We start from the raw sequence: 72089 nt of genomic DNA on the forward strand, positions 1-72089 counted from the left end.
GCAGAAGTCTACTTGATGGAAAGCCGAGGACGCCACCTCAAAACTACGCTGAGACGGGCGCTGTACATTCCTTCTTACCCGCAGGATATATTCTCGGTGCAAGCAGCAGCTAACAGCGGAGCGACTGTGACTTTCAAGAAAGGCAAGAACATTCTGATGCACAAAGACGGTACAAAATTTCCTATTCATGTACATGATAGACTATATTATTTGCATACAGTACCAAATGAATGTGATGACCATGTTAAGGGATGCTATGATTTAAAGACATGGCATGAGATATTGGGACACTGTAATTTTGATGATGTTCAGAGGTTAGAAGGTATTGTTGATGGTATGAAAATTAAGGGTCCAATAAATAAACCCCCATTTTGTGAAGTGTGCACCCAAGGCAAGTTTACGCAAAGTAGAAACAGAAAGCCTGATGTGAGGGCTAAAAGACCTCTAGAGTTAGTGCACAAAGATCTGGCAGGTCCAATCAGCCAGATTCCAGAGAGGGGTATAAATATGTCCTGTCATTCACTGATGATTTTTCCAGTGCAGTGTTTATATATGCCCTTAAGAATAAAAGTGACACACTACAAGCCACAGAGAGGTTTCTAGCAGATATGGCCCCATATGGTAAAATTCAACGCCTTAGATCTGATAATGGCACTGAGTTTACTGCAAAGCATTACAAAACACTGTTGATTAAGAATGGTATTAGACATGAGACTTCTGCACCTTATTCTCCCCATCAAAATGGTACAGCAGAGCGAAATTGGTGCACACTTTTTGACATGGCACGATGCATGTTGATAGAGAGTGGATTACCTAAAGGTTTATGGCCTTACGCAGTGCAGACAGCAGCCATAACTAGAAACAGATGTTTTAACAAATGCACCAAACAAACACCAGTTCAGATGTTAACAGAGAGAAGGCCCAATTTATCCAGGATGCAAAAGTTTGGTTCCGAGTGTTTTGTTTATAAACAAGATAAAAGAAAGCTAGATCCAAGATGTGAAAAAGGTGTTTTTATTGGTTATGATAAAAGCAGTCCAGCATACATTATCTATTTCCCTGACAGCAGGAAAGTACAAAAGCACAGGCTAGTCAGGTTTATTTCTAAGACCTGTGTTGAACAGCAGACTCAGACCAGCATTGTAGAGTATGATGATGTTGATGATGATCTGGAGCAGAGGGCCAATAGGATTAGGCAGAATGTGAATGAAAATGCAGTAAGTGACCAGATTCCAGTCGAAGAGGAGGAACTGAGTAGCAGTCCTCAGACCGAGACAGTTGAAGCTATGCCTGAGCCCACAAGGTATCCTTCTAGAGAGAGGAGGAGGCCAGCCTATCTCCATGACTATGTTTCTCAACAGGCATCTGATGAGGAAACTGATCAGGTACAGATTAACATAGATTACTGTTATAGAGTGACATGTAACATACCTGTAACTTTCACAGAAGCTGTAACCTCAGATAGATCAAAAGAGTGGGTTGCTGCGATGGATGAGGAGATGCAGTCACTTATAGAGAATAACACATTTACCCTAAGTAGCTTGCCAGAGGGTAAGACGGTAGTGGGGGGTAGATGGGTTTATGCAATCAAGAACAACATAGATGGATCTTAAAAGTGCAAAGCACGTTATGTGGCAAAAGGATACAGTCAGAAGAGAGGTGTAGATTATGAGGAGACATTTTCCCCTACAGCTAATTTGACGAGTATCAGAGTGATAATGCAAAAAGCAGCACAAGAAAACCTGATTTTGCACCAAATGGATGTTAAAACTGCCTATTTGAATGCACCAATAGACCATGAAATTTACATGGAACAGCCAGAGGGCTATGAGGTGAAATCTGACACAAATGAAAAATTGTTTTGTAAATTGGAAAGATCACTGTATGGATTAAAACAATCTGGCAGAAATTGGAACAAATTGCTGCATGAGTACCTAACCAAAAACCACTTTGAGCAGAATCAAGCTGATCACTGTGTTTACACATGGGAAACGGAAAATGAAAAGGTGATAATTGTAATATGGGTTGATGATTTGTTGATTGCTGCAAGTGATGTAAATGTCCTCAGAAATGTGAAGGACATGATTAAAGAAAGATTCAAAATGAAGGACTTGGGCAAATTAAGGCATTTTTTGGGTATTGATTTTAATCAAAGTGATAACTGTGTGAGAATGTCACAAACAAAATATGTGGGAAAAATATTGAAAAGGTTTAACATGCAGGATTGCAAACCTAGATCGACTCCTTGTGAACAAAAATTAGACTATACTAATGGTGCTGAAAAGATGACTGATGTGAGAAAATATAGAGAGGCAGTTGGAAGCCTTCTTTATCTGACCATTTGTACTAGACCTGATTTAAGTTTTGTGGTATGCAAACTGGCACAGTATTTCACAGAGCCAACTGTTGAGCAATGGGCCACAGTTAAACATGTACTGAGGTATCTTAAAGGTACAATTGACAAAGAGCTGTGTTACAGAAAATGTAATGAGACACTGGGAATAAGAGCATACTGTGATGCAGATTGGGCGGCTAGTAGTGATAGACGTAGTACAACAGGCTATTGTGTAAGTCTAACCAAATGTGGTGCTTTGATTTCATGGAGGACCAAGAAACAGCCCACTGTCGCACTGTCCACTTGTGAGGCAGAATATATATCACTAGCCACAACCTTACAAGAGTGTCTCTATCTTAAACAGCTGTTAAACAATCTTGACAAATGTCAGTACTCCCCACCTAAGGTAAATGAAGATAACCAAGGTACAATAGCTTTAGCAAAAAATCCTGTAAGCAGGCAAAGATGCAAACATGTAGACATCAAGTATCATTTTATTAGGTCTACTGTAAATAATGGTGTAATTATGTTAGAATATTGTCCAACTAATGAGATGGTAGCAGATGTATTGACAAAGCCTGCAACCAAGTGTAAGTTGATGAAGTTTGCTGCATTTATTTTTGGAAAATGATGTTACATATATTAACAATGTGAGAGCAAGTGGGGGTGTTAACTATGTGCTCTCAAATTGTAGTTTTGTTTTTGTTTTGTTTATTTGATTGAATGATGGAACAACTGTGATTGATTGTTAATGTGGGTGTGTACCTGTAATGTTTCAATAAAAATCACCTTGAGTGAGCGCAGCTGTTGCTGTGCGTTCGAAGTCAGTCAAGTCGTTGCGTCGACTCTGTTAACAGTGTTTAATGTGTGTTTATAGTTATGGTTGTATTTGTATTATATTATAAATGCATCTAGTTGGACGCGAGCGGAGCGATGCAATGCAATAAGATAATCACTGATATCGCCTACACACACTAGAAGCAGGCGAATTGACAAATCCCCGTCAGAAAAAAATATTCCTCTTTATATTTCTGGCATAGCTCTTTGCAACAATGGTCGCGTCTGTGTGACATGGTAGTGCTTTAAAAACTCTAGTTTTCCTCATTTATCTGCTTGCTCTGATCGGCGCTGCGTGGCAGCACGTAATTTCATATGTTGAAGATTCATCGTATAGACGTCGTATAGAGGTAAAGAAGACTGCTCATTAACAGCTAAAAACATTCGATCGAATGCGATGTTCACCAGATGCTACGATCTTTCATAGACGTCTCCGCGACGTACCTGTGCTATGGTATGCTATTGATAATGTTGTTAATTTATTTGTGTTGCATTGTAAATGTTTTATTCACAAACACAAATTTCTCAAGACTTTGCCTAGATTTGATGTCTTTATTGCTGAGATTTCCCTTCTTGTAAAATCTCTTAAACTCATTGATAACAGTAAGAACAACAAGTTTCTCAAGATTTATGTACAGTTTTTTCCTACTTGTTATTTGTTAGTTTTTATTTTTTTATTGTTGTTGTTATTATTATTATTATATATTTTGTTTGTTTGTTAATGTATTCAATGCAGTGCTGTTTTTTTGTAAAAGATTTAATAATAATAAAAAAAAAAATCAAACAAATCAATCTAGGCTGAACTGTAGTAAACCGTTTAGAAACGAACAAAGTTTACCAACGTGATTTCATCATTAACGGTAACGAAACGTCAACTGATGTCACGTAAAGTATCTTACCTTTGATAGACGCTTGAGAATGCGTTGAATTTAACAACGGAGTTGATCGCTGTTGTGTGTTTTCTTCTCCTTCTGCGAATAGAGGTCGGGATCGTTGCGTCACGTCGCAATGCATTGTGGGAATCGCGGTACAGAAGTAGATGTACTGTATAGTAGGCATTAGGTAACGTTGGTCATTAATTTAGATTTTTGGAAAATGGTTCAGTATTGCTGTATTGTGAACTGCTGTAATCGGTTTCATGATCGACAGGGCAAACGCCTCGTGAATCATATTAGTTTTCAACATTTTCCTACTTGGAAAAAAAACACAAGGTGTCTGAAATCACCAAGAGGCGTCAGATGGCTTGGGTCGCCACTGTACGGAGGGAAACCATCACCTTCGATAATATTATAATACATAGTTATGGTGAGACATGTTGTGTATGGTCTCTCTCTCTCTCTCTCTCTCTCTCACATACACACAAACTCAGACACAAACACATTACGTTTTCTCTAGTTTTTGGCCAGTAAGGGAGTCAGTTTAGTGTCTGTATTATTTGTTTAAACATTTTCTTTTGACCCAATCCTGAACTTAATTTGCTTTTTGATATTTTTGTGCTGACTGTATTTAACAAATTTGAACAACTTGTTTAAAAAAAAAAAAAAAAAAAAAAAAACTGGAACGAACTTCAAAATAGGAAGTTAAGCGTCTTGTTTTGGTGAATGGTGGGTTGTGTCTGAGGTGAATGTTCGTCAATATTATACCGGATTACAGAACTACCGGATGAAAACAGTGGATTTTTGCAAGTATGATAGGTGAGTAATTACTCCTGAAGTGTAACAAACCCGCATAGACAAGCTTCATAGCTCGCAGAATCTGATAAGTGTGTGTGTGTGTGTGTGTGTGTGTGTGTCACCACTGATGCTTGGTTAATGTTAACATTTCCTTAGTGAAAAAGATTTTCTCCACGTTTAATTTGCAGATCCATTTATGATCTGTAGGTGAGCCTCCAGTGACTTTTTAAAAAGTGAAAGTGACATTTTTAAATTGATCGGAGGTGTAAGCGCTCACTCCACAGACCAGGATAAATTAACAGGGAAACTGAGGCTTGGTAAACTTTCATGTGTTCATAGGGATCGATTCCGCCTAGCGTTGTTTGGCTTCATTAATAAGTTTGTCCGTATAGGTATAGGCAACTTTTTTTGTCACGTTCTATAACTTTTTCTGGAGACTGGCTATTATCTTATTACAAACCTGCTTTGCGATGCCTCTAAAATGGCCGCCGTTACCCACAATGCACCATTCCATGACGTCTACGCCCGAGCTCTATTCAAACTTCCCGCGGTGCGAAACACGGAAGAGCGCCACGAGAGCGCTAGCGGCCGAAACTATATTACATCCGTAGTGGTTTAGCACTACCATTGAGAATGAATGGGAAACGGTTTAGGGCCGTTTAGCTCAATTCGGCCCGGGTTCAATTCCTGGCCAATGCAAACACACATTTTAACTTTTTTTTTCTCATACAAATGCATTGCTTAAAGACTGTAGGGTGTATTCAGTATTTGGTATTCAGACAAGATATTGCACTGAGAGGGGAATTTTTCCCGACTTCTAAAATGCAAGTCAGCAGATGATCCAGCCCTTCACAAGTGGCTAGCACAAAAACATTATTACACAAATCCTCAAATTCAGAAATAACTAATCAGCATAATGAGCCATGACATCATCAGAGGGATAGCTGATAACATTCAATCCATTCCTGAGACTCAGTTTGTCTTCGTTACGTTAACCGTGACAAGGTTCCTCATGAGGAATTCTTTGGTTTTTATGCAGTGACAGAAACCACCACCAACACATTTAATAATCTCTCTGACTTTCCAGGTTACCTTATGAAAATTAGTCATGGTTTTAACCAGATTAACAAAAAAAGAATCGTTCTTGTAGTCATGGTAACTGCAAATTAGCCATGGTTTTGTTAGTTCAAATAATAATATACAAAGATTATTAAGGTAATATTTTTATTTTGGTTATAGAAATAGACCGCAATAATGATTGGTTAATAACTGTTTATTTTGTATTAGCCTACATTATGTATTTTAACAATTTATGTACACAACATGTTATTAAAAATACATGCAAAGGGAGCCAAAAGGTAATTTGCTGGCATCAAATCCTTGTTTAGGCTGTTTGCCAAACATTGAATTCAAATATTCACTTATTCTTTCATTTTGGGCTCCTTTTTGCTATAGAGGAAACGGCCCCTATAATTTTTTTCAACAAAATACATGTGAAGATCACAACCCTTACAAAAATATACCATGGTTTTATCATAGTACAACTGTTTAATTTTCTTTTGCATGATTTCTGAATGCTTGAGACTACAAAATAAACTAGACAAGTATTAATAAAGTCATAGCCATAGGTAACTGTTGAGAGTTACAATTGTAATTTGTAAATAATATAACTTATTTATCCACTTCTTTTCTTCCACTACAGAAGATTTTTTGACCCATTAAGGATTTTAACCCTATTGCTACTTTTTGCTGTTCTTCATTTTTGCAAAACAGTAGCATTCTATTTTCTCTCAACATGCTTTTTAAAATTTTCCTAACTTTCCTTAAGTGCTTTAGTTAATTTTAATGGATTTATTGCACTCATCTATTCAGATGTAAATTTCATCATTACTTTATATTCCTCCTTTTTCTTCCTAGTTAAGGCACTGAATCCTCTTGCTTGCTTCCACTGTTATGAATGCCATGATTTGACAAAGTCTTCTCAACATCCTCCATGTTATCACACAGCAAAAGTTGTCCAATAACTAGAAGGCTTGAAGTGGTCAGACAGTTCTTTAGAAGAACATTGATTTCTTTAATGAGACACAAATTGACTTCATTTATTACTTTGAAGGTCCTTTCATCATTGTGTTTCAAGTAGAAATTGCATCCATCTTGCTGTTTTTTCACATAAACGTCTTTTTCAGCCTTACTACCCTCAAGTGGCTCACGGTCTAGCAGAAGCTCAGTTTGAAAAGTTTTGCAACAGATTATATGAATCTTAGCAAAGATTTCTTCACACTGTCTTGCAGCTTCAGAATGTGAAACCCTGCCTTTGCTCTCTTCTCTGATGAGACAGATTAGTCCATGATGAAATGCATCAGAAGACAAGTGCTTTTCAAACCATCCTCTAAATTCACATTCATAATCACATATCTGGACACTTGTTCCCACCAAGTTTTCAGAAATTACATTCGAGAGAAATTGGGGGCGAACCTGCTCGAGAAGGAGTTGGAGCAATGTTTGATGTTCATAGTGATCATTTCCAAGATAACAGCTGTCTAAATTTTCCAGCAATTTCAGCTTGGTTTCCAAAGAACTTTTCAGTCTTGCAGATTGAAAGACTGTATCATTGAAAAACAAAGTGCTGGATTCATAGATTTTCCCATCTGTTGAAGGAAGATAAAGTATTGTGTTTTGAAAAAGAGGTTTATTCTGTTCCACTTTCAGCAGGTAAAATAGCTGTTGCACAACACGTTTCACAATTTGCTGCTGATTTGCTTGAAGTTTGTCTTTGTCAGAACTTTCAGAATAGATTTCTTTAAGAACAGTTCTATAATGATCAATTGTAGGCCTTTCCTCTACACCAATCCTCTTGAAGAAAACTTTAAATATAGCAAAATCTGGGGGAATGCTGTACAAATAAGGCCTAAAATCAGGAGCATCAGACAACGAAAATACTGTCCGACAAGCTTTAACAAGTGTTCTGCCATTGTCCACAAGGATGATGGGGAGGTCTGAGAATTGAGAGGCATCAAACTCTTTTGGCTCTATTGACTGCAGGAATGCATATGATTTGCTAAATACTTGGTTTCTTGTTTCCAGCAATTCTGTGTCGCACTGAGATTTACAGATGTTTTTCATATTAGCAACTATTTGTGCAAGGGGTGGAGCGTCCAAGGCTCCGGCATCCATCAATATCTTAATGTGTTGTGGAAGGAGGAATTCTGAGGGCAGGATTGGCATAGATGTCCATATCAGATAATGGTGATCAATGACTCTGTCAATAAGTGATCCATTGATTGCTACAAGCTCTTTATTCTGGGCAAATGCCTTGTGATAATCACAAAGTGTTTGCTGAATTTGCACTGGGAAGATGAATTTAATGTTAGCAACTCTTTTCAGTAAACCAGACTCTTTGTTATTAATCTTTTCCAAAATTTTCTTGAACAAAGTTTCTGATTTTTCCTTAAGAACATTTAGAGGAGTGATGTCTTTAGTTTCGGACTCAATTTGTTCGGCAAACTGGATGATTTCATCATTAGACACTTCATGTTTCAATCCAAGTTTCTTTAAGAGACTACGTGCTTTATCATTTTCCTTTTTGAAATTGTCCCAAAATGTTTCTGGTAAAAATCTCTCTTTTGGAAGCATTATCCTGTAAAGGTTTTCTCTGTCATCATAGAAGTATGAAGCCACCTGAAGAGAGCCACGGATGTCTCGAATAAATCTGACCTCCCTCAATGCAGAGACAATCCTGTGGTCCACTGGTCCAAGTTTCATTAACAACCGCAAGAAATCAAAAACCTTTGCCTCTTCCATCATGTGCACGGAAGGAAGAATAAACTGTTCACAGAACTCCAAATCATTTAGAACCTGAATATTTATACAGTCTGCCAATTCTGTGTTCACCCGGGTGGGCTTGAGGAAAATAATGTTACATTCATCAACCTGGTACAAGTTTGGAAATGTAATGTGATGTTCAGAATTCAGAACAAATATTCTTCTGTCTTCATCAATTCTTTCCCGTTTTCCAGATATTGACTCAGACAGAGGCAAGGACTTAAGCATCAACACACGATCACGATCTGTATTGGAATCTGTGATCGCGTGCTGTAAGAAGTCCTGAAGATCTACACATTCATCTTCAGATAGATCCTCAAACAGTTCATGAGGTACATGAAAAACCTGCTCCAAAACAGCACTGCTGTCTCCTGTTTGCATGAGCTCTGGATACAAATTCTTTTCACAGAACCCAAGACTTAAATTACTGAAGAAGCTGGTGTCTAATTTCATGAATCCCAGTTTTATGAGAATGAACGCTATCTTTCTGTTTTCATTAAACTGTATCACTTTGGATATATTCTTCATTGTTTGTAAGAAACATGTGTCATTTTGACAGGGGGAATTTACTGGCAAGATATAACTGTCGTCAAAGTGCTCTTTTATCTTACTTAAGACATTTTCATTTTGGTAGCTTTTCTCTTGATCATAAAAGAAGCTCCATAATTCTTTCAGCCATTTGATAGTCTCTGTCTCTGCTTTGTAGAGCTGCCATCTTTCATCCGGTGATGACTGTCTGAGCAGATCTTCAAGTTCTGGTTTCAGATATGATGCTGCTATGTCAATTGTTAAGTCCTTAATAAACTTTCCTTTGTGCAGAATTTGAACATGATTTTTGTCCAAATCCATATCTGCAAACATTTCCTGATGTCCTTGGAAAAGACTGTTAAATCTTGTTATAAACTTTGGGGATTCAGAGTCAAACACTCTTAACATTTGATCTTGTGTGAGGAGAAGAGGAAGCCCATTGAGGTCATGGACATTTTTCTCATTGGTATCCGTCAAGCAGAAGCTCAAAAGTTTTAAACATCTTGTTTTATCTTTGATCCATGTCTGATTAATGGGCAAAGGCAAACCACTAGTTGTCTGAGAAGTATCATTCAGTTGTCTTTGCTTCAAGAAATTAATTACTGTCGAAGCAGTGATTTCTGCTACATCCACACCAGCCGATTTGAAGCTGTCTTTTATTTTCTGCATTCCATCAAATTTTGGTACTAATTTCATCCCAGTGTCATCTAAAATGTTAAAAATGCCATCATGGTCCTCAGTTGTAAAATATGGACATTTTTCTGAATGTGGTTCAGATGCACAGCACCAAGTAACTGTGTATGTTTGTTCTGAAAGATGTGATGATTCAACAGAAACAGCATGTACAGTAGGTATGACTGGAAGTTGGCATTGGTTGATTGATCTATAGACTTCATTAATCATCTCATCCCAGACCTTGTCTACTTCTGGGGAAATGCATGGGAAGTATTTAAGGCAAGAAGACTCAAGCTGTGTCTTGAGGAATGAAAGAGTAGTAGGTGTCTCTTTCTTCATGTGTGAACACAGATGTAACAAGAGTTCAGCATAGAGTGGTGAAATTACGTTTACTTTCAGTGATTGGTTCCAATCAGTCTTCAGACTATCACCATCCTCTTTCCATAGGTCCCTTCTAGAAGAATCTACTTCAAAATTTGCATTCACATGGACTGGTAAACCAGTTTGTCCAGGTAAAGGCAAAGAACAAAAAGCCCTACCAGTAAATGTGTGGGAAAATGAGCTGCTCTGACAAGCAGCCAGAGCAGCATGAGGAACTTTATCTTGGTTGTTTTTTTGCTCATAGTATGTTTTCAAAAAACCATAGCATTCTGCAATAACCCACTGACTTTGTTTATTCGCAGATGAGATTTGCACGCCATAGATGGTTTTGCAGGGTTCTGCTGTTCTTGACATGAGGGATTCTCGAACATGTCTGTTAAATGTTTCCTTGCTTACCGTACTCATCTCTGTGTATTTCTTTTCAATAACCAAACAACATTTTGGTTCTTTTCCATCTTCACTGATCTCTGAGAACTGTATTTTTGTGATATGTTTCAAGAAGAGCATAAGTCCTTCAGGATCTTCAGTCAAGGCACAGTAAAGTTCCTCCATATCACGATCTGTGACCGTATGTCTAGATATTTCAGATATTTCTGCCATTTTCTCTGTCCTGAGAGGGAGCCTGAACATGGTTCCAGAACTGAGTTCAAACATTTCTGGAAGAAAGGTATGATAAACATCCTCTAAAAGCTTTTTAGAATTATCGTTAATTGACAACTTGCAGCCTGGTGACCGTTGTGTTAAACTGTTCACATATTTTAGATTTGGATCAGAAATGCAGAGCCATTCGTCACCGGTCAGGATAGAGGGACAATCTGTGAGATGATACACAGCGTTGAAACCAAGGCCATATTTACCAGTTTTCCCTGGAGTGCCATGTTTTCCTCCTCCTCCCAGTTGTTGAATACCCTTCAGGTCAGCATCAGAAAATGTACTGTTGTTGTAGACACAAAGTGCTGGCCCTTGAAGCAGTTTCCATTCCTCTCCAAATATTTTTTCTGTTTTGTGGTGTCTTTCGTCCCAAACAAAGTGAATTTCGTTTGCCTCGGCATCATCAGCATTTTGAATGAGTTCTTTCAGAATATCCTTTTTTGATGGATATGCATCTATTATATTTTTTATTCTGACAGTTAGGTTCTCAGCTTTTCCAAACTCTTGGGCATGAAGGGAGTCTAAATGCTTATTTAGATGATCATTTCTTGTTGACACTACACCAAAATGACAGGCCACGCATCGAGGTATCAAATCATGGGGAAATTTTACACCATCAGAGACAGGCACCCATGGGGTGTCATTAAATCTCAGCTCTTTAGAATATGTCAACACACCCTTCTCATCCGGTATGAGACAGTCTGTGATCATTTCATCTTTGATTTTGTACAGCCCATTTATGAGTATTGCAACACACTTTTGGAGATCTGATGCAGAAAGAGGGCGAGATCCATATAAAGCCTTCATTTCCTCAAGTGCAGCAAAAAATTGCTCTTTTGTGAATTGTTTACTGACACCAAGGCAGTCCCATAACCTCTCATATTTAGAGAAGATGACAGGAAGAGATATGAGATATGGTTTATTTTCACATTCTTCACTTCTGGCTACTACCTTCACATTTACAAAGTGATTCTCGATGAAAATGAATGGAAATGATTTTGCATGGCCAATAATTGGACCTGGATCTTTCTGTTCCAGCAAGTAATCGTTGAGATATTCATAGCAAGACAGAGCAATGTTGAGGAGAGCAGTCTCTTCAAATGCATCGCAGTGTTTGTGTGCTTCTAGCAGCTGCTGAAGCACTGTCTCAATTGGTGGGTTTGTCCGTACTCTTAATTTCTGGAGAACTGTGTCATGACTGTGTATTTGAAGGTTTGAATGATCCAGTGTGAATTCTGTCATGCTTACTAAATTGTGAGAACGGTCACTGTAAACTTCACAGGGTTTTTTAAGAACCATGGTGTTCTTGTTTTGCTGAACTAAAGGAGCTAAGGCAGGAAGGAATGGTTTTTGAGACAGTGTGTCCCAGAGCAGAGAATTCACATCTTCTGTGGAGTCTTTTATCAACTCCATGAGACACTGAAGACATTTAAAACATTTAGAAATATCCTGTTGCCAAATACTAGATATCTTCGCAGCTCTTTCTATGATGTCCTCTAAAGGGAGGCTGTCACTCAGCATTCCCAAATCTGAAAGTCGTTGAAACCTTTTTGGTGAGAGGAAGTCATTTGCAGTTCCTTCAAGTAAGCGTCCTTCCTCAAGTTCATACAAACAAGCCACTTTGCCAGAAGGATTCACCAGTTGCTTGATAAATTGAAGCTTCTTACAACTCTGTGTTGGAATGCAAGGGTAACTTTTCAATAGGTCATCAACCTCAGGATCATTCAAGTCAATTGCATTCAGAACAAGACAATTTATGTTTTGTATGTCCACAGCACTCAAGTTCGTAAAAACGATGCGGTAAAATTCAGGCCAGTTGATTGTTCTCTGTTTGATCACTGTCTTGAAGCCACAATCAATGAAACTCTGTCTAACCCATGATGGGAGAGAAACAACACAGGAATAAGAAGCTCCTAAGATCAAGAACACTTCCATGGCAATAACTCCAAGGTTCTCCTCAATGTTTGGATTCAGAAATCTAACCTTGTCTATGGAACGCCAATCATTTCCATTGCAAAAAAGATCCAGAGATTTACCACTGCCATTGTCCACAACTGCCGAGTAGAAAGACTCAACCAGGGGTAAAAACACTTTGCTTACTTTCTCTCTGTTAGGCCAGAATGTATAATAGGAGTAATTCTGGATACGTCCATTCTGGCCCATTTTCTTCAGCTCAAGCAACGTAGTAATGTAAGCAGAGGTTATGGGATCTCTAAGCAAAGCTTTGTTCCACTCAGACTTCTCTCCTGTTTCCCATAGGCTTTTCCTATTTGATGTGACTGCAAAAGTCCCATTTACATGGACTGGAAGACCCGTCTCAATTGAGAGAGGAAGAAAACAAAAAGCCTGGCCAATGAGGCTTTCGTAAGGGGTCCATGCCTTATCTTTTGCATCTCTGTGCAAAGGTACAGCTATACCTCCAATTGGAACTGAAAACATATGTTCTAGTTCATTTCTTCCCTGGAACATTTGCAACGACTCGTGCATCCCAAAACATGAGTACAAAAACCAGTACTGGGTGAGGGATCTCTGCGAGTGCTCCTGAACTATTTTAATGATTTGTGCTCTGTTGACATCAGTAATGTGGCTTGTGATATCACTATTTCTGAATGTACTCTTGATCTCTTGGAGAGGTATGTCATTCAATACAGCAAATGAAGTCATGACTTCTCTGGATGTTTTAAAATAAGTCTGAATCTGATCAGCTTGAGGAGGAGTTGATGCATTTTCAGGGACAATTTGAAGAGACATAAATGTAATTCTCTTCAGAAAAAGAAGGTGAGTTTCTGAGTTATTGATCAAAGTATTTGTAAAACTCCTAATACATTCTTCATCACATACCTTTGAACTGATCTCTGACTCATTTGCCTCCTCCAGAGTGCGAAATGGTAATTTTATCAAGGTGCCGTTGTAAGTTTTCTTGCTGTTTTGCACTGACAAATTCAAATCAAAAATGCCTTCATAAGATTTAAAATGTCCTGGAAAATATTTGTGCAGCCGAAATGGGTCAAGTTTAATTCCTGGGTTTGTTTTGCTGTGTATGTGCTTTTTTAAATGGGTGACATTTGGATCAAGTATAAGAAGGCTTTCCCCACTCAGAATTGAGGGAATATCACTTATATGGTAAACAGAATTAAACCCTAACCCAAACTTTCCAATCATGCCAGCCTTTTGCTTTGTTGCTGATCCCACTTTGACAATGTTTTTCCAGTCATCTTGTGAAAAAAGCTCGTTGTTGAATATCCACAGACATGGTCCACTGCAGAGGGCCATTCCATCATCAAAGAGGGTTTCAGGGGGTTCTCTATGTTTTCGGAAGTCAAGTAGGAATTTACATGTGTTGGCCCCAGCATCTTCAGCATTTTGTAGGAGTTCTTTGAAAATGTCACTGTCTACATCATACTCCTTAAGAATGTTCTTAATTCTTTGAGTGATTGGTTCAGATTGCCCACATTGTTCTAAACCAAACAACTCTTGCTCTGCTTGTATGAACTGTGGTTTTACGATGAGAGTACTTAAGAATGGGACTCTAAACCATCTTGCAGTGATCTGTAGTACTTCCTCATGAATGATGAATAATTCCTTGTTGTCTTGTTTTAAGTCATCTAGTTCCAAGTCATCTAGTATTTCAGCACTGATGTCACAGAAAACTGTTTTGGACAAAGACTGCATAGTAAAGTTTTTGTTTTGTGCCATGACAGGTACAGGTGTACTGTCTTTTAAAATCTTCTCATTTTTTCGCATCCAGTCAAGAATGGCAATTGACACTTTGAGTTCTTTTGAGTCTCCATGAGGAGGAGACCTGCAGTCAATTCTTTGTTTTATGTCATGAAGTATGCCTTCAATTTTCTCATCAGTCAGTGTTTTCTTCACACCAAATGTTGTAAACAGGGGTTCATATTTCAAAAACTCTTCAGGCACTTTCTTGATGTAAGAGCTTAGATCCAATTCAGTGGGATATGCTAAAACTATATCCCCTGGAGAGACAAACTCACTTTCATTCCAAATAAAGGGGATGCATGTTGTGCCCATTAAATCTTTGAATTTTTTTAAATTGCCCTGCATAAATGTGTAGATGCTGTGCAGCTTGGTTTTAAACTGAACATCTGAATTTGCGTTGACCATTGATCTCAGTGCTGAGAGATTCTCCAAGACTTTTTCAGCAGGAGGGGGCTCATAAAATCCAAGACAGTTGCAGACGGGTCTTGATAACTCGGAGGTAAGTGGCATTACATATCCAACAATTGAAGAATACATTGAATCTCTTACTTCAGCAGGCTTATAGAAACCTTGGTTTAGATTTTTACAAATGCTTCCGGTCGAGAACTCTGGATTTTCACAGGGCACCCACCTCCTTTGCATCAGTTCTTCTATCTGCATCTCGGTGAATTTTGAAAGGAAATCATTCTCATTCAGTGCTCGAACAAGAGTATGTGCTTTTTTGAACGCCTTATCTGGTGAATTTACACAAATCTTTTCAATATGAATTATCACTTGGAGTATGTTTGCTGTTGTTATTTCTTTTTGCTCTGTCTTTAAGCCAAGGCACTGCAAGCTCTGAAGCATTTCCGGGGTCTTTGTGTAAATAGATGGGGGAAAGAAATCTGCCTCGAAAAGGTCCTGAAATGTCTTGTTTCTTGGATCAAAAACATCCGAGGTTTGTTTGCGTTCTCCCTGAGCTGTCTCAATAAAATTAAGACTTTTTGTTTTTGTGAGCAGCTGCTCACTTTGTGAGAACAGAATGCTTCCATTATTCAGTATCCAGGACATTACTGTCTGTTCCTCACCTTTTTGGTAGGAGCCCTTCTTAATGCAGTCAACTAAATAAACTGCCACTTTAGCTGCATCCAAGAGTTCAATATTCAGAAGAGTCAAAAGTCTGCGATCAGCTTCAGTTGCACACTGTAGAATGGTGACAGGAATTGGAAGATCATGTGGAATGGCTGGGTTGGTGATTGAAACAACTGCTTGCTTTTTTTCAACTGCAACATATTCCCCAGACATCATTCTGAAGATTGGCAACTTGGAAAGTAGGTCCTGTTCGGCAATAGAGAGAGTATCCAAAGAAGAGAGGTACAATTTCAACTCCTCTCTATCACGTGATGAAGCAAAGCCAATGCCTTTGATGACCTGGTCTCTGTTTGAGTTTACAAAGACTTGTAGAACATTTCTTGGTGAAGCTGGAAGAACATAACTCTCAATGTCATGATGTCTAAGACAATCATCTCTTTTTATGACTGTACATCCCACAGTCTTTAACAAGTTCTGAATATTTTCTGACAAGTTGGAGCCTGTGCTACACTGAAAGATCAAAGTTGTGTTACTCTGCAACCTTGCTAACAATATAGAACTGTCTGAACTGTGCAGTGGCTCCAGTGGTATTAAAGGCATGTCAATAAAGCTGCTCAACTCAATCCAATCACTGCTAAGAAACTTCCAGAATTCAGCAAGCCAGCTCTTTGGTGGATGATCATCTTCTGATGGTTTCCATGTCACATGACCTTGGGTCCCTTTCCAGTCCATGGGTAAGTGCTTCTTTGTGAGTGCAACAATATGTTGCACATCCAGATTGATTATCTTATATATGTCTGAAACACACACACACACACACACACACACACACACACACACAGCATTCATTTTATATTTTTTATAAGAAATCCTAATAAAATATATGAAAAATGTTCTTACTCCTTGCTGCTAGTTTCCCTAGTTGCATGGTGCATAAATGGCTCAGATCGTTGGGTAAAAACCTTTCTTTACAAAATGGCAGCAAAGTTCTAAATAATGAAATGTAAAACAAAACAAACAAACCAGATTATTATTACATTGACAACACAGTATAAACACTAAAGTATTGAAGTAGGAAAGAGATTATGTTAAACCTTACCTGGGAAATTTCTCATTGTCAATCAAAACAGTGTTCTGTTCTCCACTGCCAAATGAAGTGAAGCTTCCATCACTGAGAGGCAGAAGCTTTAGTGTTTCTAGCTCTGTGTACTTTTCATCACTGAGAGTAAATTCAAGAAGAGAGTATTTGTCATCTTTACTGAGATTATCTGCCTCACTTCTGTGAAGGACATCTCTAACAAATGATGGAGTCACCCATGTCAAGGTATCACTTTCTGGGAAGATTTCTTGAACATCTTTCAAAACATGTTCTGGGACTGAGACCAGGTTCTCTCCTTCAGCAATCAATAATCTTGATACTGCAGACATTGTGTCCCTTGGTATATTTTTTCCTGGAAAAACTGCGTCTGAGGCAGACACCCAGATTTTCTCATTATCAGCAAGGTGAAAGATCTTGTATTCAGATAGACCTTTCAGAGTATCTGTTGCAACTTCATGCCATCTCTCTTTAAGTATAGTCATTGATAGGTCAGGCCAAAGATTGTACACAGTCGGGGAAGGCAGGGCTGAGTTTCCTGATAACTGAATGGCATCTAGGATCATCATGATATACACATGAGGAGTAATATATTTTGTGAGTTGCTCATTCCACTTTGCAGACTCATCATTCTTCTGATCCTCCTCCTTCCACTTGATGAACCTCCGATTGTCAGTCAGGCCAAAGCAAGCATTGATGTGAATGGGAAGCCCAGTTTTGTTTGATTCATTATTTGGAAGCGGCAGAAAGCAACTTAGTCGCCCATTGCAAAGTGATCGGTCTTCATCTAATCGAAAAGCTGTTTCAACTTGAGGGCAGAAGCTCAGCTTATTAGCTAGAGAGTCAATCTCTGGTATATATCCCTGTTTCAGAAGACAAGTTGTCACAAGCCACTGGGACCTTTTTTCTTCTGTTTGCTGAGAAAAATGTGATACTGTTTTAAAACATGTTTTTCTGTCAAACGATTCCCATGTGATATGAGAAAGGTCATTGATAAATTGATTTGACACCAAAACTTTGAGCCTGTTGTTGCAAAGGCCATTGGTGTCAATATGCAGCAAAGTAATAGATGACACATTTCTCAGGAAAAGAAGATTGATGTCAGAATCAGCAATGAAATTGTCAAAAAGCTGGGTAACTTTTGTTGAGTCATACAGGTTATCTGAGATCTCAGATGCCTCATTACGCAGAGGAAAACGGAAGAGCGTTCCTTCAAAGTATTTCTTCTCACTGATGATCTTCTCCCAAGAACTACTGTTGACTTGACTGACAATATTTTGAAAGGGCTCAAATTGATCTTTCAATTTTAGAAGGCTCGCTCTGTCCTCCTCGTCATTCAAAGTCCATCGATAGCCTTCTTCATCCTCTCCAAACATCTTCTTTTGTGGGTCAAAAATGGCTAGGTGTTCAGAACTGAACACACATGGCAAGTCTGTAAAAACAGTAATAATTCATTTTTAATACTCTCAGCATTGCTAGCGTTGTGCTAAATCCCTTCTCAGAGAGGCTGAGATTAGGTCATTGCAATCACTGAATTTTAATAATGCACTACAATTAGGTAATAAATTGAGAGTAAAAATAAAATCTGTTTTTTAAATGCCCCAAGTAAATTTTTGGGAACAGTTTTGGGATTTTCAAAATATTATATTTAACAGCAATTTTACATGTGTTATTTAAAGATTAACTTAGATGGTGAGTCTTATATGATGAGTGCTAGATGACGGAAAATACATCTAAATGGAAAAATGGAAAATGAGCATGCATAATTAAATTTTCAATATAAACATTTTACTATTCATAATAGATTGATCATTAAAAAGGTTACTGTATTCTGTAACAGTTTATTTCTGCTCTAATACCTACATTAATAATGCTGATAAACATTTCCAGAAGGTGGACAACCTGAATGGGTAATACTGCCACGTGTAACACCGCAGTTACTGACTGCAAGTCAGTTGCGAAACTACTGCCAGGTGGTGCAATTGGACGGATTGCAAACTGAATGTAATTGTAAATTGTTTGTTTGTAAACAGTCTACACATTAACAATTAAAAGAAAGACCTTTACACAAAGGTTCTTATGCATGCTGTTATTAAAGTCATATATATATATATATATATATATATATATATACATACACACACACACATATATATATATATATATATATATATATATATATACACACATATATATATAGTATTTTTAGGACTGTAAAGTTGCACCTGAGTATAAGTTGGATCAGTCCAAAAATATGTTATGATGAGGAAAAAAACTTATATAAGTCGCACTGGACTATAAGTCGCATTTATTTAGAACCAAGAACCAAGAGAAAATATTACATAGCTGTAAACGGTAATGTTTTCTCTTGGTTCATTTCTCTCGGTTTATGTCAAATAAATTTTTATAAATAAGTCGCACCTGACTATAAGTCGCAGGACCAGCCAAACTATGAAAAAAAGTGTGACTTATAGTATAATATTAGTGGTGGGCATAGATAAATTTTTTTAATCTAGATTAAAATGGCTCATTTGACTTGCGTTGCATATTTTTTTTATGCACCCATGTTAACAGATTCCAGTTGCGTTCCAGGAGCGTTGCGTCTGCAGCAGTGCAGCGATCGTTTACATACCGAGTAGCGGACAGCAAACGTGTCCTGTGTGAAAGCACATCGAGTCCGTGCTGCACCACATACGTAACGCACGCGGACTGCATGCGCACTGTGAAACAGGCGTGAGCAGGGCTGTAGTTGGGGTCAGCGGGGACCCGGTGAAGGTTGTACCAGTGGGCCCTGTTTGAAATTGTTTAATTTGTATGTTCGTTTATTTTTATTTATTTTATTTATATTTATTTATTTTTATTTATTTTATTTGTGTTATTTACACAAGGTTTAAGTTTTTTTCAAGTTTGTAGGTGTCAATGTACAGAAACCAAATAATTAAAAATGTAAAATAGCACTGGATAGTCTTCAATGTAAAAATTTAATATACAATGAAACCTACATTTATTCAGACACCTTTAACATTTCTCACATTATTACAGTTTTGCTATATATATCAAAAATTACATCTGGTGTCTGAGTAATTCAGTCAAGAGCAGTAAGTGATTTTCATTTTCATTTTCTTGGATTAACATTACAGCAGCTAGTAGCTAAATCAGGCGCGGTCACTTTAAGAGACGATGAACGCATCCAATATAATACACATCCCATTTTTTCTTCAACTGTTTACTTTCACTTAGAAATAACTGACAGTTTTTTCGAGCATAATTTGGATATTTTGCCATATTTTGTATGTATTTGTCGGCACAAGAGCAAAAATAAGCAAATTCGATGTTCAAGTGTTTTGAGACGCCTTCCTCTGTGTGAGCCCTGAACACCAGAACACCGCGATGCTGAATTGGAATCTTTCACATCTTGTTGTTTGTTCAAACTGTGATTTGTATTTGTTTGTTCAGGTGCAGGCGGGACTTCGAGGAGAACTTTGCAGAAGAGAGCTCGGATCAGTGTCGCTGTCCGTGTTACGCGGCTCTTGATCTCTCTCGTGCGTGCGTAACACAGCGCGCGAAAAACCAGCTAACGTTAATCTGTTCAGCTTTTCCGCGTCCTGTGTTTGGATGCTTTAATGTTTAAATCGAGAAGCGGTAATGCTTAACAACATGTGAAAAAGATAAGACGATGTGCAGCAGTGGCCCTTCAACTGTCCTGAGCATCTTTTTAGGCTGCGGCCTCAGCCAGTCGGTCATATAAAATATCAAGGTGAAAGTCATCATAGCTTGCTTAGTATAGAGCCAGCTCCCAACCCAACTTTGAGAATAGATTAACGGTGATATTTTTTTTATCGCCCGATAAGAGTCTAGGGTTAACGCAGCATGTTAACTCCGATAACGGCCCACCACTAATATACAGGGAGTGCAGAATTATTAGGCAAGTTGTATTTTTGAGGAATAATTTTATTATTGAACAACAACCATGTTCTCAATGATTCCAAAAACTCATTAATATCAAAGCTGAATATTTTTGGAAGTAGTTTTTAGTTGTAGCTATTTTTGGAGGATATCTGTGTGTGCAGGTGACTATTACTGTGCATAATTATTAGGCAACTTAAACATATACCCATTTCAATTATTTATTTTCAGCAGTGAAACCAATATAACATCTCAACATTCACAAATATACATTTCTGACATTCAAAAACAAAACAAAAACAAATCAGTGACCAATATAGCCACCTTTCTTTGCAAGGACACTCAAAAGCCTGCCATCCATGGATTCTGTCAGTGTTTTGATCTGTTCACCATCAACATTGCGTGCAGCAGCAACCACAGCCTCCCAGACACTGTTCAGAGAGGTGTACGGCTTTCCCTCCTTGTAAATCTCACATTTCATGATGGACCACAGGTTCTCTATGGGGTTCAGATCAGGTGAACAAGGAGGCCAAGTCATTAGTTTTTCTTCTTTTAGACCCTTTCTTGCCAGCCACGCTGTGGAGTACTTGGGCGCGTGTGATGGAGCATTGTCCTGCATGAAAATCATGTTTTTCTTGAAGGATGCAGACTTCTTCCTGTACCACTGCTTGAAGAAGGTGTCTTCCAGAAACTGGCAGTAGGACTGGGAGTTGAGCTTGACTCCATCCTCAACCCGAAAAGGCCCCACAAGCTCATCTTTGATGATAGCAGCCCAAACCAGTACTCCACCTCCACCTTGCTGGCGTCTGAGTCGGACTGGAGCTCTCTGCCCTTTACCGATCCAGCCACGGGCCCATCCATCTGGCCCATCAAGACTCACTCTCATTTCATCAGTACATAAAACCTTAGAGAAATCAGTCTTGAGATATTTCTTTGCCCAGTCTTGACATTTCAGCATGTGTGTCTTGTTCAGGGGTGGTCGTTTTTCAGCCTTTCTTACCTTGGCCATGTCTCTGAGTATTGCACACCTTGTGCTTTTGGGCACTCCAGTGATGTTGCAGCTCTGAAATATGGCAAAACTGGTGGCAAGTGGCATCTTGGCAGCTGTACGCTTGACTTTTCTCAGTTCACGGGCAGTTATTTTGCGCCTTGGTTTTTCCACACGCTTCTTGCGACCCTGTTGGCTATTTTGAATGAAACGATTGATTGTTCGATGATCACGCTTCAGAAGCTTGGCAATTTTAAGAGTGCTGCATCCCTCTGCAAGATATCTCACTATTTTTGACTTTTCGGAGCCTGTCAAGTCCTTCTTTTGACCCATTTTGCCAAAGGAAAGGAAGTTGCCTAATAATTATGCACACCTGATATAGGGTGTTGATGTCATTAAACCACACCCCTTCTCATTACTGAGATGCACATCACCTAATATGCTTAATTGGTAGTAGGCTTTCGAGCCTATACAGCTTGGAGTAAGACAACATGCATAAAGAGGATGATGTGGTCAAAATACTCATTTGCCTAATAATTCTGCACACAGTGTAGTTTATATCATATTTTTTTAAACATTATATATTTATTAGCCTACTTATTTTTGAAATTGTATGAAAATACAGATGGTTAAATTATAATTCAGTTTTTTTTTTTTTTACAAAATAGAGATTTTTTTTCAAAGTGAGTCGCCGGCTGCAGAAAGTGAACTTCCGGCTGCGCAAAGTGAGTCGCCGGCTGCGTGAGGGAAGTGAGTTGTTCGCTGCGTTAGTCATTCGCTGAGGAAAGTGAGTCTCCGGCTGCACAAAGTGAGTCGTTCGCTGCGTGAGGGGAGTGTGTATACTGATGCACCACCTATCAGTGGTACACTCAGTGGCTACTGGCAACTGTACGGTAAATTTGTTGTAAAGTGAAGGGAATTAAATATATCCTGTTTGTACATGATAACATTATTAGGCCAGCCGTTATTATTTCTAAATGTAATAAAATGCAATTTATACATGAATTATATAATATATATATATATATATATATATATATATATAAAAACATGCAGCAAACGAAAATAGGTGATTAATACATTAAAATTAAACATATACACGATTAATTTTTTTTTTTCTCTCACAAACTTTATTTTTTGGCGTGTTTAAAAATAAACAAAGAAATAAAGAAAACATAAAGCAAATGAAAAAAGGCGATTAATCCGTTAAAATTTGTTACTCTGGGTTAACAGTAACTATAAGTATTATATACTTCAGAGCAGAGCCTGCATGGGCTTAATCTAGGATATTTTTTTGTTTAGTTTTTTCCATTGCATCTGAAAATGACTTTGTTCATCGCATTCACTTCACGCGCTCTGGCGCAGATCCCCCTCTCAGCTGTGGACGATTTTCATGTAAAATAATCGAATTACATTATTAACATAAGTTCATTTAGGCTATTTAACATGCACTGTGACATTTTACCATTTTTAATTTATATACTCCTTGATATTAAAACGTTAGTTTAATAGTATTTAAATTCAAGTTAAAAAAAAAGGTTTAAACTGCTACATACCAACAACCAAAGGTTTATGAAACATTAGCCAATCAAGCATTTTTTTAAACAACGAAACTTAAAATTGTGAACTAAAATATTATTTCAACCATACAGCATGTAAATAAATAGAATGCATAATTTTTATAACATTTCATTATTCATAAAATGCATAACATTTCTGGTGTTTGGATTTGTACTTCAATATAATGAGCTCCAAGTTTAAGAATAGCCCTAGACTAGTTCTCTCTCTCTCTCTCTCTCTCTCTATTTAACAGCATTAGCTCAATGAAATACGTCTTCCTTCCGTTAGAATGAATGTTTTCCTGCTTGCTAAATGTTGGGCTCGTGATCAATAAGTTGTATTCGCCTCAATCTGATTCAGTAAAGTCAAACCGCAGACAGTGAAGCTGCATCACTGAGCGCGAGTCCCGCGCGCTGTGAAGCGTGAACAGAGGACTCCGCTTGGTCTTAAAGCCTTCTGCAAATACCCATGATCACAAATAACAATGATTTTCATAAAATAATTATTAATTATTAATTTATGATTTGTTATTATCACTATGGTCTTGTGAAAATAATAATATGGGCTGTGAGAATATAATGAATACATAGAGTAGTGCTGCTGAGTGCAGGCATGTTTCAGTAACACACCATTCCTCAGAGCCAAAACACAGACCGAATTCTGTTCAGCTGGAGGGGGTTGGGATTTTGGGGTTAGTTATGTTTGGCTTGTGGGGGTCGAGATAAAGGTGTGAATTGCTCTTTCATATGGACAGTGTGTTATGAGGCTTTCACTTGCTGAACTGGTTTATATAGGACTGTTGTTTTGGTTATACACTAAAAAATGGTCTGCCCCCACGTAAGATTTTTCTGGTTTTAGTCGTTCATTTGTTATAATTGTTATATTAATGCGCCCTGTCATTAATGTGAATTAATAATATTTGCACAAATACTTGCATATGAATATTAATTCACATTTTGCATTACAACGAAAATTAGTTTTTACATGTAATTATCCAAAATTAAACCAAACAAGATTTGTAATGAAGATAAAATAAATAAGAATAAAAGCTGCACATCTACCATCAAATCTTGCACATATTTTACACACCTGCATTTAAATGCAGCTGCATATTTTTTTTCATTGAATAATATGAAAGCAAGTAGGGCTGGGTGATAAATCCATTTTATCGATTAACTCGAATTTGTATTTTACATTGGTTTGTTTGAATGAAAATCGGTTTTCTTTTTAACATCCACCGACGCACCACTCAGTTCTCCCGTAGTTCAGAGTGGCTCAACACTCCCCCGCGAGTCTGACAGAGACACGCCGTTGAGCAAAAGATGAGCGGAGCGGTGTGATTCTGACTGAAACCTCCATGACGAGTACAATACATGACAACAGCCCGTAATATAATTGCATATTCAGCAAGAATTCATGTTAAACAAATTTAGCTATGGGTTGATCAGGTTATAATGACTGCAATAGTCGAGCAGGATGTAAAAGGCTATATGAGTTTGTCTGTTTCTTTTACTGATTATTTTCGGGTTAAAGCTTGATTTAAACAGATTCACACTCAATGGCTTTAGCAATAATGCATTCAAACAAATGTAATCTTACAGTGCTACTACATTATCAGTAGGCTTTCTGATTTTGAAATCTTGAAGACGTTAATCGATCTGTTAAGATGTACTGTTATTTTCCTCACAAACAAAATTTGCACAGCTGATGGGCTAGTATTAACAAAAAATAAATAATAATAAAAAATAATATATAATAAAAAATAATAATAAAATAAAATAAAGGTCTTTCCAGCATTAAGGTAATAACATCACAGTTTATCATCTTGTCTCAGTTATAAGTTTATAACTATACTAAAACTTATTTTGAAACATTTCTTTGTCATTTGAATATTGATTTTAAAATCGATTTAAATCATAAATCAGTTTTTTTTTTTTTTTATCATGAGGATGTTTTATTAATCCACCTATTCTTTAGAGTTTCAAAGATTTAATCGTGCAGGTTTAAATTTATGCGTCTCTTGTTTTAGGCAAATTAGGCCTAAATAATGGGAACGAAATTATACAGTGCTTCACATTTAAACATGTAACAATTTCTTAATCAGTTTACAGACAAATGTCTTTATCCCAATAAGTTATGTCAAAATAAAGGACAGGTAACAAATAACAAAAATGCATGTTGTTTTATTAAAGGAATTTTAAAATATAAATTAAAATATAACTGACTAAAATAGGCTACCACTTTTAATGCTCCGATGCAAAGTAAACCACAATTTCTTTTGAATAATATAACGCATAATTAATATAATATAAATAATACTGCACACCTTTTAAATGTGTCAAATCTAAAATATGGTGTAATACTGTGTAGCTTAGAGAAAATATAAGCACAGGTTCAGGAACAGGCTTGACATTAATCCTGCTTGAATTCGTTCTAAGAAATGCACATAACTTCATAAAACCAAACTTTCATCTGTGAGTATTAAATATTAAATATATTAAATATTTAAACTATAGTGTTTTTCTTTCATTTTCCCTGACTGAAGAAGTCAAATGTAACACATCAGCAAGGCAAAACTGACGTCTGTTTGCGAAAATCTGATGTACTTGTTTGATAACTTGTGGTTAAAGCGCCACTCAGCGGTCAAAAGCTGCAAATGTACTTTACAGACGCTGCGGCGGTAAAAAGGGCCTTTAGGCTGTCTACTTACTGTAGGTCTCTTATGTAAATGAACAAAGTTTATTCTTTCTCTATTTATCAAAATTGCAACAATAAAAAAGGTTAAAAATCGTTGAACTTACCCTTGGATAATAATGAAGGATGTGTTTAACTGAACACATGACTTGCATTACATTTGGGCTACTGTCATATAGATATTAATTTGTTGCCAGAAGATGGTTTTACCCTTTGAGTTACAGTCACCTCTGTCTGTTAAAATAATTTTTTCAATAAGAACCTACATTTTCGATAAACATGCTTTGAAATAACTATTGTGAGAAGCACTATACCTCTACGACAATTAAAAATGGTTTAACCATAGTAAAACTGTAGCAACCATAACTGTAGTAAACTTTCTTTTTTGTTCAAACCTTGGATTTGATGCCATGTGTCTACTTTAGTAATATTGTAGTAATACTAGAGTAAAACTGTGGTAACCATGACTATAATAACCATAGTTTTTGAAATCATTTAAAATTTTGTAGTTACTATGGTTTTACTGAAATTGTAATAGTTAAACAATGGCTAATTTTCGAAAGGGTAAATAATCATGAATCGTAAGCTCCTCATTTGAAAGTCACTTTGGATAAAAGCATCTAATAAATGTAAATGTATCTGTATATGTAATGTGTAAATTGAAAATATTATTAAATTTGAGTGTGGTGTATATTGTTTTTGACTTCACTGGTGGTCCGCTAGAATGAGTGAAACCCCGGTGAGCCGTACCCATGCAGAGATTAGATATAACTCAAAAAGGTATATGAGTCCCCCTGTAATGTAATGTAGCATATTTTACCTGTAATATGATAAACAGAGTTGAATCCGATCCCAAATCTTCCAGCTTTTGTTGGGTCATCCTGCTTGATGCTTCTGCCAACTCTCTGAATACCCTCCCAGTCTTCCTTTGAGAAGGCTGCATCATTGAAGGCATAGAGAGCAGGTCCTGCCAGATCAGAGTTCAAATGGTCCATCATACAAAAATGATTAAAAAATACATAAATGTAGAGGGTACATCAGATGCCCATTTTCCACACGTTGGTATGACTCTGTAGGGCAGGGATAGGCAACTCCTGCAGAGTTAAGCTTCAGCTAATTAGGGCTAGCTGAACTCTGCAGGACAGTGGCCCTCCAGGACTGGAGTTGCCTATCCCTGCTGCAGGGTCTTCATGAAATGTCTATAACATACCTGGGGTAAAAATACTCAATGAGCATGTAAAACAACACCCTTTTAACCTTTTAACAAATGTCAATACAAGAAACGTGAAGATATCTGTAAATTGTTTGTAGGTGGTCTTATTCAAATAGCTAGCTATTTATGTAGAAACTGGCAGCAAACTGAAACATCTTGCTGGATGACACAATTTCACAATCAGACACCCCAAAACAAACTGGCTGTGTCAAGCCCCGTTTACACTTGGTATTAAGATTTGTGTTTTGGTTGATTGGATTACTCGTAGATGAGGAAGACATATTCCTGTTTACATCTGTGGTTTTTAATCCATCTCGTGTCCACTTTTGACTACTGTGGGATTACAAATTTATAAAATGTTAAATTTAGGTTCCAATATAATAGTAGACTTTTTGGGGTAATAAAGCTGACATCCAAGAAGCTCAAATCAGGAAAATCAAGTGTCTGAGACATTAACCTTTTGTCTTTGTGTTCTTCCACAGCTGTGCCTTTTGTCTCTATATGATAATGTGAAGGTATCTGTGATACTATCAGGCACCTCTGTATTTAAATGACACTGTTATGCTGACAAGATCAAAGATGGGGAAAAGGCCAGTATCAGGCTGATCCCTGTATTGCATTTGCATTCTTTGTTTGGTCTCCACCTCTACTGTATGGATCCCTCCCACTTGAATGTATAAAAACTACAATGTCTTAAGGACAAATTAGACCTCTTGATGACTGCAGGGTCACGCAGAGCGTTCTCAATAAAGAATCCTGCCGAAGATTACCCAAGAGTCTCCTGGTCTTCGTTTCTGAGTTCCCAACACTACTTTCCTGATTTATTTTAGGGGGAAGGATCTATGGTCAGGTGTATGTATGGGACTCTTTTGATCTTTTAATCTGATACTTTTTTACTTATATACATGAAAGGAGACAATGGAAAATGGAGAGTGACATACAACTACATACTCATATAGCCACAAAACTATGCCAAGCACTCAGGGTTCGTGTCAGAATCAAGAATGGTAAGAGAACATTCAAATTTACATGTTTTTTTTTCATTCATACCAAACTTATGATTTCAAACAGCAAAGCTACCGTCTAAATACCGTCTGGCTAGTGCACTTCACTAACACATGCTGAATTAGGTCAGTAGGCTGATAGAAAGCACTCTCTTTTGGTTGTGGTTGTTCAAACTCATTCTACCATACAAGCATCTACACTATAAGACACTATTAGGAAAGATGTATTGTATATTTATTGATTTTTCTAAAGCTTTCGATAGTGTTCAACATACTCTTTTGTATTTTATTCTCATTAAGAATGGTATTGGTGGGAAAGTATTTAATGTATTAAAATCTATGTATTCCAAACTTAAGTCATGTGTGAAAGGAAATGAAGGTTTAACAGAATATTTTGATTGTACCATTGGGGTGAGACAGGGTTGCACGGTGAGCCCTTTTTTGTTTGTTCTTTTTCTAAATGAATACATAACAATGCTAAAGAAAAATTGTAAAGGTATTCAGATTGAAATGATGACAGAAGTGCAAACATTGTTGTATGCTGATGATATGGCCACTGTAGCAGATACAATTGGAGGGTTACAGAGACAGATTGAACAGTTGGAAAAATTCTGTAAGTTCTATGGTATGAGAGTGAACTTGAGTAAAACAAAAATTATGGTCTTTAGAAGAGGGGGACATTTGAACAAAAATGAAAAATGGTATTTTGCTGAAGAACAGATAGAAGTAGTTAATTGTTACAAGTATCTTGGTATGTGGTTTACACCAAAATTGTCATGGTGGAAAACCCGTCAGCATTTAGCAAGCCAAGGCAAGAAAGCAATGTTTTCCTTGCTAAAGTTTATCCGTAAACAAAAAATTAGCTACACGCAAGCTCTGTTTTTGTTTGATCGCATGGTTGCACCTATACTGTATTATGGTTGTGAAATATGGGGCTTCGAACCAGTTGAATGTATTGAGAATGTTCAAGTGTCTTTTTGTAAAAAACTTTTGTGTGTCAGCACAAGTGTAAGTAATGTAGCGGTTTTGGGTGACCTGGGAAGATTTGCATTGTCGACCTCCTATATGAAAAGATGTATTATGTATTGGATAAAATTAGTGTCAATGCCTGATCATCGCTATCCAAGAAAATGCTACAATATGCTTTTAGAATTAGATAAAGTAGGTAGAAAAACTTGGGTTACGAATATTAGAGTATTATTGAATTTTTATGGCTTTTTAGCTACTTGGGAGGCTCAAAGTGTAGGTGATATAAGAACATTTACAGCTGTTCTAAATCAAAGATTGAAAGAAAAAGCACATGAGGCATGGTATGCATCAGTTTTAGAAAATAACAAACTAAACATATACTCACAATGCAAGTCTTTGTTAATACAAGAGAGCTACATTACGTCTGTGTATAATAGGCAACTGGTACGATCATTATTCTTGTTCAGATGTTCAAGCCATCAGTTAGCTATAGAAACGGGTAGATGGAGTAATACACCAGTTGCAGAAAGAATCTGTCATTATTGTAATTTAACAAATATTTCTGTGATTGAAGATGAGATGCACTTTTTGTATGTTTGTCCTTTGTATAGAGATTTACGCAAGAAATATTTTAGTGAACTTGTCCTTGTGGGTGATGTCTGCAAAGATGTGCCAAGTATTTGTGATTCTGAGAATGCATGGCGGTTAGCACTGTATATATATCAAGGAACGAAAAAGAGATTATCTGCCATGTCATGACATTTGTGGAACTATGGGCCGAGAGGCCATATATTCCTGAAATAAATGAAACTTGAAACTTGACACTATAAGAGCAATTCAAATGTGTTTTTGACTACCTCTGGAAATGGTCTAAAGTGGACAAGCTCAAATGTTTCAGACCCTGTTTACACCTGTTTTTAATGGTGTCAGCTTGTGAACAGGTCAACAAACACACAGCCTCAGCTGGCAAAGTGTCTAAAAGTTTGATTTAGTATTAATAACTTTAAGAACTCACATCTCCTTCCTATTTATAAAACAGAAGATAAGCTGCATTACTCCTGAAATCTTCATGGTTGAGACACATCGACACAACGAGGAAGGAAACAATACTCCTAGAGGATAATACCCTGTTGCAGGTTCTGAAATAATTTTGAGACTATGGTGACTACCCTTTAAATCTGCTCCCAGTGTTTACGACACAAATACCTTGATATTTTCCGAGGTCTTTGGTCCACAGGCTGTCAGTCCCATAATTTCTCTCATCATAAATAAAAGCCACAGCTGAAGCTCCTGCATCATCTGCATTCTGTATCAGCTCCTGATATGTTAGAGGAGAAATAAGGTGCATGCTATATAACAATGATGCAAATGACTTCATGCAACATGTTGTTTTTTAACCTACCTTCAGTATTTGTCCCCCATCTGGGTACCTTCTCAGAATTTCTTTCAAATAATCAATGAATGGTGGAGACGTAGCACCAAATCTATTTCTACAGTGAACAATGTAAAGTATATCAAAAACTGCATAAAAACACACATGAATCAAATTGCTTAATAGACTCAGCATTAATTAAGCTGATTTTGTGCTATAGTTTAGTGTTCGTATGCTTGGGATGATTTGTAAAATATATTAGCCTACTCACTTTTGTTGTTTACATAAATATTGTTTAGAACCCCCCCCCCCCCAAATGCAAAAAGTTTTGCAAAAATTTAATTGCCATTTTGTTTTTGTTTTTCTGAGCAAAAAATAAATATCATACATTTTCCCCCGATTTACAGAAGACACCCAGTAAAATGTCATTCAGTGTAACAATCTTGTCAGGCATATTTAAAACAAAAATCTATTTATGACATATTAAAAGACTAATTACTTTCACACCAAATACTAATGAGTTGTAATTTTACATTTTTAACATTTGCCACTATCCCAAGTTTTGCCCATTTTTCAGTAAGTATTTTACTAAATTAAAACACTAATTTAAAATTTAGAATGCTCCATTATTCTTTTAGATATTTTAATATGTACACGTCATAGTAAGCATGTTGTTTGAATTTTTGCATAAATATTGTGTAACACTGAAATGACATTGTAATATTATTTCAACCAAATTTTGACATTTTATTCTCCAAAAACTTATTTGAAACCTTAAAAGTAGACATTTTACTTACATTTAATGTGCTTTCTATGAACACAAAAACACTTTTGTAAATTTATTTTGATGCGGACATCTTAACATCTTTGACCCACAAACAAAATAACAGTGAATAAAATCACTTACTTCTTTTGCTTCGATGCTGAACTCATTGTCTTTCTTTTACAATCTCCTGTGTGGTTAAAAAAGGTGTTCAAAAAACAATTAACATCCAACATTATTTTGAACAGTTGTTCCTATTCCAAGGTCACTGAATTTATTTCTTGGGTCTACTGTGGCCTATCCGCTTGTTAAGTCTGACTTAACAAGTTAAGTCTATCAGTTACCACGAGAAAACAACAAAAGGTGCTAATATAAACTCACAATGTGATAGAATATTAGCGAAAAAGTTATAATCTTAACCTTTAACTCCATACTGAAGTCCCAGATAGGCAAACAATGAAAATATAAATATAAAAATATATATATAAAAATTATTTGTGTTTGGGACGCTGTGAGCAGGGAGACTGTAGTGTATACCGTAAGTTTGAAAGCGTTTATCTTAAATTATTAATATGAATAAACAGTGCTCATAAACGGCTGCTGAGGCCATATTCTCAAGTGAAGCGAGTTGAGGCTTGGACCCGGAAACAGCGCTTCTTACGTCATCACTTAACAACAGGATAGCGACAACAGAGTTGTGGTCATAATTTTGCATAGACCTTGCAGGATCTGCAAATTGTTAATAATTAAAAAAATAATAGAAGGATCTTATTTGTGGTCTTTTTTTAAATGAATCAAGCTATTTCACTCAGATCTAAATCATATTTACACACAGTCAACAAGACAAAAAATAATGACTGAATTTAAATTAAAGGCACAATATCCAGGGTGCTGTATATTGCTGCCCACTGCTCCGGGTGTGTGTTCACAGTTTGTTCACTTCTCACTGCTGTGTGTGTGCACTTGGATGGGTTAAATGCAGAGCACCAATTCAGAGTATGGGTTACCATACTTGGCAAATGTCACGACTTTAACTTTTTTCCCCCACTTTCAATATGTAAGATATTTAGACTAAAATATCCAAAGCTCACTATAGCAGGGTTATATACTTTGTTGACTTGTGTACTAACATGAACCAAAATATTTCCAAGAATGTTTAAATGAATGGTTGTGTCATGGTGTAAAGAACAGAAACTGCTATTTGTTAATAACTGGAATCTTTTCTGGGAGCGTCCTAGGTTGTTTCACGCTGATGGATTACACCCCAGCAGAGTCGGAGCGGAGCTGCTCTCTGACAACATCTCCAGGACACTTCGCTCCATGTGACTAGTAAGACAATTCTCAGATAACTATTAAGATTACTTTTGTTCCACCCGCTTAAATGATAAAAGTACTTGCGCTGTAAAAACTATTAAGACTGTGTCTGTTCCCCAAATAGGGCGGACAGTGTTAATCGTTTATTGACTCTTAAATTATTTCTCTGGAAACAAAAATTAATTTTACTACTAATGCATTGCTCTCAGAGCATGTAACAAAACCGGAACGTTAAAGTGACCTTGTCCTGTGAGCAGCAAACACAGACAACCAATCGTGAATACATATGGATGCTTTTTAAACTACACTACAGGGGAACATGCAACATCTGAACAAACACAAACATACACACATTAAACATGGATGCCAATGCAAGGAAGGCATGGATAGAGAGAGACACTGAGAGAGAGAGCACACTGCAGAGAGAGAGAGAGAGAAAGAGAGAGAGACAGAGAGAGAATTTTAACATCCTTTATTACAAATATGATTTACCACACAATTAAATTACAATATTCATTTATATTAAAAAAAAAAAAAAAAACTCACAAACGTGTAAAAACCAAATCACCTTCAAAAACAGAGCACAAAGCTTCATTGTAACACCAAATTTCCTCAAAAGCAGCAAGATCATCCATATGTTTATAGTATCTAAAATCTATCAGTATTCTTGCTTGTACCATGTTTGAAAACAATGTAACCACATTTGGTTCCAAATTTTGTTCCATCTTTTTCTTTCTACTTACATAGATGGCCAGTTTTGCCTGGCCTAAAATAAAATTCAGCAATTGACAAATAAACCTTTTCTTCCTTACATATTTTACAACCAAAAATAAATAGCACCATAGAAAAAGATTCATTACAATTCTTAAAAATACTGCCTAAACACAAAAATAAAGATTCCAATCTAGCACAATTCACAAATGTATGAAAGATGGTCTCTCTCTCCGTGCAAAAAGGACAACCCACATCAATCTCAGGATTTATAATTGAAGTAAAAGCATTGACAGCGACAGCACCGTGAAGAATTCTCCACTGCAAATAACCTGTTTTTTTGGTCAACGGTGGTTTATATAGTGCTCTCCACTCAGGCTTCTTATCCATATTCAACTTAAAAAAAGCACGCCATGGAGTATCAGTTCTCTCATTTAACATTTTTTTTTTTAAATTAATTACACAACATTTATACAGAACTTTCCCAGTGCATGAAAAGAAATCTACACACATGGAATCAACAACTTCAAAAAAGACACCAGAAAACCCTTCTAAATTCAAAGAAAAAAACAAACAAGGAAAAGAGTCTTTAGGATTTGGGTTGCAGAGGCCATCACCATACTCAGTCAGCAGAGTCCTTTCTGTAGCATTAAGAGTTGTTGACCATTTCTCTAATAGCTGTGCAATCAGACGCGTTGATCTAAATCCCAAACGTTGAGCCATTCCCTCCTCATTCTTAAAATCAGGTCCAGCTATTTCCAATAGCTGTCCCAATTTGGTGACTTTACTATTAATGAGTGTCTTGCTAAATCCTGGGAAATGTCCACTGACAGACAAATCCAGACGTGCTCCACACATTAGAGGTTCTTCCAGTAGCCAATGAAGAGATGGTGGACCTTCTGCTTTTTTAAAAAAGAAAAGACTCCAAACTTTAAAAATATTTCTATAAAACACTGGCAGGCTAGAAGTATTCAGTTTCAATGGATCCATTAGAAAAAGAGTTCTATCCAGTCCTAAACCCTCAAGGTTTTGTAAAATTACGTATGTAACAGCACACCATTTAAAATCAACTGAACCAACTAGTAGTTTCTGTACAAACTGCAAACGAAAGGTTGCTATCCTACTTTGAAGGTGTATTAACCCATGTCCACCCTCTTCCTTTGGCAAGAATAGCACATTCTGTGGGACCCAATGCAATTTATCCCAGAAAAAATCTATCAAAATAGCCTGGATTTTGGTTAACAGTTGTGAGGGAGGGTCAACACAGGCAAACCTGTGCCACAATGAAGATGTAACCAAATTATTAATAATTAAAATACGACCTCTGTACGACATCTTCGGCACTAAACATTTCCATTTATTTAGACGACCTTTAACTTTTTCAATGACTCCTTCCCAATTTTTCTGTACTGTAGACCCATCACCCAAAAACACTCCCAAGTATTTAAAACCAAATTTTCCCCAACTTAACCCTTCGGGAAGTTCTGGCTTCCCATCTGCCCATTTACCTAACAATAAAGACTCACTTTTGCCCCAGTTTATTCTTGCAGAAGATAAACCTTTAAATGTTCTAAGTAATCTTAACAGGACCTGAATATCACTTTGCCTGGTAATCATAACTATTACATCATCAGCATATGCTGACAATATAAGATTTTTCTTACAGTTTGGCAAACATATACCATGGAGTTTGGCTCTTATTTGCTGTAAGAGTGGTTCTATTGCCAAAGAATAAAGCATACCAGACAACGAACACCCCTGTCTAATACCTCTATGAACACTAAAAGGAGCACATAAACCACCGTTCACCTTAAGAATACTCTGAACGTCACTATAAAGAACTTTAATACAATATATAAAATTCTGACAAAACCCAAAAGCCTCTAAAACCCTCCACAAGTAGCAATGCTCAACACGATCAAAAGCTTTCTCTTGGTCTAAAGAGATTAACCCACAGTCTAAATTTAACAACTTGGAGACTTCCAAAACATCACGAACCAATGAAATATTATCAAATACTGATCTACAGGGAACACAGTAAGTCTGGTCAGGATGTATGACACTATCCATCACTCCTGCTAGCCTGTTGGCCAAAGTTTTAGAGAGCAGTTTATAATCACTACAGAGTAATGATACTGGCCGCCAACACTTAATCTCTGTAAGGTCGCCCTTCTTAGGCAGGAGGGTTAGTACTGCTCTACTGCAGCTCACAGGCAGCTGACCTTCAGCCAGGCTTTCATTCAACACCTCCAAAAGGTCCTCTTTCAGATCTGACCAGAAAGATTTGTAAAAATCAACTGGCAAACCGTCAATTCCCGGTGCTTTTCCAGACTCCATTTTTTGGAGAGCCTTATACAGCTCTCCTGTGCTCAAAGCACCTGAGATTTCAGTGTTGGCTTCCTCTGATACCTGGGGTAAGTCATCAAAAAACTCACTTTCACCCCTGTATCTGGCTCCAAGTTCATTCCTATACAAGTTCTCATAAAAAGTAACTGCTCTCTTGCGAATGTCAGCAGGGTCAGTTAATAAACCCCCAGATTCAGAGCGCAAGGCATGGATGGCCCTGCTCTGCCCATTCATCTTCTCCAAATTGAAGAAGAACTTTGATGGAGCATCCATCTGGTCCAAACTCTGGAACCGAGACCTGACCAGGGCCCCCTGTGTTTTGCCACCCAGCAAATCAGCCAACTGTGTCTTTTTATTTAAAAGAGAGTACAAATAACTTCGGGCACCAGTTGTCTCAGCCATTTCTTGAAGTTTTAAAATGTCAGTCTCCAAGGTGTTCATACTCAAAGTTATCTCTCTAGTGACGTTTTGAGTGTATTGTAAACAAAATTGTTTTATTTGGGCTTTTCCAAAATCCCACCACTGCCGTAAAGATTTAAAAGAACTCTTTGTAGTTCTGAAATCATCCCAAAACAATTTGAGTTTACTCAAAAACTGCGACCTTGGGGCCGTCATACTGGCCGCTAAAAGAAAACAGCAGCACGCGGCCCAACAAAAAGAAAATAAATCACCAACAATTAAATAACAGTAGCCCAAAGCAAGAAAAAAAAAAAAGGAGATTCACTCACAGTCTCCAATTCACACCCGCACCACTCTGCCACGCGCACACCCAACAGTCACACCGGAAGTGAGAGAGCGAGGAGCGAACAACAGAGAGAGAGAGAGAGAGAGAGAGAGAGAGAGAGAGAGAGAGTGGAGAGTCATGGAAGTATTTACTCATAAACTAAATCAAAACCTGTTAAGAACCATCAAATGATCTCATCACCTTAATTAAAAGGGGTCAAAGCCTAGAAGCGCAGATAAATAGTTAACAAGGAACCCTTGAATCCTGTTAGGAGTAAAAGCTTTGTCATTTGATCCATAGGGTTGACTGCTTCGAAGTGAATCAACAAAGTTGCTGAAAACTGCCAGAAGATCGACCTCATCGTTATCTTTAGGTCACATCCCAAAACCATTATTACCATTGCCAAATTACAGACCCATTTCAAATCTTCCATTTATGTCAAAAATATTTGAATAAGTTGTGTCTGCTTAATTGTGCTCCTTCCTAAAATTAAATGATCTGAATAACAAAAACTATAACTTTATTCAGCATTGTCTTCTCTTCCGGGTCTGCACGTTCAAGTGTAGTGATATCCAGTTCGCGAACAAATCATTTGATTTAACCGGTTCTTCTTGAAGCAGTTCAGATTGACTCATTGACTCATTCTCGAGTCAAGAACCGGTTGCATCGGTTTTCGGATCACCAGTACTGATGGGAAGTTTGGTTCTTTTCTGCGAAAAAGCGGTTTACCGGTTCTTTTGCGCTCAACGTAATGACGTCATTTGCGATGATTGCCCTTCAACTTTAGCACAGAATCAATCACCAAAAGAACCAGCGATCTGTCATCGATGCTTGAGGCTTAGATATTTTTATAGTGACAAATGGTCAAAAAGTGCTTTAGTTTTCGAGATACCCCTACCGGAGGTAGAACTAAACCCAACAATGTTTTTCTTCATCTCTAAGGTCTCCCATATATGAAATGGATTCTTGGCTAAAAATATTTTACTGCTAAGATTGTTAAATTTACAGATATTGTTATACACCACAAAACCAATAAAGGACTAAAATATAGCCTGTCCGTATGGGAGTTAAGGCATATAAACTAATGTAGATCAATCACACAAGCTCTGAGAGCTTTGAAGTTGATTCAACTACTAGAAAAGACTGGATGTAAATATCTTGATGTATGGAATAAATAGACACATGTAAACACATATCTAAAATAAGCGGACATGCACAAATTCAATATCTATGCAGAATGTTTTCATTTACTTTGTGCTTGCTTTTGTGCTTTGTCCTGGCATTATCATAGAAACACATATGATGGCTTGTTGGAAAGGTGGGGTTGTGCTGAATCCAGCAATACCAAATATGTAAATATATGATAAAAGAGAAGTGTTCTGTCACTCAATGTATGAGGTGTCCAAAATGAATGAAAATGGAACACTGACATAATTGAGTCCAAACCCATTCATTATCAGTGGTGAGAAGACTGTTGAGAAATTCAAATAAAAGAGACATCAAAAAATATTTAATATGGCACCTTGTACTATATGGAAACAAAGATTGAAATCGAAAGATAACACCTTACCATAGCACAAACAGGAGACCAGGAGTTTTAACTTAATGAACTTTTTAATAAAACTATAACTTAACTTCACACAATACAACTTAAATTATTAATATGTAAATATATAATAAAAGAGAAGTGTTCTGTCACTCAATGTATGAGGTGTCCAAAATGAAAGAACGCTGGACAAAATAGCCTCAAGTCCAAATCACATTATCAGTGGTGAGAAGAATGTTGACAAATTCATGGTTACTGCAAAGTAACTTACATTAGGTAAGTGCTGATCTATATTTATGATACATTTAATAATGATACATTTCATAAGGCACAGTATACTATACAATTCATATGAAGCACAGATCCAATTGAATCAGGTTAACATTGGAATGGAACACCTTTATTAAAATATCGTCACTGTCGGGCAGAATCCTCGCATGTCCAAATTTTGTCTATTTCATATTTTTTCACAATTCAATGCTATTGGTCAAACCCCACGTGGTAAACAATCTAAAGTGTTGAAAATAGATTGAGAGCAAATCTCTTAACTCCATCGGACACTTCAACTGTCTGAGAATCCTCTTAACTCCACCTCTTCTTCACTCCACGGCAGGAGGTTCCATGGCATTTTGTGTCCTCAGGATTTAAAGTCGCAACGATTGAGAAATACTCGTCGAGCAACACATAAAGCAAGCCTTAACTCTGATTTTATCTATTTTAAACTATGATATCAGTTATTTATGCATTTTAAATGTCTAGTTATTACTAGGCAAGGCAAGGCAAGTTTATTTATATAGCACATTTCATACACAATGGTAATTCAAAGTGCTTTACATAAAATAAAGTAAAATAATCATGAAGAAAAATAATAAAAATAAAGACAAGCAATTTTAAAACTTTTAAAATTATGAAAAAAACTACTTAACTAAAATGAATTTAAAAACAGTTAGAAAATGATTTTACATAAAAAAAGTGAAAATATAGTGCAATCAGTTCGGACATTGCACAGTGCTCATTTAATTAATAAATGCACAGCTAAACAGATGAGTTTTGAGTCTAGATTTAAATGGGACTAGTGTTTTAGCACATCTGATCTCTTCTGGAAGCTGATTCCAACTGCGGGCGGCATAGTAACTAAAGGCGGACTCCCCTTGTTTTGTGTGAACCCTTGGTATTTCTAACTGACTTGATCCTAGTGATCTGAGTGCTCTGTTAGGTTTATATTCAGTGAACATATCTGCAATATATTTCGGTCCTAGGTCATTTAGTGACTTATATACGAGTTAAAGTACTTTAAAATCAATCCTAAATGTAACTGGAAGCCAGTGTAAGGACCTGAGGACTGGTGTGATATGATCAGATTTTCTGGTTCTAGTCAGAATCCTGGCAGCAGCGTTCTGGATGAGCTGCAGCTGTCTAATGGTCTTTTTGGGAAGGTCGGTGAAGAGCCCATTACAATAGTCCACCCTGCTGGTGATAAAGGCATGGACAAGTCCCTCCAAGTCTTGGCTAGAAACAAAACATCTAATTCTTTCAATGTTTTTTAAATGATAGTATGCTGATTTAGTTACTGCTTTGACATGACTACTGAAACTAAGGTATGTCTCCAGAATCACACCAAGATTCCTGACTTGATTTTTAGTTGTTTGACCCCTAGAGTCAAGGTATGCATTCACCTTGAACACTTCATGTTTGTTTCCAAATGCAATGACTTCAGTTTTTCCCTTGATTAGCTGAAGAAAGCTCTGCCACATCCAACTATTAATTTTATCAATGCATTGGCAGAGGGAGTCAATAGGTGGATCTTTTGTGACATCATTGTTTATGTTTGTCGCGTTGCATCATGGGAATCGTGTGGCAGGAAACACCACTAGATACCTGTAATTTGATTGTTTTGCACGTTTGGAGGAGGATTTAGAGAAGAGGATGGTTCACTCTTGCTGTGTGGTCGATTGTACGGTTAGTTGGGGGCCTGATAAAAAGTTTTTTCGAATTCCCTCCGAAAAGGATAGCGAAAAATGAAAGAAATGGTTGCGTGCAATTGAACCTGGACATTCCGAAGAAAGCCTGCAGCTTCTGAACGAGTTTGTGAGGCACATTTTGTTCATGGTAAGTCTTAGTGACTATGTATTTATAGAAGATTGAATAAAAATAAATAAAACTGAGTCAAATCAACCGAGTCATATGTTTTCGCTTTCTGATTCAGGTGTCCCAAACCGCAATCCACAGCACCCAGACTATGTTCCTCACATCATTCTGTAGCTGTGCTTTGCTGCAAGCCTCACTAGTACATGCAGCATTTGTAAGTCCTATCCTGACAGCTGCTTCTACTTTAAACATTAAAGCTGCTACACGACTGCATGTTTCTCCAAGACTGAATTTGAAAGAAGGAGAAAAGTGTAAGCTGTGATATACAATTTTTCACCATTAGTACAGACGCCATTGAAAGTCTCACACTGAACACAATTGAATTGGTACAACAGTCACTACATTTTCAGTAAATAAATAAGTAAATAAGAACACTGATCAATGAAGACTTACCCGGATTTGCAGTCGCAGTGAGCAGTGATTATTTCGCCGTTCTCTTTGGCGATCACCCACGGGAGATGCGAATCATGCTGTGACTCTGCTTGGCCAGGTCTAACATCTGCTTTTAGCACGATCACTGCTTTCTGTTTGGCAGAAAAGATTGGCCCAACTTTTCGAGAAACAAAATAATCATAGGCCTTCAGACTTTTGAAAGCCTTTAATCTTTCATGAGTGAAGGGTCAAGGGGTTTCTATTAAATAAGAATAAATGTCTCCCCAGCAGATTCGTGGCCAAGACACGGGCGAGTCGGACCAACGTTTTTTGTCATCCCAGATCTCATATGGGCTTTGAATAGCTTCGATTGTCACCAATACAAATTTTGAGCTTCTCTCCAAACCTCCTCCGGTCTTCAGATGTTAAAGTGCTTATATATCGAGGATTTTGCCCGCTAAAGGCCCGTTCACACCAAGCACGATAACTATAAAGATAACGATAAAGATATAGTTCTAAAAATCGTTCTCAATATTAAAGAATAGCAGAGTCCACACCATAACTATAACGATAAAGAAACGATATCCTTGGAATCACTTTCAGAACGATTTTTCCCCCTGATGAACGATAAAACATGCCAACCAATCAGAATCAATCCTGCTGTAATGAGCTCGAGAATTTAAAGCAGCAGACGTGCCGCGTCCGCTTAAAATACACAGACAATATCGTTCGCTGGTGTGGACGCTAATATCGTTATCTTTATAGTTATCGTGCTTGGTGTGAACGGGCCTTAACTCACTTGAAAGTGCTCGTTGTGTCTTTACAGCCCGCCATACTGTTTGTTTTCTTGCCACACAACCACTCGCGTATGCGTACAAAGATGTCATCAAAGATCCTCCTATTGGGCTGTAGTAATTTGGAGATATGGCTAGGTAAATCTGGGTATCATCAGCATAGCTGTGATAGGCAATTTGGTTCTTTCTCATTATTTGACTTAGTGGAAGCATATACAGGCTAAACAAGAGCGGTGCAAGAATTGACCCTTGTGGCACTCCACATGTCATGGATCTACTTAGACTTATGCTCTCCTAGACTCACATAATAGCCTCTCCCTTCTAAGTATGACCTGAACCATTTGAGTAACATCCCAGAAAGCCCAACCCAGTTTTCCAGTCTCTGTAGAAGTATGTTATGATCGATAGTACTAGGGTTATTATTACTAGGCTTATTATACATGTGCATTGAAGTTTTAAAATGTATCTAATTTCTAATTCTACTTGTATTGAATTAAATGTTTTGGATACCAGCATTAAATTATTGTTTTTATTATTATTTTACTGACTCAAAGTTGGCATTGTGCATGTAAAATGCCCCAAGTAGGCTAACAGGTTTTATTTATGGGAGAAAAAAGGTCTGTCTACTGGCGCCAAGTAAGCCTATCTTTGCATAACTCTTTTTCATTTCTTACAATAACGAATGAAAATTGTTAAGTTAGATACATTTGAGTAGGCTTGTTTTGTTAAAAATCCATAGTTGTAATGCTTCGGTAATGCTCCGCACAGCTGTAATGCTCCACACAGCTCATGCTGAAAAGCGACGCAGTGCCTTACTCGGAGACTGGCCCATTCTCTCTTGCGCGGCTGCTTCGCTAGCCAGAATCCGGGAGTTAAGACCGCAGTTTGAGCCAGTGGCTTGAATTGATATGGCTCAGGCCCTGGCCCTGTGTCCTCAGACACCTCGACATCCTCCACTTCAGGTGAAGGTGGGGGAGAAAAGTCCTTTACTTCAAATGAACGCTCTGTTGCAAAACTACTTGCGTCACTAGAGTCACTCTCCATTTTAGCGACTCTAACAGCAGCTGTCAATTAATCTGTCACTGAGGGTCTCAGGTTCACGCCCCACCGGCTCAGCCCTGCCCTTGGTTTGTCCCCTCTATCTCCGTTGTGCTCTGCCCACTTTTCAGCATTTTTCAAATATTGCCAGTGGGTGGAGTCAGGCTCTGACCAGGGGTTTAGTTACCCCGTAAAGCCTTATCTCTTGTCAAAAGGCTCGACACGACCGCAGACTTTGATGAACACTGCTGGCAGCAGCGACGTCTGTGTCTGTATCATTCTTATCAATGAGTACATAACCTCGTATCTCCCGGCTCCCAAGTCATAAAAATCTTGTATCTCAGATTAAACATGATTTTGTCCCACCCTCTTTGTTTTTTGTTGATGGAAGCATAAATAAGACAACAGCAGCTGCCAAGTGTAAAAGAACCATCAGCATATATCATTGATGGCATGGATCTTCTTCAAATGCTCAATGATTCAGCCTTTTAAACGTACAATGACTTGGGTGAGTGTGTCTGGAAAAAGATCGCAACTTTAATGGGAAAGGAAGGTAACAGCTGTGTCGTTATAGTTTTTGATAGATATGACCACCAACACTCAATCAAAGATCTTGAAAGACAAAGAAGAGGCACCAAGATGGGCATCCTAGCACCAACCTGGATGAGCTGAGGTACACACTAGCATCTACCACAGATTTGTCAGAAGCAAATCTACCCCCAACAGAAGATGGCTTTCCAGCAACATGTGCTGAGAGCCATGTACCAAACAGCAGTGTGGCGTCACAGCCACCTGGCCAAACCTCTTCTCTGGAACCCAGTTGGTAGAGGATGGAGGCTCAGAGAAGATGGGTGTATTAAATCTGTGATGTTCCAGAAGGCACCAGCACCTAAAGGAGTTAGAGACCTCACCCACCTCTACTGTAAAGATGGAAACTGTGCCGATGCCACCAAATGCCAGTGTCTTTCTGTGGGCTTGACCTGCACAGGGTTTTGCTCTTGCCCTGACTGTCCAAATATGACCCACTTTGTAACAGATGACAATGTGGATGAGTGGTGTGTTGCAGTTGTAACATCATGGGGGGTTGACCCATGAGGGTCAAGAGGGTCTGGCTGCAGGCTTGTACTTGCACTCTCAGACTTGCACAATCAGCCATTTGCACTTCCGCTAGTGACATCACTTGCAGTCTTTATTTTTTATTATTTTTTTTTCTTTTATTACTTTTCGTTTGAATTTCCCAACATTTTATAAAGCCATGTGGCGAAGACAAGAAAAAATAAACTAAATTACAATGTCACTTGCAATCGCTACTTGCACTCTCTGCTACCTGTGACTTCACTTGCAATCAACACAAATCGTGCATGTTGCCAATGGAGACAAGATGCTGTGGTGGTGAATAAATGATTAAAACTAATTTAGTACTATAACGTACGGGGTCCTGCAAGAAAAAGACAAGACTGGCAAATCCGTGGCCAGAACAGCAGAATATGAACGTTTGCGCAAAGTCTCTCGCTAAGTGTAGAAAAAAAACACTTAACATGGCTTAATATATTAAGATGCTATTAAAATATCAAATTAAATGTACAGTTCATTAATATAAGGAATATGTATATAGTATTTTCCTCACATACCGCAAAATGTGGCATAATGGACATAGATGAGAAAGTCCAAACTCATGCTTCTCTACTTTATTAAAATACATAACTAATAGGTACAGGCAAGCAGGTGAGCCCAGAATAAACGCAACACGCAAAGATTCACATTAAGCATTTTTCCATATAGAATAAACTGTCTACAACTCGTTTATATCACTGTCTTTGTCCATTAACCTACATTATGCGTTTTATTTATAATGATTTTCTATAGGAGGAAAACGTTTAATGTACAATTTAACGCATTGCGTTCTGTACTCGTCTGCTTGCCTGTACGGAGTTGATCCTTTAAAATCACTTAATGCATTTCATAATGCACATTCATATTTGCTGGTCTGTATATACTTAGAGTCAACAACAAGACATATAGGCTAGGCTAGGCTAGGCCTACTGAACTGTCTTTATCATCTTAGTCTGTTATTAGGCCACATTAAGCGTTATGTTGTATGGGAGGACAAAGTTTGCACATTGTGTTCATAGCCATCTGCTTGACTTGCAGTACATTGATTAATAACTATATATCGAATTTGATCTTTTAATTGAACTTAATGTGTCTGAATACATTATGCCATATCAAGTGTTAGTTTTTTTCTACAGGAGGAAAATGCTTAACGAAAGACTGTGCATTGCGTTCATATTCTGCTGTTCTGTGGCCAAGGTCTGTGCTTGTCTTTTTCTTGCAGGACCCCGTACGTTATAGTACTAAATTAGTTTTAATCATTTATTCACCACCACAGCATCTTGTCTCCATTGGCAACATGCACGATTTGTGTTGATTGCAAGTGAAGTCACAGGTAGCGGAGAGTGCAAGTAGCGATTGCAATTGACATTGTAATTTAGTTTATTTTTTCTAGTCTTCGCCACATGGCAACTGTTATAAAATGTGTGAAATTCAAACAAAAAGTTATCAATAAATAGAACAAAATAAAAAATAAAGACTGCAAGTGACGTCGCTAGCAGAAGCAGTGTCTGAGAGTGCAAGTGCAAGTCTGCAGCCAGACCCTTCTCCAATGGTTACCAAAAGCAGCTGATGTTCCAAATGGTTGCTGCTAGAAAATAAACTAAACAGCCTGAGAAGACAGGGCTCATTTCCTCGAAGAGTGTTTGTTTCTTTAGTTAGATTGCCATTTGTTTTATTTAAGACAGTAATTTAAGTTGTATTGTGTGAAGTTAAGTTATAGTTTTATTAAAAAGTTCATTAAGTTAAAACTCCTGGTCTCCTGTTTGTGCTATGGTAAGGTGTTATCTTTCGATTTCAATCTTTGTTTCCATATAGTACAAGGTGCCATATTAAATATTTTTTGATGTCTCTTTTATTTGAATTTCTCAACAGTCTTCTCACCACTGATAATGAATGGGTTTGGACTCAATTATGTCAGTGTTCCATTTTCATTCATTTTGGACACCTCATACATTGAGTGACAGAACACTTCTCTTTTATCATATTTTTACATATTTGGTATTGCTGGATTCAGCACAACCCCACCTTTCCAACAAGCCATCATATGTGTTTCTATGATAATGCCAGGCAAAGCAAGCACAAAGTAAATGAAAACATTCTGCATAGATATTAAATTTGTGCATCTCCGCTTATTTTAGGTATGTGTTTACATGTCTCTATTTATTCCATACATCAAGATATTTACATCCAGTCTTTTCTAGTAGTTGAATCAACTTCCTGACTACAAACATGTCAAGTTTCAAAGCTCTCAGAGCTTGTGTGATTGATCTACATTAGTTTATATGCCTTAACTCCCATACGGACAGGCTATATTTTAGTCCTTTATTGGTTTTGTGGTGTATAACAATATCTGTTAATTTAACAATCTTAGCAGTAAAATATTTTTAGCCAAGAATCCATTTCATATATGGGAGACCTTAGAGATGAGGAAAAACATTGTTGGGTTTAGTTCTACCTCCGGTAGGGGTCTCTCGAAAATTCAGGGGCATTGTCACTAGCCTAATAGTTTGTCAAGATTAAATTTGTCCCATTTCTTCTATTCGTAAACATTGACACATGTAAATAAGCAAAGTTCAGTACGTCCACATCCTGGTGCACATTAACAGGTTAAACAATTTAGTTTGTTTGTACACAGATATCTGCTGTTGGCAACAGCACCTTAGGTAGCAGGGTTTTTCCTGGGTCAGAATTGGTCTTCGGTGGTGGCTGACCGACATGGTCATCTACACACAGCAAAGAGTACCCTAGTACTCACATGATCCGCAAGCCCATTATTGACAATAAATGTTAAATTTAAAATAAATACAAAGAAACTAGGGGTGGCACGGTTTCAACTTTTTCACTGTTCGGTTTGTTTCACGGTTTTAGAGTCACGGTTTTCGGTACAGTTCAGTATGTGCTATGTTTATGGAAAAACTATACTTTCTAATAAATAAATAAATAAATAAATAAATATATTCTACTACAAGCAACAGCACAAATAAATATAATAGAGTAAAGAGGCAAACATTGATTATCATTTTTTTTGGGGGGGGGGGCAGGTCTAGCATTTAGGTACATAAATTGAATAAAGTAATCAAATGTAAAACAGCATTGCATATTGTACTGTATAAATTAAAGATTTTTCTTTATTATTTTATATAGTTATCAAAGCTTTTTAATCAAGAGCAGTGAGTGATTTCTTTATTGTTGCTGTTCGATTTAAATAAAGACTGTCACTTTAAGAGAATGCACTGATACAACAGGCATACATTCAGCCGGCTTTGTCTGCTGTGGGATACTTACCAAGACGTGCATTTTGACATGTTTTTGTATGAATTTGTCCATTTAAATTCAATATCTACTTCAGAGAGATCTTAATATTTGCGTGTGTTCTGAGGCGCGGGTTTGCGCGGAGCGCATGCACAATTCTTCTCACTGCGCGCGCGAGCTTGCTTCCTTTGGCTCTTAAATGTTTAAACTGACAAAGCTTAAATGAGTTTAGTTTAAACACATATTAACGTGTGCTGTTCAGATCTCATCTGTGCTCGTGCGCTGTCAGCACCCGGGTGATACTTCACATAACACCGTACTTTCTACATCATTAGAAGAATGGCATCTACGCTAATATTTGTCTGTTTCTCTCTTGTTCCGAGGTCACCGTGGCCACCAGATCCAGTCTGTGTCCAGATCAGAGGGTCACTGCAGTCACCCGGATCCAGTACGTATCCAGACCAGATGGTGGATCAGCACCTAGAAAGGACCTCTACTGCCCTGAAAGACAGCGGAGACCAGGACAACTAGAGCCCCAGATACAGATCCCCTGTAAAGACCTTGTCTCAGAGGAGCACCAGGACAAGACCACAGGAAACAGATGATTCTTCTGCACAATCTGACTTTGCTGCAACCTGGAATTGAACTACTGGTTTCGTCTGGTCAGAGGAGAACTGGCCCCCCAACTGAGCCTGGTTTCTCCCAAGGTTTTTTTCTCCATTCTGTCACCGATGGAGTTTCGGTTCCTTGCCGCTGTCGCCTCTGGCTTGCTTAGTTGGGGTCACTTCATCTACAGCGATATCATTGACTTGATTGCAAATTAAAACAGACACTATTTCAACTGAACAGAGATTACATAACTGAATTCAATGATGAACTGCCTTTAACTATCATTTTGCATTATTGAGACACTGTTTTCCAAATGAATGTTGTTCAGTGCTTTGGCGCAATGTATTTTGTTTAAAGCACTATATAAATAAAGGTGATTGATTGATTGATTGATCATCCGATCGTGGGTGTATCTCTCTATTAGTTTTATTGGATCTTAGTGCTGCGTTTGACACAATTGACCACAACATTCTTTTGCATAGACTTGAACACTTTGTTGGCATCAGTGGAAGTGCATTAGCATGGTTTAAATCGTACTTATATGACCGCCATCAGTTCGTAGCAGTGAATGAAGATGTATCATATCGATCACAAGTGCAGTATGGAGTACCTCAAGGCTCAGTACTAGGGTCGCTACTCTTCACGCTTTATATGTTACCCTTGGGAGATATCATCAGGAAACATGGTGTTAGCTTTCACTGTTATGCTGATGATACTCAGCTCTATATTTCCTCGCAGCCCGGTGAAACACACCAATTTGAAAAACTAATGGAATGCATAGTCGATATAAAAAATTGGATGATGAGTAATTTCTTACTGCTAAATTCAGAAAAAAACAGAGGTGTTAATCATAGGGCCTAAAAACTCTGCTTGTAATAACCTAGAACACTGTCTAAGACTTGATGGTTGCTTTGTCAATTCTTCGTCATCAGTTAGGAACCTAGGTGTGCTACTTGATCGCAATCTTTCCTTAGAAAGCCACGTTTCTAGCATTTGTAAAACTGCATTTTTCCATCTCAAAAATATATCTAAATTACGGCCTATGCTCTCAATGTCAAATGCAGAAATGTTAATCCATGCATTTATGACTTCAAGGTTAGACTATTGTAATGCTTTATTGGGTGGTTGTTCTGCACGCTTGGTAAACAAACTACAGCTAGTTCAAAATGCAGCAGCAAGAGTTCTTACTAGAACCAGGAAGTATGACCATATTAGCCCGGTCCTGTCCACACTGCACTGGCTCCCTATCAAACATCGTATAGATTTTAAAATATTGCTTATTACTTATAAAGCCCTGAATGGTTTAGCACCTCAGTATTTGAATGAGCTCCTTTTACATTATATTCCTCTACGTCCGCTACGTTCTCAAAACTCAGGCAATTTGATAATACCTAGAATATCAAAATCAACTGTGGGCGGCAGATCCTTTTCTTATTTGGCACCTAAACTCTGGAATAACCTACCTAACATTGTTCGGGAGGCAGACACACTCTTGCAGTTTAAATCTAGATTAAAGACCCATCTCTTTAACCTGGCATACACATAACATACTAATATGCTTTTAATATCCAAATCCATTAAAGGATTTTTAGGCTGCATTAATTAGGTAAACCGGAACCGGAAACATTTCACATAACACCGTACTTTCTACATCATTAGAAGAATGGCATCTACGCTAATATTTGTCTGTTTCTCTCTTGTTCCGAGGTCACCGTGGCCACCAGATCCAGTCTGTATCCAAATCAGAGGGTCACTGCAGTCACCCGGATCCAGTACCGTATCCAGACCAGATGGTGAGATCAGAGATCCCGTCACTTGCTGTTCGTTGTTGACGGCTGTACTGCGTTTGAGCTCCGTCGCTATCTTCTTTTCATTGACTATTTTTAACTTAAAAATCAATTTTATACATCATCGTTTCCGTTTATATAACGCGTGAATATATCCTCTATTGTATTCTACAACAAAAACAATCAGAGCGCCTCGCTATCACTAGTTTTATTTTGATCTCCCGGGTCCGCTATTAGCTTTTAGCCAGTTAGCATCAGCAAGCGTGGTTGCTGCTAACTGCGCTTACATTGCTAATACTCTATTCACACACATTACCACTGCTGTACTCACTGTTACTTGCTTTAATGGCGGATGAATGTCTCCACTCTGTGCAGCTCGAGCTCGAGGCCGTGGGGAAGCAGATTCGCGACCTGGAACAGAGGCAGGCCCAGCTGAGAGAGCGGAGAGCCGCGCTGGAATCATCCCGGGCTGACGCTCACAAGTCCGGGGTAAGTATACAGCGTGCTGTTAACAGTCCCACCACGTCTACTCCGTGTGTTTCTCTGCACAGGCCCGGTGCACCCAGGACGCGATCTTCCCAGATGTCCTTCACTGCGACGCCGGGACACCACGGACCCTGGGTGCATCCACAGCGGAGGACGCGAGCTGGGTCCCGTGCGACGACTTCTCCCCCTCCTGCCTTCGAGATCTCCATCCAGAACCGCTTCGCTCCCCTCCGCGAGACAGGACGCGACGCTGTGATCATCGGAGACTCCATCGTAAGACACGTAAGTGCTACGTTAGCTGAAGGTAAAGTGCACACTCATTGTTTGCCTGGTGCTCGTGTTCTCGATGTTTCTGCGCAGATACCCGCGATCCTGAAGGACGACGAGAGCCCCAGAGCGGTTGTGCTTCACGCTGGGGTTAACGACACCACGCTGCGGCAGACGGAGACCCTGAAGAGGGACTTCAGGAGCCTGATCGAGACGGTTCGCAGCACGACGCCTGCGGCAACGATCGTCGTGTCAGGACCACTGCCCACGTATCGACGAGGACACGAAAGGTTCAATAGACTTTTTGCTTTAAATGAATGGTTGTTGTCATGGTGTAAAGAACAGAACTGCTATTTGTTAATAACTGGAATCTTTTCTGGGAGCGTCCTAGACTGTTTCTCGCTGATGGATTACACCCCAGCAGAATTGGAGCGGAGCTTCTCTCTGACAACATCTCCAGGACACTTCGCTCCATGTGACTAGTAAGACAATTCTCAAATAACCATTATGATGAGTTTTGTTCCACCCGCTTAAATGCTAAAAGTACTTGCACTGTAAAATCTATTAAGACTGTGTCTGTTCCCCGAATAGTGAGATCAAAATATAAATATAATGTAGGATCTAGAAAAAAATCTTATCGTAATTAAACCAGAAAAATTTAAAGTAAATGAACAAAAACAATTTTTAAAGTTTGGGCTCATAAATATTAGATCACTCACACCAAAAGCAGTTATTGTAAATGAAATGATCACAGATAATAGTTTTGATTTACTCTGCTTGACTGAAACCTGGCTAAAACCAAATGATTATTTTGGTCTAAATGAGTCTACTCCACCAAACTACTGTTATAAGCATGAGCCCCGTCAGACTGGTCGTGGCGGGGGTGTTTCAACAATATATAGTGATATTCTCAATTTTACCCAGAAAACAGGATACAGGTTTAACTCTTTTGAAATACTTCTGCTAAATGTTACTCTGTCAGACATGCAAAAGAAATCTAATGTATCTCTTGCTCTGGCTACTGTTTATAGACCACCAGGGCCGTATACAGAATTCCTAAAAGAATTTGCAGATTTCCTCTCAGACCTTCTAGTTACAGTTGATAAGGCGCTAATCATGGGAGATTTTAATATTCACGTTGATAATGCAAATGATACATTAGGACTTGCGTTTACTGACCTAATAAACTCCTTTGGAGTCAAGCAAAATGTCACCGGGTCCACTCATCGTTTTAATCATACACTAGATTTAATTATATCGCATGGAATCGATCTTACTGCTATAGATATTGTACCTCAAAGTGATGATATTACAGACCATTTCCTTGTATCGTGCATGCTGCGTATAACTGATATTAACTATATGTCGCAGCGATACCGTCTGGGCAGAACTATTGTTCCAGCCACCAAAGAAAGATTCACAAATAACCTGCCTGATCTATCTCAACTGCTATTTGTACCCAAAAATACACATGAATTAGACGAAATTACTGACAACATGGGCACTATTTTCTCTAATACATTAGAAGCTGTTGCCCCAATCAAATTGAAAAAAGTTAGAGAAAAACGTACTGTACCATGGTATAACAGTAATACTCACTCTCTCAAGAAAGTAACTCGTAGTCTTGAACGTAAATGGAGAAAAACTAACTTAGAAGTTTTTAGGATTGCATGGAAAAACAGTATGTCCAGCTATAGACAGGCTCTAAAAACTGCTAGGGCAGAGCATATACACAAACTCATTGAAAATAATCAAAACAATCCAAGGTTTTTATTTAGCACAGTGGCTAAGTTAACAAATTACCAGACGCCACCTGAATCAAATATTCCACCAACGTTAAATAGTAATGACTTTATGAATTTCTTCACTGATAAAATAGATAACATTAGAAATACAATAGCGAATGTAGATTCTACAGCATCTAACACTTCAGTTTCATCCATCGCACCCAAAGATAAACTGCAGTGCTTTACAACCATTGGACAGGAAGAGCTAAATAAACTTATCACTGTATCTAAACCAACAACATGTTTATTAGATCATGTAACCACTAAATTACTGAAAGAGCTGTTACATGTAGCCGAAGAACCGCTTCTCAACATCATAAACTCGTCGTTATCTTTAGGACACGTCCCAAAACCATTCAAGCTGGCGGTTATCAAGCCTCTTATTAAGAAACCAAAACTAGATCCTAGTGTACTGGCAAATTATAGGCCTATTTCAAATCTTCCATTTTTGTCTAAAATTTTAGAAAAAGTTGTGTCTGCTCAATTGAGCACCTTCCTGCATAAAAATGAACTGTATGAAGAATTTCAGTCAGGTTTTAGGCCCCACCATAGCACAGAAACTGCACTTGTTAAAATTACAAATGACCTGCTCCTTGCGTCAGACCAAGGCTGCATCTCATTTCTAGTCTTACTTGATCTTAGTGCTGCGTTCGACACCATAGATCATGACATACTCATAGATCGATTACAAAACTATACAGGTATTCAGGGGCAGGCTCTAAGATGGTTTAGATCCTACCTGTCCGATCGCTACCATTTTGTTTACTTAAATGGGGAATCATCTCATTTATCATCAGTAAAATATGGAGTGCCACAAGGATCCGTCCTAGGTCCCCTTCTATTTTCAATATACATGTTGCCCCTTGGTAATATTATTAAAAAATACGGAATTAACTTCTACTGTTATGCTGATGATACTCAGCTATATATCTCAACGAGACCAGATGAAACTTCCCAATTATCTAAGCTAACAGAGTGTGTTAAAAATGTAAAAGATTGGATGACAAATAATTTTCTCCAATTAAATTCGGATAAGACAGAGATACTAATTATTGGACCAAAAAACACTACACAGAATCTTGTAGATTACAATCTGCAACTAGACGGATGTACTGTTACTTCCTCTACAGTCAGAAATCTGGGTGTTATATTAGACAGCAATTTGTCTTTTGAAAATCATATTTCCAATGTTACAAAAACTGCATTCTTCCATCTTAGAAATATTGCCAAGCTACGAAACATGTTATCTGTTTCTGATGCAGAAAAGCTAGTTCATGCATTCATGACCTCTAGACTGGACTATTGTAATGCACTTCTAGGTGGTTGTCCTGCTTCGTCAATAAACAAGCTACAGGTAGTCCAAAATGCAGCAGCTAGAGTCCTTACCAGGTCAAGAAAATATGATCATATTACCCCAATTTTACAGTCTCTGCACTGGCTACATATTAAGTTCGTATCAGTTACAAATTATCATTAATTACCTATAAGGCCCTAAATGGTTTAGCTCCAGCATACCTAACTAGCCTTCTACCACGTTACAACCCATCACGCACCCTAAGGTCACAAAACGCTGGACTTTTGGTCGTTCCTAGGATAGCAAAGTCCATTAAAGGAGGTAGAGCTTTCTCACATTTGTCTCCCAAACTCTGGAATAGCCTTCCTGATAATGTTCGGGGTTCAGACACACTCTCTCTGTTTAAATCTAGATTAAAAACACATCTCTTTCGCCAAGCATTCGAATAATGTATCTTTTAAATTGTGAGTGTAGTTGCATCTGATCAAAGGTGCATTTTTATTCATTAGCTTGGGTTAAACTAATTTTACTTTGTTGGATCAGCAGCTATGCTAATGATGTCTGTATTTTGTTTCTATGTTTCGCAACTAGGATTTACACAAGCTCCAGTCTGGATCCAGAACACCTGAGAAGAGATGATGCTGACCCTCAGAGGACCTCAGATGATGCTAACCCTGAATCAACAAACGGAACTAACAATTATTGCTAAATGTGTGACTGAATCATATAATAACCTAATTAATAATATTGATAGTTCATCGTCTAGCTGACTACGTCTTGTATTATTATTATTTTTATTTTTTCTAAAATCCTGTCAAATGTGCACAAACTACTAGCTACTACTAAAATATTGTAGAAACATAATTTTCTGTAAAGTTGCTTTGTAACGATTTGTTTTGTAAAAAGCGCTATACAAATAAACTTGAATTGAATTGAACTGAATGGTGGATCAGCACCTAGAAAGGACCTCTACTGCCCTGAAAGACAGCGGAGACCAGGACAACTAGAGCCCAGATACAGATCCCCTGTAAAGACCTTGTCTCAGAGGACCACCAGGACAAGACCACAGGAAACAGATGATTCTTCTGCACAATCTGACTTTGCTGCAGCCTGGAATTGAACTACTGGTTTCGTCTGGTCAGAGGAGAACTGGCCCCCCAACTGAGCCTGGTTTCTCCCAAGGTTTTTTTCTCCATTCTGTCACCGATGGAGTTTCGGTTCCTTGCCGCTGTCGCCTCTGGCTTGCTTAGTTGGGGTCACTTCATCTACAGCGATATCATTGACTTGATTGCAAATAAATGCACAGACACTATTTAAACTGAACAGAGATGACATAACTGAATTCAATGATGAACTGCCTTTAACTATCATTTTGCATTATTGAGACACTGTTTTCCAAATGAATGTTGTTCAGTGCTTTGACGCAATGTATTTTGTTTAAAGCACTATATAAATAAAGGTCATTGATAGATATCACACTATAGAGACTGTGTCTGTTCCCCGAACTAGAAAATACAAAAAAATGTCCAAACCAAGTTAAGATTAACAATTTAATTGAGATTCAACAAATAAAAAACAGAAGCAATATGGATAAACAAATGATAAAGCTTGGCTTATTGAATATCAGATCCCTTTCTAAATAAACACTGTAAATAATGATCACTGATCATAATATAGATGTACTCTGTTTGACAGAAACCTGGCTAAAACCTGATGATTACATTATTTTAAAAGATTCCACCCCCAAGATTACTGTTATAAACATGAGCTGCATCTAAAAGGCAAAGGGGGAGGAGTTGCTTTAATTTATACCAACGTTTTCAGGATTTCTCAGAGGGCAGGCTTCAAGTTTAACTCATTTGAAGTAATGGTGCTTCATATAACATTATCCAGAGAAACAAATGTTAATGATAAATCCCCTGTTATGTTTGTACTGGCTACTGTATACAGGCCACCAGGGTACCATACAGACTTTATTAAAGAGTTTGGTGATTTTACATATGAGTTAGTTCTGGCTGCAGATAAGGTTTTAATAGTTGGTGATTTTAATATACATGTCGATAATGAAAAAGATGCATTGGGATCAGCATTTATAGACATTCTGAACTCTATTGGTGTTAGACAACACGTTTCAGGACCTACTCATTGTCGAAATCATACTCTAGATTTAATACTGTCACATGGAATTGATGTTGATCGTGTTGAAATTATTCAGCCAAGTGATGATATCTCAGATCATTATGTAGTTCTGTGCAAACTTCATATAGCCAAAATTGTAAATTCTACTTCTTGTTACAAGTATGGAAGAACCATCACTTCTACCACAAAAGACTGCTTTTTTATCACTTTTATTTGTAATTTTTGATTTACAGGATGAACAATTAATACAAAAACAATACAACAGAAGGGAGGAGAAGGAATTAAGCATGAATACATCGCAAATGTATGCTACATAGCATATACAGCTTTATACCTATACATATCCACGCATATTCTTAAATATCAATCATCATATACCTGCATACCTAAAAAGATATGCGCTAACCCCCCCCCAAAAAAAAGAACAACAAAGCCAACTTGGTGAGGTTAATCATTCTAATAGCCATTAATGTTTACTTAGTTGAGGATGTCTTTAAATTCTTTATTGATCAACCACTTTTCCCAGTCCCTTTTAAAAGCACCTTTCTTCATTCTTAAAATATATGTAAGTTCTTCCATAACCATGATTTCTTCAATAATTCCAAACCATTGTTTACACTTCAAAGTAGTATATTTGAGCCAATTCCTAGTTATAGTTTTTTTGCAAGCTGCAAGAAGGATCTTACATAAATATTGATCACTTTTAGGGACTATGCCTTTAATATTTCCCATAAGTAGAAACATAGAGGTTCTGGGTATTTTAAATCCAAACACTTCCGACATAACTACCTGCACATTGTCCCAAAAAGACTGAATTTTCTCACAGCTCCAAAAAATATGTGTGATCCGCTTCTGATTGTCCACACTGCCTCCAGCAAGATTGCTGTTCAGAGACTTGTTTGTTTCTGATCTTAGGTGTTATAAAGAAGCGGATAAGGCACTTCCAGCAAAACTCCCTCCATATTTGTGAACTGGTAGTAGTTTGGTGTATTGACCACAAGTCATACCAATCCGTTTCTGGTATTTCAATCTTTAGTTCTTTATCCCATTTCAATTTTATATATAATGTAGAGGAGGGACCACTACACATCAACACTTCATACAAAAAAAAAATTATTCTGGGTAGTGTATGCTCAAGGGGATGGATATCATTTACTCTAACTTTCCTTTTTTTGTTGTAGTAATCCCTTAACTGGAAGTATCTAAATAAGTCCTGATTTCTTAATCCGAAGTTTTCTTTTAAGTCCTGGAAACTTCTAATTTCACCCTCTGCAATTACACAGCACAATGCTGTTATTCCCCTATCCCTCCACTGTTGAAATATTGGGTCATCCCTTCCTGACTTAAATTCCTCATCATGAGTAATCCACAAGTATTTCTAAGTATTTCTTTCTCCAATTTGAATTGTTTAACAATAGAATGCCATATCTTCAATGAGAATGTTGTAATTGGGTCTAGTTTATCTTTAATATATCCATGGATTTTACTCTCCCCTATAAGTGACTGAACTTGAAGGTCTTGTATATGTGTTTCTATGTCTTTCCACTTGGCTATGTAACTAGAAGTGCACCAATATAAGATGGGACGCAACTGTGCTGCACAGTAATAATTGTTAAGACTTGGAAGAGCCATGCCACCTTTCTCTTTAGGTAATTGGAGTGTTGAATAGCGAACTCTGGGTCTTTTACCCCCCCTTATATACCATAGCAACCCTGTCTAGTTCCTCTTTCCAGGAGGAATCTCTCTGATAGTGTCAGGGATCTGCAAGAAATGGGACCCAAATGCAGAATGAGCAGACAAGGGTATTTTATTAACAAGACAAAGACTGGAACAGCTGGGGAATTTGCAGTGAAACAGTTCAAACAGATGGGCTGGGCAGACAACAATACGGGCAGGAGGGATGACCACTGAGACAGTCCAAGATGACCACAGGCCCAAGCACAGAGTAGGCAGCTCCAGAGGAAGGGTCAGGTAGACACAGGAAACTCGTAGCTTCAAGTGAAACTGCAACGTCACCAGACTAGTCGCCAGGTAGAGACTCACAAGACCAGAGACTTGACACGTGAGAGAGGTGAGCTGCTTCCAGGCAGTGGGGTACAGTGGTCAGGAAATCCGAGTGGGGCCAAGACAGGACAATACACAAAAACAAGACTCAAAACGACACAGACAATTGAAGACAAAATTAGAACAAAGCAAAAGAAAACCAAAGCTATAATCCAAGAGTAAGAACAAAACTCAATCCAAAACTGGAATCACTTAAGCAAGAATAAATGAAAGTTTAAATCGAATGAGAAACAAAACTAGATTAGAATACACAAAAAGACTTCCTTTTCTTTTAAACTAGACAAAGCTAAGGACCAAAAAGGATATAAACAACTAGATAAGATATCAAAATAATTATCAAGCTCAAAGGGATAAATTCTAGGCTAAGAGATGGGTAAACACCAAAAACGAACCAGCAGAGACACAATGAAAGAAACCCCAATATATAGGAAAGTACACATGAGGATCAGGTGAAAACAATCAAGCAGACAAGGGCTAAACAAGGGGGCGTGACCAGGGGTAACAAGGAGGTGGGACAAGGGGAGCATGTGGCAGACACAAACAAAGACAGAACCATGTGCTTAGACACAAAACAAACAAAGAAACATGGAACAGAGACAAGATGGACAGGGCTGTCAGGGCAGGATCCTGACAGATAGAGACCCATTTACTCTTACTCTAGCTGTCGGGTTTTGATATAATGATTTGATACACTGGACAGATTTGTCATTAAACCCCAACTTTTCTAGTGCTAAGTAAAGAAATTCCCAGTTGACTCTGTCAAAGGCCTTCTCGGCATCAAGACTGATTAGACCTGTAATGTGAATGAGACTTACTCCATCGGATGCTAGACTGTAATGCTTTAATGAAAACAATCAAAACATCCACACAGCCACTACTACTAGTCTGTGAACCTCCATTATACAACAGCGCCCTCTTGTGTCCTGGATATCTTATATCATTACATCTGCCCTTTTCTAAAGTGATTTAACAGAGATATAGAGCAACAGTACTGCATAAGGTTGAACTTAAAATGGCAGCATTTAAAAGTCAGTATGCTCCCTGTAACTACCTCCTGTAAAGGAAAAACATTTATAAAATGAAACATTCAGGAAGGCATTATTTAAGTAAGAACGTTCATAGGTAACCTGTAACGGGATAACAAATGTTATGACTTAAACCTGTTATCAATTATTTGTATTTCAGTTAAGTTCATTCTCTCTGTTACAAGTTCAGTCTTTCTTTTGGTTTGGGTTTTCTGAATGTGTATCGTCTTTCTTTTTTCTCAGTGTTCTCTTCTTTCCCCTCTGTACATGTTGGGGTGTCTTCCTCTGTTTTGATGAGCTCTCTTCTATTTCGCCTGTATTGCTGTCCGTCTGCTTCCACTAGGTATGACCGTGGCTCGGGTGTTGGTTTTACTACTTTAGCCGGTCTCCACTGCTTGCCCTCCCTTAACCTCACTGTTTCTCCTGGGCTAAGGGCTGGCAGCACGCGTGATCCTCTGTCATAGTAGTGTTTCTCCCTAAATTGGTTGACCTTCATTCTGTCCTGCACCCCTTCTATTGTTCTAGGTTGGAGCAGTTTTTGTGTTGTGGGCAGTCTTGTCTTTGTTCTGCGGCCCATCAGCAGCTGTGCAGGTGAGGGTAGTCCATCCAGGGGTATATTTCGATAGTCCAGGAGTGCGAGGTGAGGGTCTCGTTTGTCAGCCTTGGCTTTCTTGAGAAGGCTGTTTGCTATCTGTACTCCCTTTTCAGCTTTCCCGTTGGATTCCTCGCTGAACGTCCTGAATTCGGTGGAGGAATACTGTGTGCCGTTGTCAGAGCAAACTTCATCGGGTATGCCATGCCGGGAGAACTGCTGTTTGCAGATTTTTATGACTGCTTGGCTTGTTATGGTGCTTAGCTTGCTTAACTCGATAAAGTTTGAATAGTAGTCAATCAGGACGAGACAGTGTTCTCCATCGAGTTCGAAAATATCAGTAGCTACTTTTTGCCATGGCCTTTCCGGTATGTCATGCCCAATCATGGGCTCCTTTCTATTCTGCTTTCTGTAAGTGTTGCATATAGCACATCTTGAGACTGTGTCAGCTATCTGAGCTTGCATCCCCGGCCAGAATATGACATCTCTTGCTAGTCTCCTCGTTTTTTTCGATCCCTTGGTGGCTGGAGTGCACTTTTTTCAGCATCATCCTTCTCAGGGTGTTTGGTATCACTAATTTGTTGCCTTTGAATATCAGCTCATCTTCTACTGTCATGTCACTCTTGTAGTCCCAGTACACTTTGGCCTTGTCTGGTGTTTCTGATCTTTTATCTGGCCAGCCCTGGAGGATGAATTTTTTTACTGCTGTGAGGGTTGGATCCTTCTCAGTTTCTGTGAGTATTTCCTGGAGTCTGGCGGCTGCTATGGGTAAGCACATCACTGCACACACTTGTATATCATCTTTATCTTCATTTTCGTCTGTGTCCTTTAAAAAGTTTATGCTCAGGGCATCAGCCACGTAAAGTTCCTTTCCTTTTTTGTATTTCACAGTCATGTTGTATTTCTGGAGCCTGAGGAGCATTTTCTGAAGTCTTAGTGGGGTCTCGGCCAATGGTTTTTTCATTATGGTTTCCAAAGGTTTTTGGTCTGTTTCAACTTCGAACTCCCGTCCGAGCAGATACTGGTAGAACTTGTCGCATCCAAACATGATGGCGGCCAACTCCTTTTCTATTTGTGCATATCTTTTTTGTGTGTCGGTAAAGGCTTTTGATGCGTAAGCTATGGGACATTCATCTTGAAAAAGCACAGCTCCTATTCCACAACTAGAGGCGTCCGTGCTCAGTTTAACTGGTTTTGATGCATCGTAGTATTTTAATACTGGAGCTTCTGTGACCATCTTTTGCAGCTTCTCAAAACTCTTGTCTTGTTCCTCCATCCAGCTCCATTCTGTGGTCTTCTCTAACAGGATGCGGAGTGGGGCAGTTACGGTGGATAGCTGCGGTATGAACTTCCCTAGGTATGTTACCATCCCTAGATATATCTGTAACTCAGTCTTGTTAGTGGGTTTTTGCATTTTCCTGACTGCCTCTACTTTCTCGGGGTCTGGCTTAAGTCCTTCAGCTGTTAGGATGTGTCCCATGTATTTGACTTCTTGTGCAGTGAATGTGCATTTTTCTGAGTTGAGTTTTATGTTCTTTTCTCTCACTCGCTCCAACACCCTTTTCAGCCTCTGGTTGTGCTGCTCTTCGTTTTTCCCCCATACAAGGATGTCGTCAACTATTACCTCTACTCCTTCCATGTCCTCGAACATTTCAGTCATGAGTCTTTGAAATATTTCTCCAGCTGTATTTATTCCGAAGGGTAGCCTTTTGTATGCGTAGCGACCGAATGGGGTGTTAAAAGTGCACAGCGCTGAACTTTATTTATCCAACTTGCCCTGTCAGTATCCACATTGAGCATCTAGTGTGCTGAACACTTTAGCTCCTGCCATCCGAGCCATCACTTCTTCGATCGTCCTCATCGGGTAGTGTTCCCTTTCAATAGCAGCATTCAAGTCCTTGGGGTCCATGCATATCCGGATCTTCTGTTTTTCTGGTTTCCATACCGTGACCATGCTGCTTACCCAATGCCTGGGTTCTGTTACTTTTTCAATGACATCCAGGTTTTCCATTCTTCTCAGCTCTGCCTTTACTTTGTCTCTCAAAGCCACGGGGACCTTTCTTTGAGCATGGATGATGGGTTGTGCGTCCGCTCTAATCTTGATGTGCTGTTCTCCTTCGAAACAGCCCAGTCCATCAAATACATCTGCATACTTCTCCTGTATATCTTGACTTGGCCATGACTTTACCTCACTGATGCGTTTTATGAGCCCAAGGCGAACACAGGTTGTTAGTCCTAGTAGTGGTGTTGCATTCTGATTTATAACTTGGAATTCAACATGATGGAATCTTTTTTTGTATTCTGTCAGCAACAGACATTTTCCTATTGGCTTTAAACATTGCCCTCCATAAGTCACTAACTTTGCTTTAGACTTCCCAAGTTGTGCACCAGTCTGTCTGTGGATTGATTCTGGTATGATATTGCATTGAGCTCCTGTGTCTATTTTAAATCTTGTTTTCCTGTCATTTATTATGAGGTCTACTTTCCAGTCGTCGCCATAATTTGATTTTACCATGTCTATAAACATTTCTTCTGAATCTAAGTCAGCATGTTCTTCAACCATGTGTATTGGCTTTTTTGTTGCATATGACAATGTTTTGGACATGCACTTGCTTGAAAAGTAATTAATTTTTCCGCATTTCTTGCATTTTTCTCCATAGGCGGGACATTTCCGCCTCTGGTGGTCTCTGCCACAGTATTTACAGTCCTGTATCATGTTTTGCCTGCGTGACGTGACAAATGACGTTTGAGATATTTTTGCGCGCTCCCCTTTAACTTCATTGACAACGTACTCGGCTTGTGCTGTTTGCAATTTGTCCATTTGCGTGCGGCTTGCCTCTGCAGCGCGACATATAGACACAGCCTTGGGCAGATCTAAATCCATTGTTCTCAACAACTTGGCTCTTATTTGGTCATCCCTTATTCCCATGACTATTCAGCCTTTTATTAGACTGTCACATAAATCTCCGTACTCACATGACCTGGCCTTTGTTCTTAAATCAGTAACGAACTGGTCTATGTTTTCACCGGGAGCCTGAACACGAGTGTTGAACACATGTCTCTCAAACGTAACATTCCTGTGTGGGGTGAAATGTTCCTCGAATTTGTCTAGTAGTACCTTGAGTTTTAATCTGTCCTCCTGCTGCGTGAATTCAAAAGTGTTATACATTTCTAGAGCCTCATCCCCGATGACGTGTAGTAACGTGCTGCTTTGTACTTTTTGAGATTTTCCTTCAATGCCTGTAGCGGTCATGTAAAGGTCGAATTTTTGTTTCCATTTCTTCCAATTGTCTGCGATATTTCCTTCCAATCTCAGCAGGTCTGGTGCTTTTAGTGCTTCCATTTTGGCGAGGATTTGTCCGTTCTGACACCATGTAATGTGAATGAGACTTACTCCATCGGATGCTAGACTGTAATGCTTTAATGAAAACAATCAAAACATCCACACAGCCACTACTACTAGTCTGTGAACCTCCATTATACAACAGCGCCCTCTTGTGTCCTGGATATCTTATATCATTACAAGACCTACAGGTAATTTATTTCGATGAGCCCTATCTATTACATGGAGAGTTCTTCTCATATTGTCGAATGTTTGTCGACCTTTAACAAAACCTGTTTGCTCTTCATCTATCAAGTCCAATAAGAACAATTGTATTCTGGATGCCAAGATAGAACTAAACATTTTATAGTCTGTATTAAAAAGTGATATGGGTCTATAGTTTTGACAATGTTCCCTGTCTTTTTTTTCCTTGGGGATAACAGATATAATAGCCTCTTTCCATGGGGGAGTTTTCCCTTCTTTTATGACCCAATTGAATGTGTCCCTTAGTAATGGCATCAGCTCTTTGTAGTAAGTTCTATACCACTCTGAAGGGAAACCATCGCTCCCTGGTGATTTGCCTGATTTTAATTTGCCCATGACCTGTTGTAATTCCTCAGTTGTTATTTCTGCAGTTAGACTTTTATTTTGTACTTCACAAATAGAGGGCATAGCTAAAGTATTAAGGAATTCTTGTGTTTTTGTTCTATTCATACCAGAGGTCTGTTTATATAATTCTTCATAGTACTTCTTAAATATATTTCTAATATCTGTTGGTTCACATTTAACAAAAGACTGCTTTCTAAGTTATCTTCCTGATGTATCCAAATTCCTTAGCATATCCAAAACCTCAGAACAACTTGATGATGTAACAGAAACTATGAACTCTCTCTTTTCTAGCACTTTAAATAAAGTTGCTCCTTTACGCTTAAAGCTGCAGTAGGGAACTTTTGTAAAAATATTTTTTTTTACATATTTGTTAAACCTGTCATTATGTCCTGACAGTAGAATATGAGACAGATAATCTGTGAAAAAAATCAAGCTCCTCTGGCTCCTCCCAGTGGTCCTATTGCCATTTGCAGAAAGTCATCCGCTCCCGGTAAAAAAACAAAAACAATCAGAGCTGCGGTCCGTAACTTTGTTTGTGTTCAAAATGTAGAATAATAAGCGAGTACACCATGAATCCATTTTCCAAACCGTGTTTTTAGCTTGTCCTGAATCACTAGGGTACACCTATAATAAGTGTTTATATTCGGACTATTTTAGATTGCTTCGGTGGTACCGTGGCGGAGTTACCCAGTACCTTTGTGTTTCTTCATAGACATAAACAGAGAGAAGTAGTTCCGGCTACGATGTTCTTCCGCAAGACGCAAGCAGTTATGTTTATTAACCACTAGAGCGTCAAAAGTTCCCCACTGCAGCTTTAAGGAAGGGTAAGGAAAACAGTTTGACACCATGGTATAATGAGCATACTCGCACCCTAAAGAGAGAAGCCCGAAAAATGGAGCGCAGCTGCAGGAAAACAAAACTAGAGGTATTTCGTATTGCTTGGCGGGAAAGTAACTTATCCTACAGAAAAACATTAAAAAATGCTAGATCCGATTACTTTTCTTCTCTTTTAGAAGAAAACAAACATAACCCCAGGTATTTATTGAATACAGTGGCTAAATTAACAAGCCTCAACAAGTGTTGACATTTCCCAACAACACAGCAGTAATGACTTTATGAACTACTTTACTTCTAAAATTGATACTATTAGAGATAAAATTGCAACCCTTCAGCCGTCAGCTACACTATCACATCAGACAGTGCACCATAGTGCCCCTGAGGAACAGTTCCACTCATTCTCTACTATAGGAGAGGAAGAATTGTATAAACTTGTTAAATCATCTAAACCAACATGTATGTTAGACCCTATACGGTGCTTCCAGAAGTCATAGATCCTCTTCTGACTATTATTAATTCCTCATTGTCATAGGATATGTGCCCAAAACCTTCAAACTGGCTGTTATTAACCCTCTCATCAAAAAAACACAACTTGACCCCAAAGAACTAGTTAATTATAGACCAGTCTCGAATCTCCCTTTTCTGTCCAAGATACTAGAAAAGGTGGTATCCTAACAATTATATTCCTTCTTAGAGAAAAATGGTATATGTGAGGATTTCTCTATTAGTTTTATTGGATCTTAGTGCTGTGTTTGACACAATTGACCACAACATTCTTTTGCATAGACTTGAACACTTTGTTGGCATCAATGGAAGTGCATTAGCATGGTTTAAATCATACTTAAATGACCGCCATCAGTTCGTAGCAGTGAATGAAGATGTATCATATTGATCAAAAGTGCAGTATGGAGTACCTCAAGGCTCAGTACTAGGGGCGCTACTCTTCACTCTTTATATGTTACCCTTGGGAGATATTATCAGGAAACATGGTGTTAGCTTTCACTGTTATGCTGATGATACTCAGCTCTATATTTCTTTTCGCGAAAAGAAGAAATATAGAAAAACTAATGGAATGCATAGTCGATACAAAAAACTGGATGACGAGTAATTTCTTACTGCTAATTTCTGAAAAAACAGAGGTGTTAATTATAGGACCTAAAAACTCTGCTTGTAATAACCAAGAACACTCTCTAAGACTTGATGGTTGCTCTGTCAATTCTTCGTCATCAGTTAGGAACCTAGGTGTGCTATTTGATCGCAATCTTTCCTTAGAAATCTACATTTCTAGCATTTGCAAAACTGCATTTTTCCATCTCAAAAATATATCTAAATTACGGCCTATGCTCTCAATGTCAAATGCAGAAATGTTAATCCATGCATTTATGACTTCAAGGTTAGATTATTGTAATGATTTATTGGGTGGTTGTTCTGCACGCTTAGTAAACAAACTACAGCTAGCCCAAAATGCAGCAGCAAGAGTTCTTACTAGAACCAGGAAGTATGACCATATTAGCCCGGTTTTGCACCTCAGTATTTGAATGAGCTCCTTTTACATTATATTCCTCTTTGTACGTTATGTTCTCAAAACTCAGGCAATTTGATAATACCTAGATTATCAAAATCAACTGCAGGCGGCAGATCCTTTTCCTATTTGGCACCTAAACTCTGGAAAAACCTACCTAACATTGTTCGGGAGGCAGACACACTCTTGCAGTTTAAATCTAGATTAAAGACCCATCTCTTTAACCTGGCTTACACATAACATACTAATATGCTTTTAATATCCAAATCCGTTAAAGGATTTTTAGGCTGCATTAATTAGGTAAACCGGAACCGGAAACACTTCCCATAACACCCTATGTACTTGCTACATAATTAGAAGAATGGCATCTACGCTAATATTTGTCTGTTTCTCTCTTATTCCAAGGTCACCGTAGTCGCCAGATCCAGTCTGTATCCAGATCACAGGGTCACTGCAGTCGCCCGGATCCAGTGTGTATCCAGACCAGATGGTGGATCAGCACCTAGAAAGGACCTCTACATCCCTGAAAGACAGCGGAGACCAGGACAACTAGAGCCCCAGATACAGATCGCCTGTAAAGACCTCGTCTCAGAGGACCACCAGGACAAGACCACAGGAAACGGATGATTCTTCTGCACAATCTGACTTTGCTGCAGCCTGGAATTGAACTACTGGTTTCATCTGGTCAGAGGAGAACTGACCCCAACTGAGCCTGGTTTCTCCCAAGGTTTTTTTCTCCATTCTGTCACTGATGGAGTTTCGGTTCCTTCTCACTGTCGCCTCTGGCTTGCTTAGTTGGGGTCACTTAATCTACAGCGATATCGTTGACTTCATTGCAAATAAATGCACAGACACTATTTAACTGAACAGAGATGAGATCACTGAATTAATGATGAACTGCCTTTATCATTTTGCATTATTGACACACTGTTTTCCTAATGAATGTTGTTCAGTTGCTTTGTCGCAATGTATTTTGTTTAGCATTTGAAGCAGGAAGGCACTTCATACAACTCCAGAAATATGTTGAAGATTGGTAAAAAGATGGGGGCCAGCTGGTCAGCACAGGTTTTCAGACAGGCTGGTGTAACACCATTTGTGCCTGGTGCTTTTCTTCTTCCTGAAGACCTGGCTGGCGCACATCATCTTCACAGATTTGAAAAGCAGCAGGGGTGGAGAGGGGGATTGCAGGAGATGTTAACGGTTGTGTAGGGAGATGGTCAGAATGGGGGTTGGGGGGTTCAAATCTACAATAAAACCCATTCAGGTTGTTAGCAAGTCGTTGATTAGCCTCAGTGCAGGGGGATGGTGTCTTTTAGTTAGTGATGGCTCTCAGACCTCTCCAGACTGAAGTTGATTTGTTGAAAGAAAATTGGTCTTCCAACTTTTTAGTGTAGGTCTTTTTAGCCACTCTAGTTTTGTTGTTCAGTGTGTTCCTGGCCTGAATGAAAATACTGTGTCCCCATTTCTGTAGGCATCCTCTTTGGCCTGACAAAGATGTCTATGTTTTGCTGTAAACCATGGCTTATCATTGTTGAATGTTAAATAAGTCCTGGTAGGAATGCATATATCCTCACAAAAACTAATATAGGATGTCACAGTCTCTGTGAGTTCGTCCAGATCGGTGGTAGCGGCTTTAAAAACACTCCAATCAGTGAGGTCAAAACAAGCTTGTAAATCCTGCTCTGTTTCGCTGGTCCATCTCTTCACAGTCCTTACTACAGGTTTATAAGATTTAAGTTTCTGCTTGTAGGTCGGCATAAGATGAACCAGACAGTGATCAGACAGCCCCAAAGCTGCTTGTGGAACAGAATGATATGCCTCCTTTATTGTGGTGTAACAGTGATCCAATATGTTACTGTCTCTGGTGAGACATGTAACATGCTGTCTGTATTTTGGCAGTTCACAGGAGATATTGGTTTTATTAAAGTCCCCAAAAATTATTAAAACTGAGTCAGTGTGTTGTTCTGTCTCTGTGATCTGATAAGTGAGTTTCTCTAAAGCTGAGCTCACGTGCGCTTGTGGAGGAATGTAAACCCTCACCAGAATGAACAAGTGAAACTCCTACGACGAATAGAACGTCTTGCAGTGGAAAAACATCAATTCTAGATCTGAACAGCACATCTTCTTTAACACTGTTACATCTGTACACCACTGTTTATTGATGTAAAATCATGTCCCGCCGCATTTCCCTGTTGATTCTACGTCGAATTCTGCTCTAAACAGCTGAAAGTCTGGCAGGTGGAGCCTGCTGTCTGGTATGGCGTCATTCAGCCAGGTTTCCGTGAAACAAGTAGCAGCATAGGGTGAGAAATCCTTATTTGTCTGAGAGAGCAGAAGTAGTTTGTCCATTTTGTTGGGTAAACGGCATTCAAATCTGCACTTCCTGAGTCTGACAAGCGCTCCCATTTCCTTTCCCCATCTGCATGTCCTGTAGTGTTTGATCAGTGCCACTGCTCTTCCAACAACATTCAGTAAGGTGTCTGAATAATCAAAATCCGGTAAAAGATCTTGTGGTGTGTTCTGCCAAATATTCAGCAGTTCATCCCTGATGAAACTGATCGTGTTTGTTAAAGACCCAGTAAGATGGAAATTCTAAGCTTCCTATCACTGTTTATAAGTCCTGTACATTAGGTTTAAATCCATCCAAGGTTAAAAAACATTGTCATTTTGTCAAAATATCATTTTAAAATTACCTCAATTCTCAGAGATCCGCAAACGGTTTGCGCGAAGCTGTTCAAAAGATTCAGTTTCCTTAAACCCCACCTTTCGGTAGCATACTGTGTTCTGATTGGTCAACTAACATAAGCAGTTTGGATTGGTTGTTCCACACACCTCCACGGTAAACTTTGCGTTAGCATCTGTTTGGAGTGAATTATGTCTTATTGCTCTCACCGCGAAGCAAACAGTAAAATAAAAAACTTGAACAGTCTCGCTGCTTTTTCTTCTGTGTGGGTGTATTCAAGCCGCGTGCTTCCAGTTTGAATCTGAATAGCGCTTTCAGCACGGGGGCGTGGTCACATTAGATATAACGAAGGGAGACATGAAAAACAGACATCGCGCTGTTTTCATATGGATTACTTTATCACAGAATATCTGTTTTCGGCAGCAGTTTTCGGCTTGTTTAGTTTTTTTTTTTTTTTTTTTTTTTTTTCACTTTTCACAAAAAAATAACCTCCTTACAGAATTGTGATAATATAATGACAATGACAGGTAAACAAAAACAAAACAAAAACAAAAAGCAGAAACAAACAAAAAAAAACACCACAAAATCAGCTCACACCCTAAAAGTAAGGGTTACATACTTTTATACACATACATGGGAATTCACTAAGTCGGGAAAAAAATATTAGAGATTATAATACCCTCAGATAAATCCTCTTGTCAGGATGGAAGCAATGTAAAATTCAACATATGTCATAAAAAGGTTCCCAAATTTTATGAATCTTTCCAGTCTTATCATGTACAATACAAGTCAGGTATTCTAACGACAGATATTCAAGAATAGTTTGATGCCACATCCTAATGGAGGGAGCCTTATCTGATATTCATTTTAAAAGTATACATTTCTTTGCATTGAAAATCAGAATATTAAAAAGCCTAATTTTGCACGTATCAAGACCCACAGGAGGAGACACTCCCAGCAAATAAGTCCTTGGATCTGGAACCAAAGTAACCCCCAAAATTTTGTTCAGCTCTTCAGAAACTCCCCACCAGAACCTCTGTATCTTGTTACAAAACCACAAACAATGAGTAAGACTACCTATTTCTGTCTTACATTTGGGACAGAAAGGAGAGCAATCAGCCCTAAATCTGCTAAGCTGGGAAGGAGAAATGTGAGCTCTGTAAAGAATTTTGAGCTGGATAGCTCTTACTTTATTTCATATACTCAGACTCTTTGCATTTTCCCAAACCGTACACCAATCTTCCTCTGTTACTTGAATATTAAATTCCTTTTCCCAAATTATTTTAAGAAAATGAGAGGAAGTGTCAAGATACTCTGATAACACATCATAAAAAAATCTTATAGATTTAATCGAGTGCATTTGGAAAAGCTGCTTCTCGATTTCTGAAGAACATACATTAGAAAGAAGTGTTGTATCCTTTTGAATATAATTTCTTATTTGTAAATAGCGGAAAAAATCCAGCCCATCTAAGTTGTATTTCTGGGAAATCTGACTAAAAGACATAAGAATATTATTATCAAAAAGATCTTTTAGTTTAGAAAGCCCCTTAAGAGCCCACTGTCGAAAACGTTAATCACTGATACCTGGGGGGAAATCTAGATTGTTACATATTGGAGTATAAAGCGATGTTAAACATGATTTGCCCTCAAATCGCCTAACAGACTGCCAAGCTTTCACAGAATTTACAGTAATTGGGTTTGTACAAGCTACTCTAACTGTCTTCATTTTTTTTAATAAAAAGCAAATTTTGAAGAGGGACTTGTGATTGAAAGGACTCTATATCCAGCCACAATGAAGTTGGGTCTTTAGAAATCCAGGTAGTTATATAACGTAAATGGGCAGCAAGTTGATATCTTCTAATATCCGGAAGACCCAAGCCACCCATATCCTCTGGTAAACGCAATATATTAATCCTAAGGCAAGGTCTTTTATTAGCCCATATAAAGGAACTGAACCATCTGTCTATATCTTTTAATGTTTTCTGTAAGAAAAGAACTGGAATCATCTGAATCGGGTATAATAATCTTGGGAGAACATTCATTTTCAAAAGAGCAATGCGCCCCAGCCAAGAAATAGGTAGAGTATTCCATCTCTCTAGATCAAGCTTAATACGATTAAAAAGAGGAGTAAAATTTGATTTAAACCCCTAAACGTCAAATTTAGGGGTTATATGTATTCCCAGATATACAAAGCCCATCGTAGACCACTTAAATGGGAAAGAAAGTGAACCTGAAGGGACAGTTTGTAGGTTACCAAGTGACATAGCTTCAGATTTACTAAAGTTAATCTTATAGCCTGAGAAGACGCTAAAATCTTTAATGACACCTATAAGATTAATTATAGATGTTTCTGGTTTAGATAAGAAAACGAGCACATCGTCAGCAAAAAGATTAATCTTATGTTGCCTACTGGCTATAGCCAAACCATGTATACCTGGATTTGACCTAATTGCCTCAGCCAAAGGTTCTATTACTAAAGCAAAAAGAAGGGGTGATAATGGACGGCCTTGTCGAGTGCCCCTACTGATCCCAAAACTGGAAGAACGTAAGCCATCAGTTATAACAGCAGCAAGAGGGCCTGTATACAATAGCTTCACCCAACTAACAAATTTTTCACCCAGACCGAATTTAGATAATGTATAAAACAAGTAAGGCCACTCAACTCGATCAAACGCCTTTTCTGCGTCCATTGAGACAACAAGACTGTCCATTTTCTGCTCATGTGAAAACTGAATAATATTTAATAGTCTACGAATACTATTTCCAGAGTTACGTCCCTTAATAAAACCAGTTTGATCTTCTTTAATAAGTTGAGGGAGTAAGTCTTCAAGCCTTTTAGCAAGAATTTTAGAAAGAATTTTGAAATCACAATTTAATAGGGATATTGGCCTATAAGAGGCACAATCTTCTGGTTGTTTTCCCTTTTTAAGTAACAGAGAAATATTAGCTTCCCGTAAGGAAGGAGGTAGAATACAATTCTCTAATGAATAATTAAACATTTCTAAAAGAGGATCTACCAAAACATCTTGAAACTCTGAATAAAATTCAGAACTTAGTCCATCTGGACCAGGGGCTTTCCCAGTGTGCAAACTCCCGATTGCTGATAACACCTCCTCCTATAAAATAGGACCATTAAGAGCAAGCTTCTGATCCTCCAATATAGAAGGTAACTCTATTTTAGAAAAAAACACATCCATAAGGCTTAGTGAGTAACATGGGGACTCTGCTTTATATAGTGTTTTAAAAAAATTAACAAATGTATTGTTAATTATTGTAACATCAGAAGAAGAATGCCACTGATCATCCTTGATTGAAGATATCATTTGTGAGTCTGCTTTTTTCTTAGTAAGATAAGCCAGGTATTTCCCTGGCTTATCACCATGTTCAAAGAGCCTTTGCTTAGCGAACCTAACTTTTCTCTCAGCAAAACTTATATGCAAGGACTCTAAAGCAGAAGGTAAAGCAGTAATTTCCTTTAATTTTGCCGACTTCGGATTTTGAACATAATCACTCTCTGCTCGTTTAAGTTTTGTATCTAGAATGTTCTTCTGTTCTATTTGCCTCCGCCTCTTACTAGAGGTGTAAGAAATTACAAGACCTCTTGAAAAATCGTTTCCCATAGCAGAGACTTATCTTCTGTAGAAGGAGAATTGATAGCAAAAAATGATTGGAATTCTGACATAAAATAAGAACAGAATTTGCTATCCTTAAGAATAAAAGGGTTAAATCTCCAATACCTCGTTTGATTAAAAGGACTCTGCAACTTTAAATGTAAAAAAACAGGAGCATGATCTGAAATTATAATTTTTCCAATAGTGCTGTAATCTATAAATTGTAACAGTCCCTTAGGAACAAAGAAAAAGTCTATTCTTGTGTGGCAACAATGTTGTTTAGAATAAAATGTAAATTCTTTATCAGCTGGATGCTGTGCACGCCATACATCAACAAAATCCAAATCTTCACATAAAGAATTAATCAATTTAGCCTGAAATGAGGGAGTCAAACCTGAAGGTAATTTGTCCATAAGTGGGTTCAGTTGACAGTTAAAATCTCCTCCCACAATAGAACGAGTGACCTTGAATTCCAACAATTTGACAAATGCATTTGTTAAAAATTCACATTGATGACCAGGGGGAAAATATACATTCATAATGGCGATTTCTTCGTCTTGCAGCAAACCCTTCACAATCACATAACGCCCATTTTTATCTTTGATACAATTTATCAGCCTGAAAGGTAAAGATTTTTTTAACAAAATGGCCACTCCTCTACTCCTCGATGTAAATGAGGAGAAAAAGACATGACTAAAGCCCAGCTGTTGCAATTTAAGATGTTCTTTATCATCAAGATGAGTTTCTTGTAAAAGGGCTATATCAACATTCTCCTTTTTAAGCAATGTGAGAATTGACTTCCTCTTCACGGGTGTATGTATCCCATTAACGTTCCAGGA

General features: G+C 38.1%; 1 protein-coding gene across 1 annotated transcript; it reads right to left on the bottom strand.

The window, feature by feature from the left end:
* Positions 1 to 6114: 6114 nt before the first annotated feature.
* On the bottom strand, positions 6115 to 30802 carry LOC113046555 (sacsin-like). The gene is made up of 6 exons (XM_026207366.1): positions 30526 to 30802; positions 30330 to 30441; positions 26758 to 26904; positions 16793 to 18221; positions 16594 to 16682; positions 6115 to 16490 (listed from the first exon to the last, which is right to left on the bottom strand). The coding sequence occupies exons 1-6, from the start codon at positions 30688 to 30690 to the stop codon at positions 6763 to 6765; spliced, it is 11670 nt and encodes a 3889-aa protein (XP_026063151.1). The 5' UTR covers positions 30691 to 30802; the 3' UTR covers positions 6115 to 6762.
* Positions 30803 to 72089: the final 41287 nt, after the last annotated feature.

Source organism: Carassius auratus, chromosome 28 (genome assembly GCF_003368295.1).
Source record: "Carassius auratus strain Wakin chromosome 28, ASM336829v1, whole genome shotgun sequence".
Taxonomy (NCBI): domain Eukaryota; kingdom Metazoa; phylum Chordata; class Actinopteri; order Cypriniformes; family Cyprinidae; genus Carassius; species Carassius auratus.

Excerpts from the sequence above, each read along its gene's own strand:
- LOC113046555 (XM_026207366.1), bottom strand. The coding sequence starts at position 30,690 with ATGCTGAGTCTATTAAGCAATTTGATTCATGTGTGTTTTTATGCAGTT. Across the intron at positions 30,442-30,525 it reads ATGGGGGACAAATACTGAAG|GAGCTGATACAGAATGCAGA; the intron begins GTAGGTTAAAAA and ends CTAACATATCAG. Across the intron at positions 16,683-16,792 it reads GACAATGAGAAATTTCCCAG|AACTTTGCTGCCATTTTGTA; the intron begins GTAAGGTTTAAC and ends TTCATTATTTAG.